The sequence below is a fragment of the Muntiacus reevesi genome, chromosome 2 (genome assembly GCF_963930625.1).
Source record: "Muntiacus reevesi chromosome 2, mMunRee1.1, whole genome shotgun sequence".
NCBI classification, from domain to species: domain Eukaryota; kingdom Metazoa; phylum Chordata; class Mammalia; order Artiodactyla; family Cervidae; genus Muntiacus; species Muntiacus reevesi.
The window spans coordinates 19,652,617-19,724,705 of NC_089250.1; the positions used below are offsets into that span (position 1 = coordinate 19,652,617).

Sequence of the window (72,089 nt, forward strand, 5' to 3'; positions counted from 1 at the left end):
TGGGATGATTTGTAGCTTACTAGACAGGGTAAGATTTGACAGGTTGTGTCCCCCAAGTGTTCAAACTACAAGAGAAAGACAGAAATCTATTCCTGAGGCAACACTGACTCACTCCCACTCCCAGTACTGTATTCCAAAATCACAAGATTAATTACAGCCTGCTAGATCTAAAGGTCAGTAATCAACTGATCCCATTGTCTGAAAAAGATAATCAGGTCTCTAGAGAGGCCTTTAGCCCCTTTTGTACTTGACTAAATATTAGTGATTCCTTTCATTTATGTAAGCCTATTCATTAATTATTAATAGAAATGGGGGTTAAACAGTGATTGAAATGAACAGTAAAGTCTTTGCTGGTGAGCAACTTTGAAAACTTCGGAAAACAGTAGTGAATAAAGACATATTTTGGAGAGCATGTAGTAGTAAGCTGCCAAAACTAAAGGAAAGGTCAGCTTTTAATTATTTGATAAAAATGACTTGTCAGGGGACATCCCTGGCAGTCCAGTGGTTAAGACTTTGCTCTCCAGTGCAGGGGGCGCAGGTTCAGTCCCTGGTCGGGGAGCTAAAAACCCACATGCCTGGCGGCCAAAAACCAAAACATGAAACGGAAACAGTATTGTAACAAATTCAATAAAGACTAAAAGTGGTTCACATCAAAAAAAAAAAAAAATCTTAAAAAAAAAAAAAATGACTTGTCAGATGGCATAAGACAATTTATAATAACTGGGAAAGAGTGTAGGTAAAATATGATTTGTCTTAAATTCAAGATACTAATAGATGTTGTATCATGACATGGTTTAGCAATGTGACTTACACTATTCCTACTTACTAGGAAGGATACTCTGTTTAGCACGGTAAAACTGATCAACCTTTGGAACGCTCATAAATTTTATAGTTAGCTGTCCTTCGATGAATATTTATCTGAAATCACAAATGGAGCCATACTCCTGACCAATCACTGCTTTTCTTAGAGAATATGGTTAATTTCTCATTTCCTCAAAGCTCATAACTTCTGCACATAAATTGCTACTCACACTTTAGTGTAGTCAGATGTTCTGGTGCGGTCCCAGGGGAGCAAAAGGACCCATTTATTTATTTATCCAGTATTAGCTGAGCCCCTATTGTGTGACCGGGAACAGTGTTTGACACTGAGATTAAAAAGATGATTATTACACTGCCTTTGACCTAATTTAGTTTAACGTTGTGCAAATGTGAATCTCATAATGTTCTTGTAGCAAATCACACAAGGAAAAAAGTTCTAGGGAATGTAGTACCAATCAAGCATGGATAAACTACACTTTACCTTTAGAATGGTAATCCATGTTGAGCCCAGACATAGATTTTGATCAGTTTTGAACAACGGTATAAATAGTATGTTTAAGTTCAAGAATGTTGAGGTCTGGTCGCAGCTGCACCATTGGGTTGTTAACATAGAAACATTACTTTTTTTAAAATTTAAGTACAGTTGATTTACAATGTTATGTTAGTGTCAAGTGTACAGAAAAGTTTGTTATATATATCACCGAAAAGAACCTGAAAAGAATATATATATGGAAAAGAATCTGAAAAAGAATGTATTTCAGATTATTTTCCATTATAGGTTATTACAAGTTACTGAATATAGCTCCCTGTGGTCTACAGTAGGTCCTTGCTGTTTGTGTTTTATATAGAGTAGTGTGTATGCTCATCCCAAATTCCTAATTTATCCTCCCTCCCCGTACCCTTCGGTAACCATGGGATTGTTTTCCTAGGTCCGTGAGACTATTTCTGTCTTGTAAATAAGTTCGTCTGTATCCCTTTTTAGATTCCACAAGTAAGGAAACATCATTTAGTCTCTTAAATTTGCTCATCCATTAAGTGGGAAAAATCATTCTTGTTTCTTTAGAGGTTTCCAGAGATTACCTAACCAGAGATTTAATTTTGCTGGCGAGCCATGGGCAACATTTCCATAGATGGGGTTGTCTTTTTTTCCCCTCAAGATTGGCGGTCAAATGAGCATCACAGCTTCTATTCTTCGCCAAATGAAACACTGCTTCTCAGTTTCACAAATCTCATCATTCGAGTTCTGCTCCCAACAGGGTGCTGCAGCTCACCACGTGGCAACGCACATTTCTGCTAACAGGACGGCAGCCTGCCAGCAGCGCGTTCTGAGTAACCGGGTTTCGGTATGATGCCGGCCGGCAGGGGTTTCCATCCTCTTATCAAAATGTGCCCACCATGCTTCTTTTAGCGGTCTCTTCTCCAGCCCCCCGTCCACCTACTAAAAAAGTGAGGATGAACAGAAACTGTATCAAGAGTGAACTCTTCCTTCTCCTCCCTGTTCCCCATAAATGCACCTCCAGATGAACCTCACGGAAGCTGCTCCTCAACTCACCAGTTTTTCTCTACAACTTTCTTCATCTTTCCTGGCACCCGTTTCCTCCTTAAGTCTTCCCCTCTCTCAAAGACGTAACTCAAGCAAATCCTCCCACCAGAAAAATATCGGCTTTAGCTACTTCCCTTCCAAAGGGAAACGTTTTTGGCCCCACGAAGGCTTAACAAGGTGAGTGCCTAAGTTCCGATCTGTCCGAGCCGGCTCCTGGGAGGCAGGGCTTCCAGGGTTCAAACCCGGGCAGTGCAGGGCCGGCCGGCCCTCCGGCCGGACAGACATTGGGCTTTGGAGAAGCAGCGCCTAAGGCAGGCCGAGAGCGATATTACGGTGAGCAGGGCCAGGCAAAATCCTCCCTCTCTCTCTCTCGGCTGCAGAGGAAGGAGGCGCCGCCGAGGTTACGCGGAGCCCGTGGCCCGGCCGGGCCGCTCCTTTGTCCCGGCGGCCCCCGCCCCTCGCGCGGCCCCCGCAGCCGCCCCCTTGCCCCTCCCCCCCTCAGCCCCCTCCCCCTCCCCCGGGCGCGGCTGACGCGGCCCGAGAGGAATGCGCTTCCGGAGGGCGAGAGGCGCGGCGGCTGCCTGAGGAGCGGGATCGCCGCGCCAGGGAGGCGGTGCCCCGGGGGTCGTTTCCTGCCGGGAGGCGGCCCCGCGCCGCCGAGTCTCCTCCTCCCGCCCGCGAGGAGGAGGAGCCGCCGCCGCCGCCGCCGTGCCGGAGCCCGGGAGGCCACGCCAGCTCCGGACAGGCCGAGCGGGAACCGCGGAGCACAGGCCGAGCCGATCGCGCGGGCCGGACGCCGCGGGAGAAGGTGGGCCCGGGAGGGCGGGCGGCGGGCTCGGGGCGCGCCCGGGCTCCCATGGAGGAGCAGGCGTGGGGGCCGCGGCCTCCGGGTGGATTCCAAGCCGTCGGGCGGGGGAGGAAGTCGGGCCGCGGCCGCTCCTGGACCTTCCCGGCAGGGGCGCTGTCCTCGCGGGGCCGCGGTCGCGGAGGCCGGGGAGTCGGACCCACCACTCGGACGCTGGGCTGGGCGCGGACGGGCCTCCGTGGACCTGCGTCCGGCAGCAGCCTCGGCTGCCGGGCCTCCCGGCCGGGACCACTCACCCCGGCTCCAGCCCCACGTCCCGGGCGTCGCCTTGCCGCTGGGCACCGGGGCGCCGGGTGGGCGCGTCCTGTGGGCCCTTCCTCTAATGCTGGGTGTGGGCGTCGCGGCCGTGTCTAGGGCTCCTGCCCGGCCTGTGCCTGATTCGTGCCGTTTCCTATGCTTCAGAACAAGTTGTATTTTTAAGAATGGTAGTATTTAACGCCTGAGCAATTTTTTTTCACCAGTTTCGTGCTTTTGCGTCAAAACCTAGCGCTAGTCTTTGTGATCATTACTAGTAAGTTACACTCGTTAAGGCTTCATTTCTTCCATCTGTAAAATGGGAGCAGTACCTACCTATACTAATAATAAAGCTAGTAATTATTATAATGAGGACAGTGAGGACCTCTATGCACTTTACCTTTATTTTGTCGTTTAATCCTGGAACCGATCCAAAGAGGTAGGTGTTGTATTTAATCCCTGTTTTACAAATGAAGAAACTGAGGCACAGGGCGCATAGGTGGTCATTCAGCTGTGATGAGGACAACCCATGTGGTCCAGCAACCCATGTTTGCAGGTAAACTTGCATAAGTACAGTGTAGTGAAGAGAAGATGTAAGATGGAAGACACTTAGCTCCATAAATATTGACTCCTTTTCTTTCCTTCCTGATGTAGTAGAATGATTTTTAAAAAATCTCGCTATGTAATTGATGATATTATCAGTAAGGTTTCTTTGGATCTGCGTTCTACATAAATATTAGTTGGGTAGAATTATTGTTATTTTTTATCGTTGTTTTGATGGTACAATAATAACAAATGCTGAGTGAATTTCGATTACGAATTTTTCTTAAACTGAATCCGGACTTTGCAATAGGTTGTGTATTAGACACTTTAGAAGTGGTGAGGGAACTTGACTTGCAAGTTACCTATTCTGGATTTGTGGCCATCAGGGCTCACAGGAGTCAGGGCTGGCTTAAGAGTCCTACCGAAATGTTCACATTTGAAAATAAAAATTTTAGTTCACTGATTAATAAATGAAGGACTGAAGGTGATTAGCTGATAAACAGAAAACACATGAAACAAATCAATGTTTTAGTTACAGGCATTTGAGGAGAAAGCCATTATAACCACCCTAGAATTTAGTATAAAATGGAAGATGTTATTAGAATGCTAGTTAAAAAGACGGGATGTGGTTAATACTTTGCTTTTGTAAGTAGCAGACTCCAAATTCAGTCATCAATGTTGATTTCACAGACTTAAAGTTTTTGTAATGTTGATTCTTTTTAAAGGAATGTTTTATTCTGTATTGTTTTCTAATCCCCTCGGTATTCTGTGTGTGGAAAGTATAGGATCATTAATATTGAATAAATCATTGGATTTAGGTGGCTTTCTCCTCAGCTTTCTGGTCAGGATATTTAAAAGCTGCCCCAAATTAGTGTCATTGAATGAACTTGTAGTCCTATATTGGGGTCGATAAATTCCTAATTACGTGGGCAACTAGGGCATCTGGTTACTTTATAAAATACTGAAAATTTAAGTTTCAAGTGGTGCTTGTTTTCATGGCATATGTGTGGGTGCATTAGTTGTTCATGACTACTCTGCTGGAGTGATGAGGTGAAACATGAGATAGTTAAAGTTTTAGAACTTTTGAGTTCTGCTAACTGATATTTTTGAACATGTAACAAATTCAATTAGTATCTGAGAGGGTTCATGTGGACTGATTACCCCACTCTGCCTGGAGGGTTAGGATCTGTCTGGTTGTCAGTGGAATCCTAGATTATATTGTGCAAATGTGTAAATATCTTTTTTTGCATGAGCAAGTCTATTCTGACTGGTCATATGTTGTGGGGTTTTGTCCTTGTATGTTGTTATAGCTGAGGTGGGAGTCTTGGGGTCCAGAGGGTGGGCTGATTGGGTAAGAGTCCAGAAGAGTACCTTATTCTTCAGAACCCTGAAATGATAGCAGTATCTATAGCTGTCGAAAACTGAGAAAATTATGTATCTAGGTTACAGGAGTTGCAGTGCAGAAAACCTTTAGAACCTTAGCAGTCTTAGAATTTTCAATACGTAAATGAAAAAGGTGGTATTTCTTGTTCTGGAGCTGTATGCAAAAGGAGCCAAGCTATACTTTGCAGGTTTCTTATCTTTTAAATGTGAGTAATTGTGAGACTTTTGCAGAGTTAAGTTTTATTTATAAAATAATACAGAAGCCAGGTACTTTTAAGCTTTAGTTTTGGTTTGTGGCTTTGCAAGATAAGGTTAACTATATTTAGCAATATGCTAAAGCATATGTATATCATCTGATCAAGAAATGTGTGTAAGTGATAAACTTTCAAATATACATAGTGCATGCATGTATAAACACAGAATTATTGAACTTGTCTCATACAGTCTCCAAAGTGCAGCTTCCTGGACCCCAGGGATGTATAAAATAATTCACTAGATGTAGGAAGAAAATATTAGACTGACTGTTTTTTTTAATAAAGCTTAAATTTATTATTATGATTTATAATATCTTACCACAGTGCTGTAGAAGTACATGTATTTTAATTTATAAATACATATTTTGGGGTACACGTATTCTCAAGTTTCTTTTTGTTTTTGTTGTTAGATAGTAAAAGGAGTATTAAAAAGCTTTGGAGATCCTTGACATGGGGGATGACCTGGGTGAGGCTACAAGAACTACTTATTTTGGAGGGTGGACAGGTCAGACTTGGTGTCTGAGGTAAGAGGAGAAAGGAACTGCAGTGGCCTCTGTGTCTGGTTAGGAGGTGGCTTGTCCGAGGTGGGAAGCGTGACCGCAAGGGGGTGCTGTGCGCCTGGCCGCCTGCATCAGGGGCCTGCTGAACTGCTGAGATGCCGGGAGGGTGGTTGGCTGTGCAGACTGCGAGCTCACACTGGCAGTCTGGTTGGGAGCCTGCGGTTTGGGGATTCTTAGTCTGTACAGGCTGACGCTCTGGCTGCACATGAAAATACTGCAGGGCACGTAGAGTGAAAAGGTGCCACCGAGGGGCCCTGGAAGCACTTTCCCAGTCAAAGGCTGGGTGGAGGAAAAGGAATCTAGAAAAAGCATTTCCCTTCCTCAGTTTGTTTGAATTACTGGTTCCTTCCTGTGACAGCTTAGTGGGGGACTTGAATATTTTCAGGTTATTCCTTTGATGAGCTTGTTTGAGGTGAAGAGAGCAGCATCTCGAGAAGCAGTTTGATGTAGCAGAGGCTTCTTGATTGGGAAACCTGGGTTTTGGGCAAACTCGGACTGAGCTTTTCTGGGACGTTTGTTGGAACACCTCACCTGGAAAGGGCTCTGGTTTCTGTATCTACATTGTAGAGTGGTCTCTTGGTTTCTCTCTTTCTATTGCCCTGTGAACTGAAGGCCAGCTGCTGTGTGACCTGACTCTACAGAGGACAGGTCTTCCCTCTCCCGTGAGCAGCCATTCTCTTGTGCCCTCGCCCCAGAGGGCATGTGGTGTGCCAAGTCACGGCTTTGAGAAAGCCTGCATGTGCTGGCCAGTCAAGTCTGTCACTCTTAGCTCTCTGTCAGGATGGAACTCTGTTGTCAGTAACATTTTAATCTGCTACTGCGGGAAGTGCCACTTCCCTGAGCAGTGTGGTGTTTACTGGGTGGAGGTCCAGAAGCTGACCTGCACCTTGCAGTTGAGGATACCATCTAGTTGGGATACATTGTTTTCAGTTTAGGGAAATGTAGCAAACACCACAGGATGTTTACACAGTGCATTGTACCAGGTAATTCTAATAGACTTTGAGAAAAAGATCAACTTTGGCTTAACTGGTTTTGGGGGGCTGTGAGGAGCTTGGAATGGTGTGACCAAAGAGACAAATATAGATGATGACATGGTCAAAGGACAGTATAGTTAGAAGGTAGAATACAGGCTAATTTAGTAAATAAATATTGTTTGATTACTTTGATATATGATCATACATATATAAATATATATGCCTTTATGTAATAAATAAATATAAATAAAATGAAGGATATTTAAAATGAAAGCCTGGATTCTTGCCCTCCAACTCTAGTCTGGTGTGGTTCACAGACGTAATTACAATTAGTTGTAATAGAAATTTGAATTAAACAGCACTGTGTTACTGAGCATACCAAAGGTTTGTCATTTTTGTGCCAAACTCTATCAAGACTATATTTTGGGACCAAAAAAAAAAATCTACTTATGGTGGTTGAAAAAATTGAAAAATTTTTTGAAATTTTGGTGAAAATTTTTTTCAAATATTTTGAAATAATTCTACTTATGGTGGTTGAAAAAATTAAGAATGATGAGAAAAAGTATTTAGATGTATGGAGGTCACATTTCCGTTTATAAATGTTATTGAATGAATACATAGGAGACTTAAGCTTTCATAGTCTTTGTAAAATTAAGTATAGTAATTTATTAGCTCTCCAGTATTTCACAGTTTATTATTTATTTCAGATTGTAATTTCTTTCCTTCCCCAGAGGTGTAGTGGTGGGTCATATTTGATTATTGGAGGTGGAGATTGTAGTTTTAAAAGTTGCATTTAGTATTATGTTATTTTAGGCAAACACAACAGGAACAGTAGGGAGTGGACTTGTGCTCACTAAAGCAGTATGGCTTAAAAAGATTGAGAACCTTTTATTAAGTCGTCACTCAGGTTCTAATGTTTAGAAGTCAGTGAATGAGTTGAAGAGCAAGAAGAAAATTCAGTAATTAAGTAAGCTGTAATTTATAGATCACTATAAAGATATTTGTTTTATATTCATGATCATATTTTATCCTTGTAACAGTTCTAAGGTGGATATTATTCCCAGCTTTGTGCTAAGTGAGAAATTTGAGTTTTACTTGTATTTAGTTAGGTGAAAATGTTTATCTATATTTACTGTATATATATTTAGAATATACTCAGCACTGTGTTTGCTTCAATCTAATACAGGGCAGAGACGAGATATGACAAAGCATATGGTCAAAGTTTTGACCAAGTAAGAATTTTGGAATGACTTATCTAAAAAGTAGATAAAATGACCCAAGGGAGCATAACTTACAGTTCTGCTTGACTGAAATTATGTGGAACATAATATTACTCTCAAGTGCTTGTCGATCCCATTAGTTAAGATGGTAAACTTGTTTTTGCTACTTCTTTGTAAACTTGCTCCAAAGTAAATTCTTCAACCAAAACAGCTGTTGACTTACTCTTTTCCCTTCACAGAGAAAAGCAAAATCTATAGACATAGCCAAGTGTAAAGAAGGAATAGCTCGCTAGGCTAGTTTGAAATATAGCAATTGCTGGGTAATGTCTTATCTTTTGAGTGGAAGGAGGACCTGGGAAGAATTAAGTTCAGGCAACTTTTCATGCTTATTTTGGGTCAGCCCTTAATATTATGTCTTAATAGATTTATTTAAAATGTTTAACTTTTCCTTGTTTATCTGTTTGACTGCACCAGGTCTTAGATGCAGTACGTGGAATCCTCAGTCTTAGTTTCTGCATGTGGGGTCTTCAGTTGCTGCCAGTAGGGTTTTAGTTCCCCCACCAGGGTTGGAACCCAGGCTCCCTGCATTGGAAGAGTGGAGTCTTAGCCACTGGACCACCAGGGAAATTCCTTGCTCATATTTTAAGTCTTATCTTTTTGCTTATTTTATGAACTTTGAACTTATTTTATGCCCCACTACTTTTTGGAATTTAATGCTTAATCGGTTTTTTTTTTTTTTTTTTTTTGGTCCTCATGTAAAGGCTGTAACCTTTTTGGTGGGGGAGTTGGTGGTGGTGGTATACCAGTTATCTATTTACTGGATCACTATTGGCTATAATGTCATGCTTCTTATTGCCTTGAATTATTTTGAATTCTGTGTGCTCAAGCCTCCTCTTCCTGTCATGTTGATTCTGTTCTTGTATGTTTAAGTTCTGCAGAGTAATTCAACTTTAATTTTCTCCTGTAGCTCTTTCCTCTAGTTTTGTGGTTTTACTGCATTTGATTGCTACAAAATCTATTTGAGAGTTTCTTAATTCCTTGAAGAGCATAATGAGTTCATTCTTTTTTTTCAGGGAAAATTCTTAATTTTCTCTTTTTGTGCTGTAGACATTTTTCGTAGTTCAGTTCCATGCCCTGACTTCCCCCCACTTCCATCTTTATCGTTGAAACTATTTCCCAAGACACAGTGTGTCCATTCTTTATCTTTCCCTTGCACCACAGGGGTGGGTGCTGATGATTAATCTCCCACTTTCTCATTTTCATGGGGTGACGGGTAGGCACAGTTGTTGGTTAGTTGCTCAGTCGTGTCTGGCTCTTGCAACCCCATGGACTATAGCCCACCAGGCTCCTCTGTCCATGTGATTTCCCAGGCAAGAATGCTGGAGTGGGCTGCCATTCCCTTCTTGGAGGGATCTTCACGACCCAGGGTTCGAACCTACCTCTCCCTCATTGCAAGCAGACTCTTTACTGCTGAGCCACTGGGGAAGCCCCAGACTAGACACATTTTGTTCTGTTATTCTGTAATTTTCTTTAAGTATTGGCCCTGTTCTCAGGTGTCAAATTGTTTTTGAAGCCTGTAGCTTTGGAGTAGTCAAACCTTTGTTGTTGGGACTCAACTCAGGCTGATACCTCCTTTGGGTAAGAAGAGGTCGGGTCTTATAAAAAGCCTTTTTTTCTTCTGGGTGGGAGTTGTGAATTTTAGAAAGTTTTCTACCTCAGACTTCTATTTATCCTCCACAGTGGGTGGACATGGACTTCAAAGGAAATGTTGCCTGTTTGCCTTGGAGTACTTAACCTCCTTTCTTTCCTGTTCCCTCTTTTTTTCCTTTTTTCATCCTTTCTGCTAAGTTTTGTTAATCATTCATTGTAGCTTATTATTTATTTGGGCCATAGACACCTCCAGGATCACCACCGTGCACCTCTTTCTGCCAGAGAGGGGGAAAATGTTGAGTTTTAATTGTTCTTCTCACAAAGGGAAAGGTGCTGTTGCTCTTGGTGAATTCATCCCCAGCTCTCATTCTCGAGTCTGATGGTGTGAAGCAGAGCAGGCTATTATATGCTCTCCTGTGTGCTTGCTCTGCGTGGGGAGAAGCAGGATGGACTGCATGGTAATTTCCTGAGGTGTTTCTCTTGGCTCTGTGTTCCTTTTCTGGACTGTGTTGATTTGTAAATATGAATGTGTTATTGGACTATTTTTTTTTTTTTTCTTTTAAACACAGATATAGAAAATAGTGGTGGTGGTACAGACTTGGGATGAATCTAACCTTCTTCTGTTTTCAGGAGAGACTTACAATATACCTCAATGGAAGTATCTGAATCTATTCCACCATTAAGGTGAAAGATTTAAAATGTTAGGATATAAAAAAAGGAACCTTTCTTATTGGAAACCTACTTCTGTTGAAAGCTTGGGCTTTCAGTTCATGCCTGGGTTCATGTCCCAGCATTGTCAGTTATTTGTCTTGTACATGGTAGATATACAATTGATATTTGACTTGGAAATCCAAGTTGTATTGAATAAAACTGTGCTCTTGTGCAAAGATTTTATAGGAAGAAATCTTTTTGGATGACTTCTTTTTGTACTGTGTCCTTTGGGGCATAGATGGCTTCTGAGCACCCAATTTTAAAACTTAAAGTAAGTGTATCTCGCCATTTTTTTAAAGTAATTTTTCTCTAAAGCATAATTGTTTAATTTCTATAAATAAAGTACATGTAAAATTTCTAAATATCTGTAAATGTAAAAGAGTATTTGTCATGTTGTTAAGAACATTAATAGATACTAAGTATGTAGCTCATAAAAGCCATATTTAACCTTGATAAATAAAGATGAGTTTACAGTGGAGATTAATTATGTACAGTTTTTGACAAAGGGAGCAATTGCATGTTTCTAACTACCAGTATGAGATGTTTTGGGAGAGCTGTTTGAGATTATTTATTGTTCAAAGGATGAATTATGACCCTTTGTGTGCGTGCTAAGTTGCTTCAGTCTTGTCCGACTCTGTGTGACCCTATGAGCTGTAGCCTGCCAGGTTCCTCTCTCCATGGGATTCTCCAGGCAAGAATACTGGAGTGGGTTGCTGTGCGCTCTTCCCAGGGGATCTTCCTGACCCAGGGATCGAACCTGCATCTCCTGCATTGCAGGTGAATTCTTTACCATTGAGCCATCAGGGAAGCCCTTATGACCCTTTAGTTAAAATTAAACATAGTAAGAAAAGATATAAAGATGAAATGCTTTCGTAGGAATGAGACCATAACCTGTTGGTATATTCATGAAATTTGACAATTAAAATAACTTCTGTTGGCCTCCATTTTGAAGGACCAAGAAATAAACTCAAAGAACATTTTAAGTCCTTTCCATTTTTGTTCTCTGAGTCAGTTCTAACAGTAGAAGAATGTTCTTTTATTTTTAAAATAGTGACTGGGTATGCCTTCAAAATATTGTAGTTTAATGGAGCACAGACTCAGGTCACAGCTTCAGAATTCAGATGGTCTGGTTTCAGTTCTACCTGTGTGACTTTGGAGAAGGTATTTGTGTTTTGGCTTCCTCATATATGAAACAAAGATAATGTTGTTCCCAACCTCATGGAGTTGCTTAGAAGAGATAGCTGTTATTATTTTTATTAATTATTGTCATTTTTATAGTCGTTTCTAGGTGTTAGAATAAAAGTAAAAATAAAATAAAACTTTTTGTTACAAATTACCATAAACCATCAAAACTCAATTACCGCATCACTCTTGGGTGTGCCTGGTGTGAGCCTTGCCCGCCTTCTAGGTGAGCAGATGGCCTCGTGCTTTATGGTCTCCGTGGGCAGCAGTCTGGGTGAACCAGACAGGTGCGCAGCCTCCCGGTCTGAGTTTCTGCTACAAGATGTCTTTTCAGGGCCGTTTCCTTCCTCCTCTTCGCCTCTCCTAGACTTGCTTCCCCATACAGAAGAAGAAACCTGAAGTCATTCTTCCTTATTTCTATTTTAATTAGGTATGTTACTCTCCACCCTGATCTTTTTTTAGGGTGATTCGTGATACTAACATTCAAAAATATCTGTGCTGTATTTAATGTGGTAGTATTAAGGTTTTGATGCTTTTATTATTTTACATGCAAATTGTTAGAAATATGATTGTTAGGAAGTAGAATGATCCTACTTAAATGTGGAACCTGAAATAATTATCTAATTATACTTAGCGTAATAATTAGTATCTAATTAATAGTTAGCACCTGGTTAAGCCTTTTTTTTTTTTTTTGACAGTATAGGACTTACTGGTAGCTCAGTTGGTAAAGAGTTCACCTGCAATGCAGGAAACCTGGGTTGGAAAGATCCCCTGGAGAAGGGAATGGCAACCCACTCCAGTATTCTCGGCTGGGAAGTCTCATGGACAGAGGAGCCTGGCAGGCTGCAGGCTGTGGGGTCACAAGACCTGGACATGACTTAGCGACTAAACCACCATCACCATACACAGTATCAGGTTTTGGTATCATAGCAAAGTAATGTATTAATTTCTATAAAAAGTCAACATTAATCTGTTGTTTGCAGTTGTGTTTTTTTCCAATCCTTATACTTTATTCTTTCTTCCATATCTTGTGTTTCACCTAACATGGGTCAATTCAGAGTTTTTGGTTAAAAATTATGATTGAAGAAAAACCTTAACATTCAAACTTAGTTACTTCTTTATTGAATCAAGTTGTTGCTGAGCTCCAGCTGTAATGTATAGTAATAATGATAACAAGTACCATCTAGGTATTGCTTATAATATGCCAGATGCTGTTTTCAATATTTTATATTTACAACTCATGTAAACTTCACATATCCCCCATAAGGTAGAAACTATAGTGTACATTTTAAAGACGAGGAAACTGAGGCACAGATTAAATAATTTGCCAGTATCACTTGCTTAGTTAGGGATTGATTAGAGGTTTGAGTCCAGGCATCTTACTCCACAGTCCACACTCTGAACTCTTGAGCTATGCCTTAGCAAGTGGTGGTGATCACTGCACTCTGCTTGCCTTTGTTTACTTTTCTGTGGATACCACAGAATATCTCCAGTTATCTTTAGACTCTTTGTATATTAAGTATTAAGATACTAGGCTAGTACAGAGGACACAGAACTGACTTCCAGAAGATGACAGTTCATAAGGCAGGTCAGTCATACACATCTGCAGTAGATGGCAAAGAGCTTCGTACGCTTAATTAGTAAATCTTTTAAACAGAAGTTGTTTGTGTTTGTTTTAATATATGTATGTGTGCCTATATGTCACTCACCTGGCCTAAATCCCCTCCACAGTTCTTGCCATCGTTGAGATCTTCAGAGTTAATGCAAGTGACACTTCTCACACTCTGTTCTAGCAGTTTTCTTGCTCTTCTAACGCCAGGGGCTTTGAGCGCTGAACTAGAAACCTCGCCTCCTCACTGCCTCGGGCCTCCTCTGGTTCCGGTCGCTGCCTCTCGGATCACTTCTCTGACTCACTCTGGCTGACTGCATCTTGCCTTACGTGCTTCTGTCTTTTCAACCCCGGGGCATCTCCAGCCAGCCCTCTTGTCTGTCCGTGGGGAGAGAAGCTGGCAGCAGCCTTCTGGTTGGATGCACTGTTGTTCTTGGAAGCCCCTTGGGGCAGACTTTTACCTGTGGGGACTAGAACTGAGGCACGTCTTCCTAGTGACCCTTCTCTGGACACACCTTCCACAGTTGTCCCTCAGTATCCGAGGGGGATTGGTTCCAGGACACTCCTCCTTCCCAAGCAGATCCACAGATGCTCCTGTCTCTTTGAGAGGGTGTAGTTCTTGCCTGTAACCTATGCACATCCTAAGGTACGCTTTGTCACCTCCAGATGATGCCTGATTCAATGTAAATACTATGCAGAGTTGCCTGTGCAGGGCACATTCAGGTTTTGCTTTGTGGAACTCTGCAATTAAAAAAATTTTATTTCCATTTGTTGTCAGCTGAATCTGCTGATGGAACCCATGGATTCAGAGGTGAACTGTATACACTTCTCAAGACTTCTCAGGAAGACCAAGCCCCTGGGCACCCCTGTGGTAGCTAAAGTGCCCTGGCCTTTTCTCTTCTTGGTTCGCCGTCTTCAGCACCTCTCATTCCCGGTCACCCTCTGAGTGAGCTGCCTGCACGCCTGCTCTTGTCTCAGACTCTGCTTTGGGAACGGACCCCAGCCAACCCAGTTCCCATAGCTGTCTCCTCACCTCGAGCTTTTACCCAAGACTGCCCACCCCTGAAATGTTGCACCTGGCTCTTTAGCCCTTTCTCTCACCTGCGCCCTGATATCTAGGCCCTTGACTGTGTCCTCCTCTACTGCCCCTTCTTCCTCCTGCACTCGCTCTGGAAACAGTAGCATTAATTTCGCAGTTTCAGGTTGGAGTCTGAGGACCCATGGAAGGTAGTCTCAGCAATTTGACTGTTTGTACAAGAATTTCTAAAAACTTTGGGGTTTTGTGCTAATAATTAGAATAATAACCATTAAGTGGATGATCTGGTTGGCCACCTTATAACTGAGTGTGTGTATGTAGTATTTCAGTGCCTATGTTTGTGTTGCTTGTATACGTAAATGGCTTTTGGTTCTTGATGTACAAGCGCCTAGAGTGTGAGGCATTTTATATCTAGCCGAAAGTTGGCTTGTGTGTGCTTAAGTGGATTGAAAATTGTTATCCCTAGGGTATCTATACTAACAGTTTGCTATTTAAAGAAGGTCTGTGTATTAACTAATTCCGAGAAACTCTTCTTTCCTGGGCTTCTAAATAATGTCCAAGAAAAATGACATATGGTTTAACATATTTCAGCATAAGTTTTGAGCACTGATTTTGTACCAAGCACTTACAGGTTCTGTCACTGAAGACACAGGAAAGATTGTGTTCTTGGCGCTTAGAATCCATCAGGGCAGATTATTACCAGGTAGTTTCAGGTGAGATGAGTGTTAGAAATGTGCCTTTATGGATCAAAGTGTCCAGGACCTGCTGGGTCTCAGCACCGCTCCATAATCCTGTTGCATCGTCTTGATTTTCTTCTGTCTGCCAGCTCCCCTCCCCTTTTCTCCCAGCACCTGTCCTTGCTTCCTATTTCAGGAAGAAACAAGCTGTCAGGCCTGGCCTCGCTCAGCTTCTCACCCCCACTGCCCTGACTTAGAGAAAGATGCTGCACCTCTCTTCAGGGAAGTGAGCCCTTGTGCTCCATCTCTCTTTACTCCAAGGAGCCTGGCTCTGGCACTCTTTCCTTTCTTCTTTTAGGTCTGCCTTCAGCTGTCCTCTCTGTCCAAGTATTCTTCAGTCTCATCCATCTTCAGAATTTCATTGCCACCCACAACTCCTGGGTTTGTGTCTCTAGCCCTGAAATCCTGAAAGCCACACCCGTAGGTCTTAACTTCCCACTTAATATCTTTCCTCGGTTTCACACCGGCATTTCACAGTCACATTTCTAAATCAAAGTCAGTATTTTCTCCCCTAACTCCATCTCTCTCTGTCTTCCATATTTGAAAGTGATGATCCTTTCTCTAGCCATTCCTTACCTAAGCAGCCGTCTTCCTTACCTAAGCAGCCTCAGATTCCCCCAAGCACCTCTGTCTGTCCGTTGTTACTCTGAAGCCTGGGCAGTAGCTCGTGTCTTGCCATTCATCCTCTGCCCACTGGTTTTCTGTCACATACATGTTGTCTTGGTACTACCCTGAGCCATTTTTTCCCAGCTTCCTTGGTACGTGTAGCATAGAATTTAAACTCTTAGCATGAATGGCATTTAAGACTCTGTAACGTTACTGTAACCACCTGCCTTGTTGGTCTCGGTCTCTATTATTTCTAGCTTATAATTTGTCAAAAATACTTAAGTACTTTAAGGTTTTTGTTTTTTTTTAGCTCTATGACATTTAAAAATTGTAACATAATATAATTTATTCTTATTGTAGAAAATTATGGGGATAAAATAATCACTCACCCCGCTGACCAGATTTAACTACAAGTAATGCTTAAGTACATTTTTTCTGTAAAGTTAGACCAAGTCAATTCCAGTTTGCGGAGAGAGAGAGGTCACCCAAACATGTCTGTTTAGTAATGAGATTGGAAAGAAGTTACTGCAGTTCTTGTCGTGACTCTGGCCTTGACGTGCGGACCTCTGTCCTGGGGTGTTTGTCTGCGGGCCGGCTGTGGTTCCAGCCTCCAGGAAGCCTCGGAGCTTGTCCTGGCAGGTTGTGACATCCTCAGTGCACTTTGCTTATCTTCCTTACAGAAACCATCGCGTCACATTATAGTTATTTGTAATTTTTGTCTTTGAACGGAAAATTCCTTGAGACAGAAATCTTTGTAACTCCACTAGGGCACAGAACCTGGCAGCATTTTCCAAGGAAGCTCTTCCAGGAGGAGGGGAGGGACTAGTAAAGTCGATGGGAATAGAGCATGTTATGGAAGAACGGTGAGGTGTAGTTAGTGATGCTGTGTGCATTCTGTCGGTGGTAACTGATGTGCCTCTAGGAGGCAGACACCCGTTACAAGGTGGAGGAGGAACTAGAGACCCGGGTTCACGGCTCTTTCTAGACCTTTGCTCACGAAGAGGAGGAGAGTCAGGGTTAGGACAGGACCTGAAGGCCTCTCTCACTGGGGGCCCCTTCTTGGGAGCTGTTCTTGTGGGGAGACTCCTCAGGGCGCCTTTCTCATCCTCAGAGTCAGTCGGAGACTGGTAGGTAGTCACCGGCCCTACCTCCAGAGATGGGGGTTTTCAGGCCTGGGGTGCTCCCCAGACCTCATGCTGACCGGTGTTGCCTCGGGGCATCTGGAAGTCTCGGGAGCTCTTGGGGCGTCCTGCCCCGCCTCCCCTCGCCCCGCTGCCTCTTCACCACCCCTCTTCTCAGGGCCACTCCTCACTGCTCTGTCTCAGGCGTGTGGCCCTTGTGACTTTCCTTACCCTGGCGGCTACCTCCCTCCGCCCCCGGTGGCTGCTCCCTTTCCTGGGGAGGAAGCCCGGCCTCTGCAGGCCTGGCGGCCGCCCTGGGAACAACACCGCTGGTCCCGAGCTGCCCTCCCCCTGCTGCTCGTGCCACCCTGCACCCTGCGCTGTCTGCGCTGGGGTCGGAGCTCTTCAGAGGCGAGAGGGCTTCAGAAGGCTGAGCTTCAGCGTGTCAAGGTTTATAGAGGAAAAGACAGCGGCGTTAAGTAGTCTTTTAAAGCCACGGGACCTAAGAATGTCAGGAAATATTTTCTGCTACCTAGTAACTTTATCTGAGTGGTCTTCTATGAGTTGTATGACATTTTAAAGGTTTTCCAAGGTAGTCTCCTGGTCCTAAAAGTGATCCAGGTTGTATTCTGAAGACCCATGGATCAGAGTCCATATATGGACCAGATATTTGTTCTGTTCCCTTTGTGTGGAAACTGCTCAGACGCTCCATTCATCACAGTCAGGCATTTCTTCGGGTGTCTTACTGTCCAGGGCCTTTTAGTCATAACTTTGGAATTGATAACAGTATTTGAACTGCTCAAAATCATAGTCCGCGTGGATTTATTACACATTGAACCTTTTATTCAGGCCTTAAAAGGTGAACCGTTGGTGGCCCTCAGCTTCATTTGGGCTTCTGGATGCGTAAGCAGAACTGGGACATAACAGAACTGGCTGTTCTGAGCTTGGTTGCAAAGTGGATAACTGTGCGAGTTATTCATGCTGCTTTTCTCTGGAAAACCAGAAAATGCAAGCAGCATTAGGCAGCAGAGGAAACCCAAGGATCCCAGAGTAGAACTTTTAAGTGTTTTTCTGGAGCTGTGGTATTATATCCTGGAACAAAAGCCCCTGAAAAATGAGGGTTTTTAAAGGAATTTTTTTTTCCTTATTAAAGGAAATTTACCAAGAAAGAAAAAAATTCCACACAGTTTCCTTACCATATTGTTTTTAGTAAGAAAGTGAAACGAAGAATATACTAGAATAATTTAAAAACAAATGAACCCGTTGTCTTCATATTATGCTTATAACACTGTCATCTCCAGGACGCTGGTTACTTTATATGTTTATATACTGTTATTTTTACATACCTGTCATCTTAAAATGTGTTCTTCGCATCCAGAAATTATTATGTAAACCTTGTGATGTTGCTGCATTTTGTTCTTTTGACTCCAGTAGTCCATGAAGTTGGTTCAGTTAGCCCTTTGCTCATTGTGCATCTTGGGTAGAGGACACTGGCATTTTTGACTGTTATCAACTTGCTAGAGTTCTATACTGAAAGTGTTGTGCGTATATATCACCTTTGATATTTTAAATTATTTCCTTTGGATGAGTTTCTAGTAGTTCGTTTACTGAGCCAGAGGGCAGAAACATTTTTAATGGTTTTTGATATAGATTGTTAAATTATTTCCCCCAAATTGTATCAACTTACAGAGCCATCTCAGGTTTCTCTTACTCACCTGCAATAAGTTTTTATTAAGTTTTGTTGGGTTATAAAAACCATTTTTTTACCTGCTAGGTTACTTTATATTGCTTTAATTTATATTTCTTTGATAAGTAGTAAAGCAGATCTTTGTTCAAGGGCATGTTATATTTGCTTTTGGGTTTTTTGCGTTCTTGTGGAAGGGGCAGATGTTACTAGAGTGCAGTCCCAGAGCAGTGACCAGTTAGTTAGTGACCTATGACTTTAGCTGTGTTTAACCAACTCTGGTAAGATGTAGATTAAGGTTGTGAAAAACTTTAATTCATATGTTTATAGATCTAGAAACTGTAGATAGTAGATCTATAAACTGTAGGCAACTGAATATTTTACAAATTTCATGCATTGAAGTTGATTTTCTTAAAAAGGAAATAGTTACAGGACATCAGACACAAAAACTGAATTGGGGGCTTGTGCAAGATGATGGTCTTACCCTTACAAGAAAAAGATTGAAACGTTGTAAGCAAGCTGGTGACATGATCAGGATTCTGACAGGCTCAGTCACACTCACAATTCAGTGTGGAGATAACTGAGGCATTGGGATATGTCCGATTGGCCACTTCGGAGTCACAGGAGGTAACAGATTCCATGGGACAGAGATTTAATACATAGTTTTTAGGTGTAAGGATGCTTGACATTTTTTTTCTGAGCACTGTTAATTAAATATTAAACTATATTTGATTTGGAGAAAAGCAAGAGTGGATTCTGGGAACCTGGGGGGAGAGGAGGAGGGTGAGTACAGAGAAGGGTTGGGGAAAAAGATGTATTATGTTTATAAAACAGAAAATCAGGTGAGTGGGAATGATTATGCTTAATATGTTAACCCTTTTTAAAAAAATGTAACATTGTACATCTTATATTTCAGATGAATTTACAACTGATTTTCTGGATCGGATTGATTAGTTCAGTTTGCTGTGTGTTTGGCCAAGCAGGTAAAAATAAAGTTGCCTACTTGTCTGTTCAGTATCTTGTATCACTTTTTGACCACTTAGATTCCTGGGAAAACCTGAATCAGGCGGTCCTGCTCCTTCAGAAGGCTTTGCAGCGGCCCCACCTCTCTCAGAGTTGCCGGCGGGGCTCCTTGCGGTGCCTGCAAGGCCCTATGTCAGGTTCCCCACCCACCACCCAGAGTGACGACAGGAATAGAATGTACTACAGAGAGATCTTTGGGGCGTATAATACAGTGTGTCAGTGAACGCAGAAAGCAAAGGCGCATTACATCTTTAGAAGGAAATAAAGTAAATGTGTAGCAGAATAGATTATGAACTATCCATTACTATCTGAAAAAATGAAAGGAGGAACAGTTGGTTTTCCAAAAGATGTTCTTGCTGTTTGATCAGAAGTCTTGCAAAAAGTTGGTGTTGTATAGAAGAGTGACAAAATAAAGCTGAAAATAATTTAATCCTCTTATAAACCATGGTGCACCCAAATCTAAAATGATGGATGTCCAATTTTTTGTTCTCCAAATCTTAGAAAATACATTGCAGAGAACAGCTGTTTGATACTAGAGATGAGGGAAATTATTAATAAATTTAAATTACATAAGACCAACAGTAACATAAAAAACATACATTATCTGTATGTCAAAACACCAAAAAATGAGAAGCTAAATAAGAGTTTAATTTCACTCACAAATGTAGAGATCTAGTAAAAACAATTAAAAACATGATGATAGAAAACTTTGCAAAAAAAAAAAATAGAAAATTTACAAAATAAATGGCCAGGAAAAATATGGAGAAAAAAAAAAAGGAAGCCTTAAATAACCGACAATTGATGTTCTTATTTATACATGTTAAATGAAAAGAAAATCTTTGCATTAAAAAAGGGAATATGGTGTGTGTACATTGCTTGTGAGGATGTGTGTTTGAATGTTATTGCTGGAGAGAGGTTAAAAGTTAAATCTTTTCACCTCAGTGTTTCTTTTTTTTAAAATTTGTGATAAGGAAATTGAGTTTTACATGATAAGAATGGTCATCTGAGTGGGTTCGTGCATGTGTTACGTATGTATATATGTGTCGGGTTTGTGGCCCACGTGAACCATGCAATTAAAAATAACAGAAATTTTCCCATTCTGTAGGCTACATTAATGCAGTGGCATATGTAATCTTTAAAGCCATGTTTTTGAAGAATTTGGAATGAAACAATTAAGTATAAAAAGTAGTATACAAAATGTATGTCCTCAATTTCATTTAAGTAATGTCTGCATGCTTCCTTGCTATTTTTTGATTTATCTGCATAAACAAAAGACTGGGAAAAATATACAAAAATGTATTTCCTAATGAGCAGGTTTTGGGTGACTTAGTTCTTTATGCTTTTACGTATTTTCCAAATTTTCTATAATGCGCGTGTGTTGGGTTTATAATCAGAAAACATACATTGGAGACAGTCCATGTTAGTGTGTACTACATGGCAGACATGCTGATTCTTACATGGATTTAAAGAAATACATGACATACTTTGAACACAGACCTGAAAAATCAAGTTGTTATGGATAGGATGAATATGGACTTTTCAAGTATTTACCAAACTAAAATGAAGCAGCCTGGTTGGAGGGGGAGTATGGGTATGGTGGTAGGAGTTAAATGGAAAGAAATAACACTTTACCCAGTGGTAAGAAAACTCTTGACAATTATGACCAACTTGTGATAGCCTGGAATTATACCTTTGGGGGAAAAAAAGGACAAATGTATAGATGAAGGGTACCTAGTCTTTGCTGTAGAAGATAGGAAAGATAACTGTCTTTTTATTGTTCTCTGCGCCAGGATGATCCAAAATCACCTGTCTCTAGTGGGTAGGTCTGAGTCAGTTTAGTAACTAACTTCATAGTATTTCTGTGTCATGTTCATGTATATTGTATTATCATTGTGATCCTGATCTTTCATTGTTTTCTCTCTCGAACTTAAGTAGCCTAATTTTTCTTTTTCCTGACAGATGAAAATAGATGTTTGAAAGCAAATGCCAAATCATGTGGGGAGTGTATACAAGCAGGGCCAAATTGTGGATGGTGCACAAATTCAGTAAGTCAGATTGATTGTTCAAGCCTTCCCATTCATTCCTCGTCACTTAGTGTTGCTCCAGACTGTACCCTTGAGAAGTGCTTGGTGTGACTTCTCACTCACTCAGTGTTGGTTGAACGAGAGTCGGCTCTGTGTGTGGCCCTGTATGGTGGGCTGGAGCTGTGCTGCCCCGCACCGGGCCCACTAGGCGTGTGCGGCGACGTTGAGCACCTGAGAACTGCTGTCAGCCTTCATACATGCCAGAGATCAAGGACTTGGTGGTTTAAAAAATCATTCAGGTTGAAATGTTCATGTTTTTCATATATTAATTTCCCTGTTTTTCCCCCTCAGTGTGGCTATTAGACAACTTAAAAATATATACGTAGCTCACTTTCGTAGCGTGCATTCTGTTTTGTAGCCATCTCACTGAACTATTTTAGATTTTCCCTTTTTTATGATGGGAAAGGTATAATTAATCTGCCTAATTGTGTGTTAATTAAACTAATATACACTTGATTTATATCCTAATAAAAGCCCATTGAAGTTAGGGTTTAAATTTTATTTTTTGTCATCTCTATATATTGCTTAACATGGCACCTTCCACAAGTTTAGTAAGTGTTGAATAAATGAATGGACAATGAACATTAAGTTGGAACTGGAGATAAAGGGGAGTCATTTTGAGGATATGTAATTTATTTACAGAGTGAATAATATCAGAAGGATGAAGGCTTATCTGAGTAAAAACCCCACATTCAAAATGCCTGCATTGTGGTTGTTACTGGTCATGTATCAGATGTTTCATATTGTTTGACCTGAAAGACAAAATGAGAAGTTTTTGTTTTGTTATTTCAAAATTTTTCTACTGGCAACTTTCTCTTCTTCAAAAAACAGTGTTCTGAAATTAAGTTGGAGACAGTGGAGGAGACAGGGAGTGCCTTGAGTTTGTCTCAGACAAGGCTTACTTAACTGAAACCTCAGGTTTTCTTACCTGGAAATTGAGCATGAGCTGCTTCCTTTGTGTTGGCACAAGAATTGGAGACACTTAGCAGTTTCACTTAGATGATCATAAATAAGTGGTGCTTGCTGTTCCCAACAGTAGCATTCATTTTGTGAAGGTTACAGTTTATCTGGGGTTTAGAGTTACCCTAGCCAAATTATTCTTTTAATAATTTAGCCTTTGATCTTTGTGGCACAGTTCTTAAATTATTAAAGGTATTTTGGGATATGTGTACTTGAGTTTTGTGATCTGAATTTCCTGGATTGGCTAATATTTGGAGATGGATGGTGCACTGGCTTGTCCTTTGGCAGCATTTTAGGTTTGATCATACATGAAGGGAGGGCAGCTTTGAACTTTGAACCATCAGACCTGTGGCATTCCCTTCCAGTTGTTTTTCCAGGTACAAAAAGGCTCTCATTTAGTGTTACATTTCCCTTAAAAAAAAAACTGATCAAAACTATTGTGTATTCTTTTTTATGAATATCCTCACTTTATGCAGCACCATGAAATCGATAGATAATAAATACCATATAAAACTGAATACAAAACGACCCTAAATGAAAGGCATTTCCTCGTTTTCCTAATGAAAAGATGTTTAAAAAAGACTTTTGGCTAACTAAACAATTTTTAGGGGTATATGTGAAATGATTAAATGGCTATTATAAATACACATTTAAAAATGATATGCACAGATATACATGTATACACTGTTGTTGTTCCCCTTTCTCATACTTAATGAAAAACTTATTTAGAATCCTTACATCTTAGGGCTTCCCAGGTGGCACAGTGGTAAAGAATCCACCTGCCAATGCAGGAGTTGAAAGAGATGTGGGTTCGATCTCTGGATCTGGAAGATCCCTTGGAGTAGGAAATGGTGACCCACTCCAGTATTCTTGCCTGGGAAATCCTATGGATAGAGGAGCCTGGTGGGCTACAGTCCATGGGGTTGCAAAGAGTTGGACATTAGTGAGTGCACACATGTGTGCGCACACACACACACATTTTTTTTTCCTTTATTTTTTTTATTAGTCGGAGGCTAATTACTTTACAGTATTGAGGTTTCTCCCATACATTGACATGAATCAGCCATGGATTTACATGTGTTCCCCATCCTGAACCCCCCTTCCAGCACACATACACACACATTTTAACAGCAGTTTTTTGCTTTCACTAAAAGTACTTCTGAGTTATCTGATAAAAATAACACATTTTTAAAAAAAAATGGTAGTAATGAATATTTATTAGCTGCTGTTTATTTTCCAAGTACAGAAAAGATCCTGGATGCATTATATTAATGCATTTCTAACACACCTTCCTATTATAAACAAGAATATATTTTGTAGCTATTTCTGTTACTTAAAAATTGTAACTCTTTTTTGTTCTCTGATTCTTTGGGCAAGCATTCTTTTTTTTTTAAATTGAGGTGTTGACGTATCATATATAAATTTCAGGCGTACAACATAGTCACAATTTTTAAAGGTTATATTCCATTTGTAGTTATTATAAAATATTGGAAAAAAAGTAGAAGTATTGGCTGTATTCCCTGTGCTGTACAGTATATCCTTCTTTTAATTGGAGGATAATTGCCTTGCAGTGTTGTCTTACTTTCCGCTATACCACAGCGTGAATCAGCTATATGTGCACACATGTCCCCTCCCTCTGAAACCTCTCTCCCACCCCCCTCCCACCCCACAGGTCCTCACAGAGCACCTCACTGAGTGCTCCCCTGTGTCCACATCTCCATTCTCCACGTCTGCATCTCTGTTCTTGTAAATAGGTTTCTATTTCCAAACCCTGGAAATAGGGTTATCTGTACCACTTTTCTAGATTCCACATAAAACCCATTTTAAAATCACGTCACTACTGGAAGTTTTACCCCATACCACAAGTACCATTTACATAGCATTACAACTTTTTGTTTTTAAAAAAATTCACCCAATGGAAATATATTCTGACCCTGTTATAAAATCATTTGCTCTTTTTTTTTTTTTTTTTTTTTTAGTAAATTCTAAAAGGCTTTTTTGTGATAATAGCCAATAGTTTTTTTTTTAAACTTCCAAGAATACTTACTAAATCTGTGGTAAATTTCTTGGTCTCCTTTTTTTAAAAAAAGTTTTGGGCTCATATGTTTTCCCTAGTATTGAGTTGTTCAAAATATCATGAAGGAAAATGCTATCTAATATGAAAGACTTCTAAGAATTTTTCTAAGGGAAATTTTGGGAAGAGTATTTGTCATTTGGGCATGTTCATTATTAATGATTCTTAACCCTGCTGAATAATTTCACAAAAGAAATTTTTTTGAGTAGATACTCTGAATTTGAACATGAAACAGTTAAAATATACACTTAAGTCCTACTAAATATTTCTAAAATAATATAATACTAGTTATATATTAGTAATAAACATACTACCTTCAAGGAGAAATGTTTTTGTTTTGTTTATTATGGTTTGGATGAAGGGAACAACATTTTGCTTAAAACCAGAGACATGTTACCTGATTTTTGCAATTTAATTGGTTATTTGCAATTATTTAAAAGGTTTGACCATTTTATACCATATTTATACCTATATTTTACATGTCATTTAGACATTTTTACAAGAAGGTATGCCTACATCTGCTCGATGTGATGATTTAGAAGCCTTAAAAAAGAAGGGCTGTCATCCAAATGACATTGAAAATCCCAGAGGCTCCAAAGATATAAAGAAAAATAAAAATGTAACGAACCGAAGCAAAGGAACAGCAGAGAAGCTGCAGCCAGAAGATATCACTCAAATCCAGCCACAGCAGTTGGTCCTGCAGTTACGATCAGGTGTGGAAATCTGACTCTAGAAGTGCCTTTGGGTTCACTTGAGCTTCCAGACAACGTTATATAAGTTTCTGTTGAGAAATGTTGAGTATGTTAACTTCTAGAAATGTTTTGAATTTTTGGCAGATATAATTTGTCAGACCATGTACCTGACATGTTGCCTAATGTCCACAGTAAATTCTGTTAAAGATTCAGAAAGTATTATTAATAGATTTAGTGGGTTTTTTAAAAATAAAAATAACCATCTTCTGGTGTAACTATATAACATAAAGATAACATTTTAATCTATTTTCTCCTTTGTTTTTGTACACTACTGTTAAAATATTAAGGTTTTCATAAGAATCTGTCGCAGTCCTGCATCTGGAAAAAAGAAAAAATATGCCCCGTTCTCGTCTAATCTCCAGCCCCTTCCACTCAGAGGCCTCACTTGTCCTCCCCGCCCCCCCCCTCCCCGGTGCCCTCTCTTCAGCCTGGTGCCTCTAGACCTGCTCTGGCAACCTCTGCTGGCACCTGAAACCCCAGGCCCGATGGACCCTCGGTCAGGCCTTTTTTATTCCTTTATTTATCCCTTCTGTACAAATGATGCCTTTGAGCTTCTCAAAATGTTCTCTCTTTGGCTTCTGCGATAGCACTCCTGCTTTCCTTCTTATCTCTTACCAGTACCTTCCAGTCTTCTTTCTGTGTCTTTTCTCTTCCTTCCTCTTTGTAGTCCGCCTAACTGTTGGCTTTCCTCTCATGGCTTTGAAGCCCTTTGTGTGCTGCAACACAGGCTGTTTTCCTCTCAAGCTCCGAACACAGTTGTCCAACGGCCTACTAGAAATCTATATAGAGAAAATCTGCAAGTTAAAAACTAAATGACCTTTTACCCAGACCTCTTCCTACTCGTGTATTTTCTGAGTCTTTATCATCTCTTCTGTGTCCTTATTGGTTTCATATCTTTATCCTCTTTTTTTTCCCCTATAATTTCTTAACAAGTTTGTCTCTTTAATCATCTTTAAAACTTTTCATCAGGTTTTCTTAAGTGAAAATCAGATAACTTTATTCACTGCACACAGTGCACCCCATAGACAGAGAAGAGTCTTCACTTGACAGCATCAGTCTCTAAAACATCTGGTGTACCCTCCCTCACCCACCCCGTCTAGTTTGTGTTATTCCCTATCTGTTTTCCTTTGTCGTAGTTAGCAACCCACTATTTGCCTGTCTTGCCCACTGTAGATTGGGAATGCTGTCTTTTTCATCATTCCTGGGGCCTGGCATTTTAAGTATTTGTGAATAAAAAGAGTACACAGCCATTGATTGAATTACCTATGGAATGCCCTGGTTTTTGTAAAAACTATGTGAATAATATGGTTTATTCTATAGTGTTGACCTTATCAATCTGATTTACTTGTCTTTTCCATTTGCTTTTGATTGCTGGCAAGCTAGTTTTCTAATCTCTCATTAATTAGGGGAGCCACAGACATTTACACTAAAATTCAAGCGGGCTGAAGACTATCCCATCGATCTCTACTACCTCATGGACCTCTCCTACTCCATGAAAGATGACTTGGAGAATGTGAAAAGTCTGGGAACAGATTTGATGAATGAAATGAGGAGGATCACTTCAGACTTCCGAATTGGTAGGAATTTTGAGAAAATTAATAATTTTCATTTGTGTAAATCTTGGCAGTTTTATTCTTCACTACATACATGTGAGATTAGGATGCTGGATTTTAGCTTTTTTTTCCTGAAAGGACTGATATTCCTGTCACATGGCTAATGATTTTTCTGCCTCTTTGTTCCTCTGTTACTATAAAAAAGAAAGAGTCACTCAGTCCTGTGTGACTCTTTGTGACCTGTGGACTGTAGCCTGCTGGGCTCCTCTGTCATGAAATTTCCCAGGCAAGAATACTGGAGTGAGTTCCCATTCCCTTCTCCAGGGGATCTTCCCGACCCAAGGGTGGAGCCTGGATCTCATGGATTGCAGGCAGATTCTTTGCCATCTGAGCCACCAGGGAAGCCCTTCTTACTACAGGCTGCCATATTACTTGACACACATCACACCACATAGATAATAAACTGCATGTTTGTTGTTACAGGAATTTATTCATTCGTTTGCTGATCTTATAAACATGTTGATTACTTAACTTGATTTTTTTTAATGCGGTTTAACCATCCACCCTCCATCATCACTGCATGTGTATTTCCCTCCACAGGGTTTGGCTCTTTTGTGGAGAAAACTGTGATGCCTTACATTAGCACAACACCAGCTAAACTCAGGAACCCTTGCACAAATGAACAGAACTGCACGAGCCCATTTAGCTACAAAAATGTGCTCAGCCTTACTGATAAAGGGGAAGTATTTAATGAACTTGTCGGCAAGCAGCGCATATCTGGAAATTTGGATTCACCAGAAGGTGGCTTTGATGCAATCATGCAAGTTGCAGTTTGTGGAGTGAGTGCATTCATTCTCTACAAGGGGATATTATTTGTGTGGATTTTAAGTGTGATTTTTCTGTCAGAAAATATTACCTTAATTTCTATATCATACTGATAAATCCCTTAAATTCCCTCCCAACTGCCAGTGGTTTAAAAAAAAGCATAGTTAATCTGGATTTTGAAAGCCAAAATGCTCACCATTTGAACCAGTGGGGCAGTGTAGCTTTAGCTGGTGTTCTGGGTTTTTTAAAGAGGCTCAGGGTACCCTGGCTTTCCAGCTTTGTGACAGAGATGGTATTGGGGTTATCTGAGACGTCACCAGGAACATTAAAAATGCTGAAATAGATTGTGTCTCAGACACCATTTTCCTTTGGTTAGTTTTCTTCTGCTTACCTTTGAGAGGCATCTTCCCCATGTCTTAGTAATTTAAAAAGAAAGTTTTAAGTCTTAATTTGAAAGCTATATGAGAATATTCTGAGAAGTCATATAATGTTTGTAATTTTAATTACAAGATTTTTAGTGACAGTAAGCTGACCCTCCATTGGACTGGTGGTTAGAATTTTTTGACCCAATTACCAGCTGAAAATTTTAGGTGACCTTTTAATGATGTAGCTGAGGACGGAAGTAGGAAACATTGTGAGCTAGATGAAGTTTTATCTGTCTCATTCCCCCCCTGCCCTTTTCCTTGTAGTACCCCTGTGCCCTAAAAGACCTTTCTCTTCCAGATGCTTCTTAATGGTTACTCAACCAAGTTTTAGTATGCTATTTGATACCCAAGATGATAATATAATATAGTGCTTGAGATTACAGTCTTTAGACTGTTAGGACAAAGCTTCAAATGTTCCCATCACTGTTCATCCACTAGGCAGTTTCCTTGCCATTTTAGAGGGCTGTTTCCTTCTCCTAAAGAGATAATAACAGATACACCTTAGGAAGTTTAAATACGGTAATCCATAGATAGTGCAAGTAGCCAGCAAACAGCTAACAACTATTGTGGTCACTCTTGACTTGCACCAGGGTAGATGCAGGTTAAGGACAGTCTCCACTTTTAAAGGGGAAGAGCAGTTTTCCAGGCGGTGCCTAGCTTGATGCCTGTTTCCTCTCCAGCCATTCATTTGTGATCCCACTAGAAGCTCGTATGGAGAAAGCATTCTCTGCTGTCTCTGCCTGAACCTCAGCCTTGAGATTAAAACAGGCCATGGTATCCTGGCCGCTGCTCTCTGCTCCCTGTGCTGACTGAGAGTAACTGTTCCACTTACTTCTCTAAATGCAGAAGAGACAGATATTCCAACTGGTCTGCCAGCATGAATAAACTTAATTCCTGCCTTCAAGGATTTTATAGTTTTAGGAGGATATATACAGATGTACGGAGTAAATAAAGACAGATAATTATGAAATTACCATTCAAGGGCATTTTACCACTACTTTAAATTTTTTGCTGAATAAGGTGGAGAATAAAATAAATGAACAAACAGTACTGATGGATTAAAAGGGGTGGAATTAAGCAGGGTCAAGTCTTTGAGGAAGATCCTTTTTTCTAGAATTAAAAAGGGGAGGCTTTTTTAATATGGTGACTGATAAAAGGGAGTACATGCTCCAGAAGGTGGAGTAGGTATGGGTGGGAAGGGGAGGTAACAGTGTTTAGATTCAAAGTTGGGTGTGGGCTGAGACATTGTTTATTCACTAAGCACCTATTAGTGCTACATGAACTATGGACAGAGGTTCGTGACACTGTGCAGGAGACAGGGATCAAGACCATCCCCATGGAAAAGAAATGCAAAAAGGCAAAATGGTTGTCTGAGGACACCTTACAAATAACTGTGAAAAGGAGCGAAGCGAAAAGCAAAGGAGAAAAGGAAAGATTCCCATTTGAATGCAGAGTTCCAAAGAATAGCAAGGAGAGATAAGAAAGCCTTCCTCAGCGATCAATGCAAAGAAATAGAAGAAAACAACAGAATGGAAAAGACTAGAGATCTCTTCACAAACATTAGAGATACCAAGGGAACATTTCATAGGCTTGATAAAGGACAGAAATAGTATGGACCTAACAGAAGCAGAAGATATTAAGAAGAGGTGGCAAGAATACACAGAAGAACTGTACAAAAAAGATCTTCATGACCCAGATAATCACAATGGTGTGATCACTCACCTCGAGCCAGACATCCTGGAATGTGAAGTCAAGAGGGCCTTAGGAAGCATCACTATGAACAAAGCTAGTGGAGGTGATGGAATTCCAGTTGAGCTAGTTCAAATCCTGAAAGATGATGCTGTGAAAGTGCTGCACTCAATATGCCAGCAAATTTGGAAAACTCAGCAGTGGCCACAAGACTGGAAAAGGTCAGTTTTCATTTCAATCCCAAAGAAAGGCAATGCCAAAGAAGGCTCAAACTACCGCACAATTGCACTCGTCTCACATGCTAGTAAAGTAATGTTCAAAATTCTCCAAGCCAGGCTTCAGCATTACGTGAACCGTGAACTTGCAGATGTTCAAGCTGGTTTTAGAAAAGGCAGAGGAACCAGAGATCAAATTGCCAACATCTGCTGGATCATCGAAAAAGCAAGAGAGTTCCAGAAAAACATCTATTTCTGCTTTATTGACTATGCCAAAGTCTTCAACTGTGTGGATCACAATAAACTGTGGAAAATTCTGAAAGAGATGGGAATGACAGACCACCTGACCTGCCTCTTGAGAAACCTGTATGCAGGTCAGGAAGCAATAGTTAGAACTGGACATGGAACAACCGGCTGGTTCCAAATAGGAAAAGGAGTACGTTAAGGCTGTATATAGTCACCGTGCTTATTTAACTTATATGCAGAGTACATCATGAGAAACGCTGGGGTGGATGAAGCACAAGCTGGAATCAAGATTGCTGGGAGAAACATCAATAACCTCAGATATGCAGATGACACCACCCTTATGGCAGAAAGTGAAGAGGAAGTAAGAAGCCTCTTGATGAAAGTGAAAGAGGAGAGTGAAAAAGCTGGTTTAAAGCTCAACATTCAGAAAACTAAGATCATGGCATCTGGTCCCATCACTTCATGGGAAATAGATGGGGAAACAGTGGAAACAGTGTCAGCCTTTATTTTGGGGGGCTCCAAAATAACTGCAGATGGTGATTGCAGCCATGAAATTGAAAGACGCTTACTCCTTGGAAGGAAAGTTATGACCAACCTAGATAGCATATTAAAAAGCAGAGTCATTACTTTGCCAACAAAGGTACGTCTAGTCAAGGCTCTGGTTTTTCTAGTGGTCATGTATGGATGTGAGAGTTGGACTGTGAAGAAAGCTGAGCGCAGAAGAATTGATGCTTTGAAGTGTGGTGTTGGAGAAGACTCTTGAGAGTCCCTTGGACTGCAAGGAGATCCAACCAGTCTATCTTAAAGGAGATCAGTCCTGGGTGTTCATTGGAAAGACTGATGCTGAAGCTGAAACTCCAATACTTTGGCCACCTCATGCGAAGAGTTGACTCATTGGAAAAGACCCTGATGTTGGGAGGGATTGGGGGCAGGAGGAGAAGGGGGCGACAGAGGATGAGATGGCTGGATGGCATCACTGACTCGATGGACATGAGTTTCAGTAAACTCTGGGAGTTGGTGATGGACAGGGAGGCCTGGCATGCTGTGATTCATGGGGTTGCAAAGAGTCGGACACGACTGAGCGTCTGAACTGAACTGAACAACGCTACTACTGGAGATAAGATGATGCACGAAACCAGATGTGGTCCCAGCCGTGTGGAGTGGAGCTACCTTGTAGTGGGGAGAGGGACATTGACTTTAAAAGGTAATTTTTAAAAATAGAGCTGAGACAGACACCTAGGCAAGGTGAGGTGTTACAGTGAGGTGGGGGAGTTTTATTCAGCGGGCTCTGTGCCTTTATCAGCAAGGATGTTATTAGCATTGTGAAAAGAGAAAATACAGAATTAAGTTGAAAGTATAGTGGTAGCCTGTATAAAGATTAAAGATTTGATCTTTGCTGGATTTCTGTAGGTAGTATTTTAATATTGAAATCCTTTTCTTTTCAAGTCACTGATTGGTTGGAGGAATGTGACACGGCTGCTGGTGTTTTCCACGGATGCTGGGTTTCACTTTGCTGGAGATGGGAAACTTGGTGGCATTGTTTTACCAAATGATGGACAGTGTCACCTGGAAAATGACGTGTACACAATGAGCCATTATTACGTGAGTGCTTAGCACCTTACATATTAAGTGGATTCGGGTTTTTAGAGTATTATGGGTAATGGGCTTGTGGGTTTTTGAGGGTTGGGGTTTTGTTATTTTGGTGAGTTGGGCCCTGACCTAATGTGCAGGAAAGCTTTGTTGCTGTTTTGAGGCTGTGACTTTGAGCCTTCTTCCTTCCGCGTAGCTGGGGGCCTGGCGGTGAAGGGAGCTGCTGACCCTGGCCCTGCACCCCAGCCCAAAGCTCTGTCTCCTTTCACTCCGCCCATCAAGGAGTAGCAAGTTGATACTGTGTCTAAACACATCATTTGTATAGTTTTAAATAAACTCCTTGTCTTATTTATATATGACCTAAGAAAGTAGGCCTCCTGCCTCTACAGAAGATAAACATTGACAGTTTATTCAAGGTCTGGAAGAAATCTAAACCTTGCCAAATCTTCGTCCTTTTCTTAGTGATAATATAACCTTTAATTATGGCAATTCTTCGATTTCATTGTTCTGACATTTAATATACATAGGTAATCTTTTAAAAATCTTTCTTATTGAAATTTTTATGCACACATAAAGATACAAAAGGATTAGAAACCCACTAGACAGCACCCAGTTCAGCAATAATTTTTGTTGTTTCAGGGAATCTTGCATAAGCCAGATATATCTGCAAATCATTATTTTCAGAAAGTGTTAAAAAACTGGAGTAGATTGAAAAAAAAACAAAACTGGAGTAGATTGGATATAATTACATACTAAATTTTATTACTTAATTTCTTAGGATTATCCTTCTATTGCTCACCTTGTCCAGAAACTAAGCGAAAATAACATCCAGACGATTTTTGCAGTTACTGAAGAATTTCAGCCTGTTTACAAGGTAAATATATACGTGTGAGATCAAAATAGGAACACATTTCTAGATCCTTAATGTTTAGTCATCAAAGGCACATTGATATGCCTGAATTGAAATGTGGGAAAATGTCATCAGATAGAAAGGCTAGATTTTACAAATGTGGTATTACATTGGAAAACTAGTTATTTTTAGGTCTGACTCCTTATTTAGGATATAGATCAAGAAATGGTTTTTAAAAATAAAGAGTAGGTACTTAGTAGATACTAATTAGTCAAATTTTACAGGTTTTATCTTTTAATTGCAGGAACTGAAAAATTTGATCCCTAAGTCAGCAGTGGGAACATTATCTGCAAATTCCAGCAATGTGATTCAGTTGATCATCGACGCGTACAATGTGAGTGCATCCTAAGTAAGATCTGTCTTGGGCAGTACCCTGTTGAGAATACTTGGCTCAAAAAAGTAAAACTCCTTTCATACACAATTTAGCAGGCCCCAGAAGACAATGTAAAACTTGTATGTAAAGTTCTATATGTGGAGGAAGAACTCATTCTCTTACAAAAATGTGTTTGCAAGGCAAAATAAAAGGCATAGCGGGGGACGGATTTCTAAATTCTGTTTGAATGTCACTAATAAGTCTCCTTTTTGAAAAACAAGTATGAAACAGCTTCCATTTAGATTATAGGATTACCTCAGTCTTCTTTATTTCCCTTCATTTTATAGACTCATTGATTTTGATGAATTGTGCCAGAAAAGCTTTTTTTTTTTTTTTTTTTGCTAATTCTTCTCTTGCCATATTTCTCTGTACATAGTACATATTTCTCTGTACATAGTTCTCTGTTCTCAAGTGGTGCATACACAGTCATATGTGTATGTACCATAAAATATATATGAATGCATACATGACTTATTAAAGTAAGATTTATAAGATCTTTACCCCATGTGGAAGGAAGTTGAAATTAAAGAGGAATTGTTCATCTCAAGTTTAGTTCCGAGTACTTTAGGGATATTCATTAAGCCTTGGTCAGTAACTGTTTTAAGTCATCGGAGGCCTTTGTAATACAACGGTAACCATCCTGTGCTGCATACACCAGCTCCAGCCCTTCGACGAGTTGAATTTTATTTTCTGCCTCATGCCAGGGGTTTCCAAAATGTTTTGGAAAGACCCTACTTAGATTTTTACAGACTTTCTAGATTCTGGTTTTCCCCTGTCACCCCCGTAGTCGTTAGCATATCTTAATGCTTTTCTAACTCCATCCTTGGAAAGGTAGGACCAGGACCGAACTTGCCGCTGCAGCTTTCTCCGTTTGTCCTGCGCCCTCTGCTGTTCTTCAAAAGCACTGGCTTGAATCCTCCACTCTGGGTTTTCTTTCTTGGAGGGAGTGGGGGCTGGCCTGCAGTGGCCCCTAAGCAGATTGGTCTCCAGCCTATGTAGTAGATTATTAACCTCTGTCCTTAGTGATGATGGCTCAGACGGTAAAGCATCCGCCTGCAATGCAGGAGACCGCAGTTTGATCCCTGAGTTGGAAAGATCCCCTAGAGAAGGGAATGGCAACCCACTCCAGTATTCTTGCCTGGAGAAATCCATGGACAGAGGAGCCTTGTGGGCTGTAGACCGTGGGGCTGCAAAGAGACATGACTGAGCGACTAACACTAGTGAGCTAGAAGCAGGGCAGAGGAGAGTGTGTTGCAAGTGGGGAAAGAAAGTGTTCTGAATTCTTAGAACTCTTCATAATTAGTATTAGGCCTCTGCTGTGTCATCATTAAAATTTTAACCAGAACACTCTTCAGTCATGTACATTATTTAGAATAATGGGTTGTTACTTATTTGAGCCTATTTTTCTGGGTTTTGGGTTTTCTAGTCACTCAAGATTAGGCTTCCAATATTTAAATAATACTGTTTCCTTAACAGCTCATTTTATCTATGGAATTTATGAATTCAGCTTATTTTATAGTATCATTTGTTTGCCTTTCCTCTTATTTCATTAGTCTTTCTTTTAGTCCCTTTCTTCAGAAGTCATTTTGGAAAACAGCAAATTACCGGAAGGAGTAACAATAAATTACAAGTCTTACTGCAAGAACGGGGTGAATGGAACAGGGGAAAATGGGAGAAAATGCTCTAATATTTCCATTGGGGATGAGGTATGTTCTGTAAACATTTTTCTGAAATAAAAGAAAAAGCTTACTTGTTTATGAGCAATCTAGCTTATAATTTGAGAAACAGTTAAATATAACTCGAGTAGCTTTTTGAAAAATTTTTAGTAGATTTAAATTGCTTAGTTTTTAACTTATCTTGTTTTCCTTTTAAGGTTCAATTTGAAATTAGCATAACTGCAAATAAATGTCCAAATAAGAACTCTGAAACCATTAAAATTAAGCCCCTGGGCTTCACTGAGGAAGTGGAGATTATCCTTCAGTTCATCTGTGAATGCGAGTGCCAGGGTGAAGGCATCCCAGGAAGCCCTAAGTGCCACGACGGCAACGGGACCTTCGAGTGTGGGGCCTGCAGGTGAGCTGGCGGCACGCACGGTGCGGGGCATGGCAGCCGGGACGGCTGGAGGCCGGCCTGTCTGAGCGTCCCAGAAAGTCTCTGTGGGGGCCGATAAATTATTCTTCCAGCTACTGTTGCTCACCACAAGATCAATTTGATCATCTTGTCTGTGTGTTCTTTATAGAAAGCTCTTCTCTGCCTTTTTTTCCTTAGGCAGACTACCTTTTATTCTAAAATAAAAACTTTTGTAGCCATCCAAGATGTTATTTAACAAATGTTTATGGTAGCATTTGGGTTTTTCTCGTGATAGCAATCTGAACTCTCTAGAGCTCAGTAAGCTTATAGAAAATAATAAGTGATTTTATATGGGAACTGGAATTAGGAATTAATAAAGGATGTTCAGCTTGTTATTACATGTACTTCTGCATTGTTAGGATAATTTTTTAAAAAATTCATAGATTTGTAAAATTAAGAAAGCACTATTTTCAGAACATAGAATCTACTACTAACAGAACTTAAGTCAAATTATTTTTAATTTTTATACTGTAAATCTTCCTGTTTCATCTTTCTCCTATTTTTTTTAGAACAGGAGAGAAGACTATTTTGATCCAACTGTCAGCTCCCAAATGATTTAGACTTTGAAGGGTTTTTAATCATGAGGAAAATTAATGACTTATTTTATTAGTATTTTGCCATCATTTACTAGTTTGTTCTAAATAACAAACTGTTACATTTTCTATTTTCCATGTCATATCCTGACTGAGTTGTGTAGATACATTTTTAGGAAAATATTATTTATCTGAAAGATCTTGAAAATGTTTTGCCTTCTTTTTGTGTATTTACCATATACAATGTGTATAAACACTAGGTGTTTTAAAAAGTGTCTGAAAAGTCTGAATCCTTAGGATAAATTTTTTTTTAAACATTATGGTAAATGATACGTTTAGTATGGTTTTCAAACTTCCATGTACATTTTGGGTTGTGTTTTTATCAGTTCAGTCCTTCGGTTGTGTGTTTTTATACTTTTTAGTTTAAAAATTGGGTATAAGCTTTTAGTATAAAAATTGGGCAAATAATAGCAAATGTAATATACAGCATATCCTTTGAAAACATACCACACTCTTTAAAAATAAGTTTATCCTTTGTTTCCAAATGTTGTGTTCACCTGTTCATTGCTAGATTGTATTTTCATCTTGATCAGAATGGTTACTTTCCTGAAGAGGAGTTTTTTCCTAGGCCCCTGTGTAGATTCTGTATGGACTTGAATGGCTGTGTGTGTGTGTACACATGCACATATGTACACTTCTGTGACACATGGCACAAACACTCTCATATAATTGTAGTCTGAAGATAATGTTTATTGTTTTATTTCCTCTCTTTATTAACACTTTGTTACTCTCAATTATTTTTATTTTATGTGACTGAAATTTTGGACTCTTTGTTTAGGTGCAACGAGGGACGTGTTGGGAGACACTGTGAATGTAGCACAGATGAGGTGAACAGTGAAGACATGGACGCTTACTGCAGGAAAGAAAACAGTTCAGAAATCTGTAGCAACAATGGAGAGTGTGTCTGTGGACAGTGTGTGTGTAGGAAGAGGGACAATACAAATGAAATTTATTCTGGCAAATTCTGCGAGTGTGACAATTTCAACTGTGATAGATCCAACGGCTTAATATGTGGAGGTGAGAATGGGTCTGAAAGTGGTTTTAAAATGTGGTCCTATCTAATAAAATAAAACATGTTGCGAGTTTGCTTAGTGAATAAATAGAAAAGGGGCAGCATTGAGGGTCACTCCATCCCGTGGATACTTCCTTAAATATTATTGTTTTCACTTTTCAGTGTTGTGATTTTATATTGTTACCACTGTTGTGAGATGTGAGATTTTTAATTGCAGGGAATGGTGTTTGCAAGTGTCGAGTGTGTGAGTGCAACCCAAACTACACCGGTAGTGCCTGTGACTGTTCTCTGGATACCACTTCCTGCCTGGCCGTAAACGGACAGATCTGCAATGGCCGCGGCGTCTGCGAGTGTGGAGCCTGTAAGTGTACAGACCCCAAGTTCCAAGGACCAACCTGTGAGATGTGTCAGACCTGCCTTGGAGTCTGTGCTGAGCATAAGTGAGTATTTCTGAGTTGGCTTGAGATAGGTGATTGCTCACTGTCTGTTCACCTGTGTATGATCATATGGTACATAGAACAGTGCTAATCCAGGCCACACTGTAAATAAAGTATCTGTCACATTGAAGCCCACTTTTTAAATCTAAAAATTCTCAATAGCTAGTGTTTGCCACATGATAGTGAATTGTATCCTATGAGTGTGGTGGTACCATTATTTCAGCCTGAATTTGGTATTTAATTGAATCCATGTAGTAACCTTTGTTAAATTAGTATTACCAATTGCTAATTAATTTATTTACTGCCTTTTGACTAAATAAAATGGAAGGTTTTGTCCCTTGTAGAAAGAACCATAATACCACCAACACATTTCAAAAGTTATTTTGGCTTTATATTGTATATTTCAGATCTGATGGGGCTAGTTTTATCTTACTACTCTTATTTCTTTTGGAGGATTTTAGTTTGAGCTGTAATAAATCTATAATTTTACTTAGAAAGCTAGCATCTTTATGTTTAGTTTTCCCACCAAGAAATGTCATATGTTTCTTCATTTATTTATATCTTCTTTCCTCTCTCTTGGCCTAATTTGGTCAAATTTTGAGTCTAGCCCACAAAATAATCTTTAAGCAAATATTATTATAAGTAATAAATATAATCATTTGCATTTTAACAGAGAATGTGTTCAATGCCGAGCCTTCAATAAAGGAGAAAAGAAAGACACATGTGCTCAGGAATGTTCACATTTCAACATTACCAAGGTTGAAAATCGGGACAAATTGCCCCAGCCAGGCCAGGTGGATCCCTTGTCCCACTGTAAGGAGAAGGACGTTGATGACTGCTGGTTCTACTTCACATATTCAGTGAATGGGAACAATGAGGCCACTGTTCATGTTGTAGAGACTCCAGGTAGAAATCTGATCATTTCAAAGTTTTTTGCATTTTCTTTTATGTCTTTCTGCTGCTTAGAGCTTTTGGCAGTTCCCCTCAATCCCAGGGTTGGGAGGATCCCCTGGAGAAGGGGAAGGCTACCCACTCCAGTATTCTGGCCTGGAGAGTTCCATGGACAGTCCATGGGGTCGTAAAGAGCCAGACACGAGTGAGCAACTTTCACTCACTCACATCTAGGAACAGCTTCCAGCTACTTTACATGACTACTTTACATTCAAGTTGGGACATTTTAAATCTCATCAAGCTTAAAACAGTATTTAATTAACTATAAGAAATAAGGGAAAGAGAAAGCAAATTTTATGTTATAAAGCGTTTGAAGAGTAAATGCAGTAACCCATATAAAGCCCTTAGCACAGTGCCTGAAAGCAGGTACTCAGTAACATCATTACTGATGATATTTTAAATAGCAGTTTGATTTAGGCTTGGACACTGGGAAAGATAATTTGTTATGGCATGAATTTGTTCTGCTTATCAAGGGATGAGTCATTTTTATCTTTTTTTTTCCTGGGAAATTTTAATACATTCTTTGGAATTTTCTATATTTGTGATTAAGTTATTATTGGAATGTAGTTTTCATTTCTCTAGGATAAATGTTAGGAATTGGGGAGAGGACATATATTAAACTTCAGAAGAAACAGCCAAACTTTTTTAAAGCCTTTGTCATTATTTTGCATTTTCAGGTGTGTGTATTTCAAATACTGTTTTTTGAAGACCAGAACATTAAATTTTACCAAGTTTTTCTTTTGTAGATCTTGCTTCTTACTACCTTAGAACTCTTTGCATAACTCAACTTCATAAGTATTTTTCTCCTGTGTTTTCTTCTGAAAGTTTTGGTTTCTGGCTTTGCACTTAGGTCCATAATGTATTTTGGGCTGCTGTCAGTATCTGGAGTGGAGGTCTAGTTTTTTGTAGGTAGATTTCCAGCAGTTCTTGTACCATTTCTTGAAAAGGCTGACCTTTGTCCACTTTGGGTGAAAATAAGATGACCTTAATATGTGTGGGCCTATTTCTGACTTTGATTCTGTTCCATTAATCTAGGCATCTGTCCCTTAACCAATATCACACTGTCTCAATTACTGTTGCTTCATGGCTAGTTGTGAAATCTGGTAATATAAGTTGTTCAACTTTGTTCTTTTCTGAAAGTGTTTTTGAAACACTTTCCTAGTTCTCCTACTTCTTTGTAAATTTTAGAATTCACTTGCTTGATATCCACATATGTCCTGCCAGGATTTTGATTGGGATAATATTGAGTTTATAGATCAAATTGGGAGAGGATTGACATCTAATCAATGAACATAGATAAAATCTCTCAATTTATTCAAGTCTTTGTTTTTTTTTAAATTCAGTGTTCAGTAATTTTTAGCATATAAATCTTATACATATTTTATTAGGTTTATACATAGGTATTTCATGATTTTGGTGCTATTGTAGATAATACTATTTTCTAAGGTTCAGTTTCTAATATATAGAAATCAGTTTTGGTATAATTCATAGAAATACATGATGTTTATTTATTGATCATGTACCTTATGACCTTGTAAACTTACCTGTTACTTCTAGTATCTTTTTTTGTAGGTTCTTTTGGATAGTGTGCCCCAAGGTACTTATCTTGGAGTTTCAATTCCTGTGTCTTTTGTGAGACTGCATAGCTCTCTGTAGTTTTGGCTGCACTTTCACAGGCTAACCCCCTTGTGTGCATATCCTTTGCTTTTTACTTTACAGAGTGCCCCACTGGTCCAGACATTATTCCAATTGTAGCAGGTGTGGTGGCTGGAATTGTTCTTATTGGCCTTGCATTGCTGCTGATTTGGAAGCTTTTAATGATCATTCATGACAGAAGGGAATTTGCCAAATTTGAAAAGGAAAAAATGAATGCCAAATGGGACACGGTAAGTTGGAAAACATCAAAAATGGAAGGTGTTTCATAAAGTAAATGTAACGCTTGTTTATCAGCTTTAAAGCTGATTACTAAAGTCCTTTGAATATTTCAGTTGCCCCCAGGATTTATTACTCAGGAAGCTTGCATTCAGTGAAAGACAGAAAACATCTTAAATATGTTCCATTAAAAGAAAACAATTGTAAGAATGTTTCTTCAGGTTACTGTGGTATTTTTATTTTCTTAATAATTTTAATCTGCTCTTTTGCCTTTTCTTCTTATATAAAATAGAATCCTGGGGACTTCCCTGGTGGTGCAGTGGTTAAGACTCATTTCTAATAGAAGGGGTGTGGGTTCAATCCCTGGTTGGGGAACTTAGATCCCACATACTTGGCATGACCAAAAAAATTAAAAACAAAACCCTAAATAACTGCAGACTATTCAGTGGAAAGCTGCTGCTGGTTTTTTTCTTTCTTTTTTTTTTTTTTTTTAATAATTCAACAAAGAAACCTAAGTAGAAATCAGCCACTCAAAAGACTACATGCTGTGTAATTCCATTTATGTAACAGTCTAGAAAAGGCAGACCTATGATAGGGACTAAGCCTATGGTCTCTAAATTGCCCAGATGGGTGTCTTTATACATTTGAGAATTCATGAAACTATGTATTTTAAAAGGGTATTTTTACTCTGCAAATTACAACTCAGTAACCTGGTTTTATACAAAACCTAAAAGCCGTGAGTGATGAAAATGTATGTCAGCATTGGTGCTTTGAGAGGTGGGGTTGGAGGCTAGAGTGGCCAAACGTTGGCCGTCTTGTATTCATCTTTTGATATAAGAAGGCAGTGACAATATTCAGTATTTTTCAGGTGTAAATCAACTTTAGTCATTTGCATTTTACAACAATTTGCTTGAATTTTTAAAAAATAATTTTGGAAGCGTAAAAATAGTAAAAATTCTCTTTTATAAAAATGTTTAAACACTCATTATACATGTCAGTTTTTTTCTGATGAAATCATTAGAAACTATTTCTTTTACTTTAGCAAGAAAATCCGATTTACAAGAGTCCTATTAATAATTTCAAGAATCCAAACTATGGACGTAAAGCTGGTCTCTAAATTGCCGTTCGTATTTTCTTTCATTTTCTGTCTTTGCATGTCTTTACTGCACTGCGTGTCTTTTATCACTACTGCTTTTTTTTTTTCTCTCCAAAGTCTGACTTTATTTATATGGCTATACTATGGCTTTTCTTTCTGTGTGTTAATAGTATTTAGAAGGGCTTTGGATTAAGCTTTATGGTATAGAAGCAGCAACTGTGTTGTAGTGAAAAGAACGTGTATTGTGATCAGACTGACCTGGGTCGAGTCCCAGCTCTTCTGCTTAGGTAGAATGGCACTGGGTCACTTCACTTCCCAGAGCTTTAAACAGGGAGTCAGTAACTATACTGTGTTGTTTTTGGCTAATGGCTACAGTATTTGATAGCAGCCTGTCAGTTATAATCCTCACTAGAGTCCCTTGCTTTCGGTGGTATTATCATCCTTGTATGGTAACATCCTTATATTATATGTAACATTCTTATATATAACATATTATTATTTGTAAGTTTTAGAGTGAAAAGTGAACATGAAATTTAAATTTCATGTAGAGAAAAACACTACTAGAGTTTTAAATAAAAACTTTGCTGAAAATTTCATAGTGGTAATAAAGCTTGGTTAACCTATTCTCTCAGCTAAGGGAAAGTTATTTTGGCCAGTGTATGCTCTACCTGGGTGACAAATGTATCATTTTCTCTTTTATCAATACTGGACAGGCTTTTCCCTTATAACTGAATTTTCATGAAGTGTTTCTAGCATGTTTTTAATATAATTATGTAAGCCCCTAATACTCTGATAAAAAGGTTGTGATTAGAACCAATTCTCCTGACTGGTAATCCTGAACTCCTTCCTTTCCTTTATTCTTATTTCACATATGAGAAGACCGAGGCACAGAAGAGTTCGGTAACTTGACCAAGTTCACAAGATTAGTTAGTGGAAAAGCTGAGATTCAAACCCAGGCCACTGGGCTCCATGGTCTAGGTTCTTAACCGCTGGATTGAACTGGTAGCAATCACATGTCTTCAGGAGACACTGTTACCTGGTTAGGTGGAGGGAGATCGCTATAGGAAATGACAGTCTTTGCTATTTTCTGGTAGCTTAGGAATGTTAGTGCTACTGTGACACTACTGAATGTGGCAGTCACTGTTACACCCAGAAACCCATTAATGCAGGTTTGTTTATTTACTCTGATGAATGAGAGTATACTTATAACAACATGGTAAGATTTTAAAATACAGGAATGTTTCATATTTTTAAGAGATACAGGGAGTACTGATAACATTAGAAACCATTATATGTCTGATTTTTTTTTTTTATTTCTAAGCAGGTCTTAAGACTTTTGAAATGGCAGAGTTAAATTTGATGGCAGAAAATTGTCAGATTCATTTTGCATAGTCTGGTACATTTCCTTAGTAGCATGAGACTTAATATTCTTTTCTTCCTTACTTAGAGCTTTACAGAAAGAATGTCATTTTTAGAAGGAAACTAATTTGCTGGGTTTTTTTGCTTTCCTCTTTCTGTCATAATCAGATATTGACATTTTATATGGATACTTTCATGAAAAAATTTCTACATCTCCTATTGAAAGGTGAAATTTTTACCTTGCCATAATTTAAATTGTGTTTTGAAGGAAATTATCAGTAACAGTGAAACTTACTGTTTTTATTGTTAAGTCAATTTTTGGTACACTATTACTTCAGCCAAAATAAGCATTTTGGATAATTCAAGATGTGAAAGTTTTGTGAAAAATTCTTATTCACTAGTGAAATTCAGGAAAATTAATGGGTACTGGTTATTCTGAGATGTTTTCTCAAGAAAAACTTAAGTAGAAATAAACAGATATTAATGAATGAGCATTAAGAAATTAAATCATGGCTTACAGCGCACTTTTCCAGTATGGGACCCAAGGTTGCTGGTCAGTTATGTCATTAACATATTTCAGATAAATAGGCAGGCAGTCTAATTACTTCAGCACATTAGACTATTCATGTAGGTACATTTAAAAAAAATCAAATCATCAACTTTGTTAAAGCTCTTCATATATAAACACATTAAATGTGGGCTGCTAATCTCCCATAGTTGTGCACTGCATTTCTAACATGCAACAGAAATGATGCTATAGCCACATCAGCCCTTCCAGAGTGAGCACAGATGACATTTACTGAGAACAGAGGACTTCCCTGCTGAATGTAACCCTGTTCCTCTTGATTTAAACAGGCTTTGCTTTTTGTTGGGGTGGGGAAGGGTTGCACTCTGAACGATGGGAACTAATATGCATTATTTTAGCTTACGTCCATTTAAGATGATGCCCAGTGCAGATGGTTTAATCTCTTACCTCTAACCTTGCATGTTAAAATTTTGTTTGGATGGACTTTGAAATAATAATATATATGAAATAATAAATATAAATGTGTACATAAAAAGGCAGTGTTTTCTCCAGAGGTAAGTTCTGCGATGTAAATTGTACTTCGGTTTCATCTATAACTTAGCCATTTTTTTTTCTTTTCCATATTTTATTACCTTACAGTTTTTAAGTATTAAGTATTAGATTTATCTAATGCATTAAAGAAACTTAATGGTAATTTATTTTCCTAGCATATTTGAAAAAAAACGGCAGTTCTAGCCTTGCATGATAGGAAGGTGGAAGTAGACTCACTCATTTGTACTGACTCTCATTAGGAATGTAGTTGCTAGGACCCAGACGCCAGTCTCCATTATGGAATGTCTGCCATAGTACCATCTGGGGTCCAGCTGGGACGAGAGCTCAAATTTCATGTCCGATGGATTTTTGTCATCCAGATTGTATAATGTTTATCTCTGAGGGATCCTAGGTTCTTCTGTGTTTCAGAAATGACTGGGCAGGTTGTGCTTTGTGGGGTGGAGTGAAGGCACAGTGTCAGGTTCCAGACTAACTGCTGGACAGAAGTCAGAGTGGTTTATTTGGTATTTGTCAAGTCCCAGCCTTTATATGTTTTACTTTCCCTCAGTGAATTCTTACTCTTTTTTAAAGATGGCATCATCTGCTTCCCCTTTCCCACTTAGAACATACATATGTACCCTCAAAAATTCAACCATATAGATTTCTAACTGTGCATGTGTATATGCTTCTATATAACTTTCAATGTTTTATCTATGGTCAATTTCATTTTGACAATATCCTTAATCTCAGTCAATCCCTGTTTTCTTATGCTGTTCCCATTTTATGTATGGAATTCCCTTGTGTACTGTTTGAGAGTTCTTTATCTTCATGTTTGTTATCCACCAAGCTATGCCCTTCTAGGAGGCAGAAATTGTGGCAATGAAAGCTATATCCAAATGTAACCTGAAGTGAAGTGTGGATAAAATTTAAAAGCAAAAATTACTCTTTAGGTGCTTTATATAAATATTTAAAAAATAACCTCAAATGGTTCTATAGTAAAATATGAAACTAAATAGCATTTAAAAATCTTAAAACATTTATTTGATTTGTACTCACGTATTTTCTCTGAGATAGGAATGTTTGCCCATATTTCTCATTTGATTTTCAAGCCTATCTTCAGTTTTAAAGAATAGAGAAAGAATGCTATAGAAGATATTAAAATGTATAATTTAGAATGAGAATTTTTAAAGAAAATGATACGTTTTAAAATATCACTGTCAGTGAAGTTATGACTCTGGAAAGATTTCTCATGTTGATGGCTTGGAATCATTTAACATTTCAGTAAAATATAGTATCAAAGATAAAATGTTCTATCAGCATATTGAAGAATAGCAGTTGTTTCATGAAGAATGGTAATTATTTTTGTCTAAGCACATTTGGCACTGTGCCCACTTGTGACAGTCTTACCTCAGAATCTCTACACCCTGAGTGGCGAAGCCTCAGAAGGGCACCTCCCCCACAGACAAGAAGGCCAAGCAGTCTCTTCATTATCAAGCACGTTTGTGCACAATAAGGATTAAGAATCAGGCAGTTGATGGCAGAAGAGTTTGTTAAAAACTAGTTTCAAGATAGTATTCAAAACTAGTTTAAAAAAGAGAAGCTGTTGACAGCACATCACCAGTGGAGGAAGGACTTTTCAGAAAGGAAAAGTGCCTTTTCAGAGGCACCTCTAGCCTTGTGGGGCAAAGCTTTCATTTTTCATTTTTTGTAAGCTTTTGATATCTGGACAGATCAAATGGAAATGACTTATGAAAATGGTCTTTAACTTTATAAAATGATATTAAAATTAGATGACTTTAGTAGAGTGATAATTTTTTTCTTTTTTCTTTTTTAGGGTGAAAATCCTATTTACAAGAGTGCTGTGACAACTGTTGTTAATCCGAAGTACGAGGGGAAATGAGCACTGCCTGTGTGTACCCACAGTGCTGAATGCAAAGTAATTCCACAGTCACAGTAAGGTAGCTTCAGGGCAGTGTCACCATGGTCCTCTCATGGGCAGGTTCTGAAAATGTACAATATGTATAATTTGAAAATTTTTTTATTATTTTGAAAATAATGTTATAACCAATGCCAGGGACTGACAAAAGACTTGCGACAGGATGGTTATCCTTGTCATCTAAGGTCACAATGTGCCTTTTTGACCTTTTCTCCTGGACTAGTGAATCCAGGTCTTACTGGATTAAGCAGTATTTCTAGAGTGATTGAAAGGCAGTAGTTAATGAGGATGATATGAGACTTTCTGTTAATCAAGTGTTAAAACTGATTTCTAGCTTTGCAGACATGTCATTTTTCAGTTATACAGAATCCAAAGTAAATGTCCTCCTAGCTAGTTTAGAGTCGTTTTAAATGTATTATTTTGCTATTTGCCTGTTAGACACGACTGATGACATACCTGAAAGATGAGTATGTTAGGAGTTACAGGTGTAAAATAATGAAATATTTGATCTGCAGAGGCCATGGGGAAAGTCAGAGCTAGGAAGGGAAAACATAGCTTTAAAACCTATGTGCCATTTTAAGAGTTACTTAATCTTGGTAACTTTTATGCCTTCTCTTTGTAAATTCAAGTCTTGGATAAAAGAATTGGGAAATTTTCTGCAAAAAAAAAAAAAAAAGTCCTTGATTTAGCATTATCTACATAAAGCCTTAATTTACATAGTATTTGCTGAATTGGGGACCTCCGGGTGAATTTTATTTTATTCATTTTCTTTTTAAAGCCTGGTGCTTTTTATCACCTCTTCTAATCATTTAATGTATTTGTTTGCAGTTTGGGGTAAGACTTTTTTAAAATCAGTACTTTTTCATTGATGTTTTAGTTGTACATTTGCCTTTTTATTGAACATGTGAAGTTGTACTGTGGCTCATGCAATAGCTATCACCTAAGCATTTCTTACTTTAAATTAGTGCTATAACAGACCACTGTATATTTACCTCTCACTGTTTGAGTTTCCTGTTTTGTTTCATACTATTCACATTCTTATTTTAAGTGCCTTTTAATTTTAACAGTTCACTTTTTACAATGCTGTTTAGTGAAGTTATTTATTAAATAAAGATGCTTAAAATATTTAAATCAGATGTTTGGGCTCTGTATATTTTGTTAGTTTGTATACATGAAGTTTTTATAGCTTAAAGAGGCTGACAAAAAAATTTCTGGTATTTTACTTAAGCCAAAAGACAGAAGGAAGGAAGGTAGGTAGAATAAAGTAAGATTTCAGTCTATTTTTTGGCTCTCCAAATACTGGACAAATCTGCTTCTGTTTCATTCCTACATTAAGCAGAGTTAACTCTTGAAGAACATAATCTTAGAGCTGTTGACTTAAAGCTGGACACTATCATTTTACTTAAGATTGAGACAGGAAATTGTTACTGTTCTGTTAAGGAGTTTTTTAAATTTTCATTTGTCCTTGATTTATTTATGTTATAAAGTATGTGTATCCATAAAAATACTTGTGTGAAGCTTTTGAAAGAAATAGATCCCTTGCTGGATCATTGCGAGGGTCAGATGTGGGGGAAAGCACTGTGGTAGAAGTCCCAGCACATTTGCAGTGCCCCTCCTGGTTTTAAAAATGGGCATCTTTTTTACATCTCCCATTTAAATGTATTTCCTAGCTTAGAGTAAACCATCTTTCAGTTGAGGATTATACCTCTTTATGAGAAAAAGGACCATCCATTTCACCTTCATTTTCCATTCCTACCACCTACACTGCTGTGTGGTTCAACTCATTTCCTTACACCCACAGTATAACTGAATTTGTATTTTTTGCTCCACAAGTTTGCTTTTTTAAATGAGATTTTTAAAAATAATATAGGAACATAGTCTACTTTCTATAATACATTATTTTTCTCCTGACACATGTTTTTATATACATATTTAGATTATAAGCCAGTCATCCCAACCCTGTGCATATATTAAGGAGAAAAATCTTAATTTGAAAAGATACTTAGACATACATGTACACAGTGGAATACCACTCAATCATAAAAGAATGAAATAATGCCATTTGCAGCAATATGGATGGACCTAGACATTATCATACTAAGTAAGTCAGAGACAAATATCCTATGATATCATTTATATGTGCATTGTAAAAATAGTGATACAAATAACCTTATTTACAAAAGAGAAATAGACATAGGAAACAAACTTATGGTTACCAAAAGGGATTGGGGCAGGGAGATAAATTAGGAGTTTGGGATGAACCTATACACAGTATTATATAGTAAACTATAGTAAAATAGGTAAACATCAAGGACTTCTGTATAGCACAGGGAACTAGACTCAATATCTTATACTAACCTAAAATGGAAAAGAATATATATGTAAAACAATCACTCGGCTATGTAACTGAAACTAAGACACTGTACATTAACATCAATTTAAAGATACCTAGAAAGGAAACAGGAAAATAAGGGAATCAAAGTATATATATATTAAAAAAAAAAACAAGACAGGAAAGAGGAACAAAAATGATGTAAGTCATATAAAAAACAGTTAACAAAATGGAAATAGTAAGTGCTTCTCTATCAGTAATTACTTTAAATATAAACAGTTTAAATGTACCAATCAAAAGCTATAGATTAGCTGAATGGCGAGAAAAAAAATTCAACTGTATGTTGTGTACGAGACTTGCTTTTGATTTCAGGACACATGCTTCAAGTAAAAGAATGGAAAAAAAATGGCAACCAAAAAAGAACAAGAGTGGCCCTACTCATGTCAGACAGACTAGACTCGAAACATTATGTAAAGATAAGATCCAAACGATACAGCAGTTGTAAGTATGTGCTTAGTTGTTTAGTCGTGTCCTACTCTTTGTGACCCCATGGGCTGTAGCCTGCAGGCTCCTATGTCCACGGGGATCCTCCAGGCAAGAATCCTGGATCTTCCCAACCCAGGGATCGAACCCAGGTCTCCGGTATTGCAGATGGATTGTTTACTGCCTAAGCCACCAGAGAAGCCCAAGAATGCTGGAGTGGGTAGCCTGTCCTTTTCTCTAGGGGATCTTCCGGACCCAGGAATCGAACCATAGTCTCCTGCATTGCAGGCGGCTTTTTCATCAGCTGAGCTACCAGGGAAGCTCAGTTAAAAGTATACAGTTACCTAACACAGTGTATACATATATTTCACAGTATATACATAAAACATTACATTGTATACCTTAAATGTATTGAAGTTTTACCAACTATACTTTGGTATGATAGAGAATATAGAAAACCAATAGAAAAAAGTGAAACTAAAAGTTGGTTTTCTGTCAACAAAGTTGACAAACTAAGGAAAAAAATGAATGACTCAAAAGTAGACATTTCAACATAAAACACATTAGTATAGAATTAAATGACTCAATTATCAGAGGGCATTTATTGGGTGTGGGCTCTGTATTGGTTACTTTGTATTGGAACAGTGCTCTCAGGTGAGTGAGTTATCACCTTCAGGAACTGTTTAGCCCTGGGAAGGTCCCAGACATCAATGCATCAAAAATACAGAAAATAAAAAGGCATGATAAATATACTTCTGTAATACCTTCATCTTGTAAGGTACATTTGTGCTAACTAATAAGCCAATATTGACACATTTTTATTAACCAAATTCATCCTATATGGTCTGAATGAGTCTTCCAAACTCATTGTGACTATATTTGGAAATTGTGCATTTATGGAAATAACTAAGGTTAAATGATGTCATACAGATAGGGCCCTGATAAGATTAGTGTCCGCATTACAAAAGGAGGAGAGACCAGAGCTCTCTTGCACTTTGTGCACATATGCTAAGGAAAGGCCATGTGAGAAGACTGTAAGCAAGAGAGCTCTCAATAGGAGAAGAGAGCCAGGGGGGAATGTGTCTACAGATAAAATAGAAAGATCCTTTTTTTGAAGATGAAGGAAAGGGCCACAAGTGGAGGGAATGTGACCAGCACATGGAAGCCCCAAAAGGCAAAGGAATGGATTCTCTGGTAGAGACTGCAGAAGGGAACACAGAACCACTGATGGCTGATTTTTAGTCTAGTGCAACCTGTGTTGTGCTTTTAGTCTGCCACACTGTAGGATAATAAATTTGTGTTAAGCTGATAACTTTGTGATAATTTGTTACAGCAACTGCTGTTCAGTCGTGTCAGACTCTGCAACCCCATGGACTGCCCCATGCCAGGCCTCTCTGTCCCTCATTATCCCCAGAGTTTGTTAAAGTTCATGTTCATACTGGTGATGCCATCCAACCCATCTCATTCTCTGTCACTTGCTTCTCTTGCCCTCAGTCTTTCCCAGCATCAGGGTCTTTTCCAGTGTGTCAGCTGTTCACATGAGGTGGCCAAATTATTGGAGCTTCAGCATCAGTCCTTCCAGTGAGTATTCAGAGTTGATTTCTTTTAGGATGGACTGTTTGATCTCCCTGATGTCCAAGGGACTCTCAAGAGTCTTCTCCAGTCTCAAAAACATCAGTTCTTTAGCACTCTGCCTTCTTTATGGTCCAACTCTCATATCTGTACACGACTACTGGAAAGACCACAGCTTTGACTATACATCCCTTTGTCAGCAAAGTAATGTCTTTGCTTTTTAATACACTGTCTAGGTTTGTCACAAACACAACACAAATATAGTGGGGAAGGCCAAATAGAGGCCCCTGAACCTACTTCAGACCCATCTAAGCCAGTAAATTTGAAAAACATCAATGAGAACAGCAGAAATAAATGCAGACTAATGACTCAAAGGACGCAGGCATGGTGGACTCCATCATATGTTTAATTTGCTAATCTGCCCCCTCTGGGCTCAACTAGTAGGCACATAGACAGATGCCAGTAGAGACGTGGTATAAGTGCTGGAGCAGATTTTCATGGCCTCTGGTATATGGCATGTGTCCACTGAGCCACTATATGTGTTCTTTTTCATTTTTACCAGAAAAGATCATGAATTTGCATCCACTTGGGATGGACAACAGTATATATGTCTATCTGGCAGTGTTTATCTCTGCCATATCTCTCATATGTCTGAAGAGATGTGACCCAGTCAGACATCTGATAAACAGCACATCAGCTATGTCTTCAGAACTAGGTTCATTATTACAGATGGCTAAGAGGTCACAGTATTTTGACTGCCTTTATAGCTATATGTATTCCAAGGGGTAGGAGACAAACTATAAATATTCAATGGCATACCATATCAGTAAACTTCTTAGGAGCATGCTAAGATATCCCTTCAAAAATGAAAGATAATTACATGTCACAGATCTTAGTGATCAGAATTTTTAAAAGTGCTTGGTAATCCTATTTGGGTTCTGGAGGATGTGTATTTGAAACTTGAAAGTACTTCAGTTCAGTTCAGTCGCTCAGTTGTGTCCGACTCTTTGCGACCCCATGAATTGCAGCACGCCAGGCCTCCCTGTCCATCACAAACTTCCGGAGTTTGCTCAAACTCATGCCCATCGAGTCGGTGATGCCATCCAGCCATCTCATCCTCTGTCGTCCCTTTCTCCTGCCCCCAATCCCTCCCAGCATCACGGTCTTTTCCAATGAGTCAACTCTTCGCATGAGGTGGCCAAAGTATTGGAGTTTCAGCTTCAACATCAGTCTTTCCAATGAACACCCAGGACTGATCTCCTTTAAGATAGACTGGTTGGATCTCCTTGCAGTCCAAGGGACTCTCAAGAGTCTTCACCAACACCACACTTCAAAAGCATCAATTCTTCGGTGCTCATTTTTCTTTATAGTCCAACTCTCACATCCATACATGACCACTGGAAAAACCATAGCCTTGACAAGATGGACCTTTGTTGGCAAAAATGTCTCTGCTTTTTAATATACTATCTAGGTTGGTGGTAACTTTCCCTCCACGGAGTAAGTGTCTTTTAATTTCATGGCTGCAGTCACCATCTATAGTTATTTTGGAGCCCCCAAAAATAAAGGCTTGACACTGTTTCCACTGTCTCCCCATCCATTTCCCATGAGGTGATGGGACCAGATGCTATGATCTTAGTTTTCTGAATGTTGAGCTTTAAGCCAGCTTTTTCACTCTCCTCTTTCACTTTCATCAAGAGGCTCCTTAGTTCCTCTTCACTTTCTGCCATAAGGGTGGTGTCATCTACATACCTGAGGTTATTGATACTTCTCCCGGCAATCTTGATTCCAGCTTGTGCTTCATCCACCCCAGCGTTTCTCATGATGTACTCTGCATATAAGTTAAATAAGCAGGGTGACTATATACAGCCTTGACGTACTCCTTTTCCTATTTGGAACCAGCCGGTTGTTCCATGTCCAGTTCTAACTGTTGCTTCCTGACCTGCATACAGGTTTCTCAAGAGGCAGGTTAGGTGGTCTGGTATTCCCATCTCTTTCAGAATTTTCCACAGTTTATTGTGATCCACACAGTTGAAGACTTTGGCGTAGTCATAAGGCAGAAATAGATGTTTTTCTGGAACTCTCTAGCTTTTTCGGTGATCCAGCAGATGTTGGCAATTTGACCTCTGGTTCCTCTGCCTTTTCTAAAACCAGCTTGAACATCTGGAAGTTCTCGGTTCATGTACTGCTGAAGCATGAATTGGAGAATTTTGAACATTACCTTACTAGCCCGTGAGATGAGTGCAATTGTGCTGGAGTTTGAGCATTCTTTGAGATTGCCTTTCTTAGGGATTGGAATGAAGACTGACCTTTTCCAGTCCTGTGGCCACTGCTGAGTTTTCCAAATTTGCTGGCGTATTGAGTGCGGCACTTTCACAGCATCATGTTTCAGGATTTGAACTAGCTCAACTGGAATTCCATCACCTCCACTAGCTTTGTTCGTAGTGATGCTTTCTAAGGCCCACTTGACTTCCCATTCCAGGATGTCTGGCTCGAGGTGAGTGATCACACCATTGTGATTATCTGGGTCATGAAGATCTTTTTTGTACAGTTCTTCTGTGTATTCTTGCCATCTCTTAATATCTTCTGCTTCTGTTAGGTCCATACCATTTCTGTCCTTTATTGAGCCCATTTTTGCATGAAATGTCCCCTTGGTATCTCTAATGTTCGTGAAGAGATCTCTAGTCTTTCCCATTCTCTTGTTTTCCTCTATTTCTTTGCACTGATCACTGAGGAAGGCTTTCTTATCTCTCCTTGCTTTTCTTTGGAACTCTGCATTCAAATGGGAATATCTTTCCTTTTCTCGTTTGCTTTTCGCTTCTCTTCGTTTCACAGCTATTTGTAAGGCCTCCTCAGACAGCTATTTTACCTTTTTGCATTTCTTTTCCATGGGGATGGTCTTGATCCCTGTCTCTTGTACAACGTCATGAATCTCTGTCCACAGTTCATCAGGTTCTCTGTCTATCAGATCTAGTCCCTTACATCTATTTCTCACTTCCACTGTATAGTCATAAGGGATTTGATTTAGGTCATACCTGAATGATATGGTATGAAAGTACTTTCCTGACCTTATATATCAGGTGGTACTGCCAGGTTTGAATGGAACTCGGGAAAGAGCTCTGCAGCAAATGCAGTCTAGGGGTAAACAGACAAGATGCTTGAATCCTATGAACTGATAGGCTCTAACCTACGAAGTGACTGGAAGATGAATGTGGAGTTTATGGCAAGCTCAAGTAGGAAAATAAAAATCTATACCCTGGGGGCCAGATTGACATGGAAAAAAAAAAAAAAAAGGAACCTGATAGAGAACTACTGACTGTGGGACATCACATTTCTATGAAACTTAGCTGCCCATCACCTGAAGTTTTGTCAGATGATTCACATTAAAATGACAGTGGGTCCAATAGCAGTCTGTTCTGGGGTTAGATGCTGTATCCAAGATGGGGCACAAGTAAGGCCAGAGGGCTCAAGTTAAGCCAGATGAGTGGGTGACTCAGACCTCCATGTCATCCACCATCAGCATGTCCTCAGATCACACCCAGAATCAGTTAGGAGGTGGGGGAGTTCCTGTGTCTACCAGATGGAAGAGTTTAAAAAACCAAATAGCATTCATGGAGGGGTCACCCTGTACCAATAATATGGACACAAGTTAAAAATGGGTTGTTGTATTCTAAGTTCATACTCGGGTGATGCTGAAAGACGAGTAATCCTCCAGAGAGAAATCCCAGAATGGTCAGAGCTTACCCACTCTGTGTCAAGAGAAGGATCCTGAGGTGAGAGTATACCCTTGCTCACTGGTAATGGTGAATGACTTGGTTGGTTGGTGAGAAGCCTGTGAAGAGGTAAAAGTAGAGTGGGGAAAAAGAAATTTAGAAGAAATCAGATGCATAAACTCACGGGCCCCACAGTATATACATTACATTTAATGCTCAAAGAACATTCACTATGAAAGAGGCTCTTTTAAAAATATAGACTAACTGTGAAGCTGGAGAATCGAAAATCAAAATGTGAAATAACACTACTACTAGAGAAGTATCTCTTTAGGTAGGCAGAAATTTCTAATACTGGAAACAAAGCTAAATAAATTATAGATTGCTCTTCACTAAAATTACGAACTTCTGGTTATTGAATTATTAAGAGAGTGAGAAGTTAAGCAAGATACTGGAAAATCAAAATTGGATATACATACATGTAATAAAGAATATTCAGAATATGTTAATAATTCCTATAATCATTAAGTAAAAGAATAACCCACTTTGAGAAAGTGGCAAAAGACTTGAACAGACACGTCGCTAAAGAGATCTGTATGACCAGTAAACAGAGGAAAAGATGCTCACTGTAACTGTGCAACAGGGATAGGCATATTAACACCATGACTGCAATTCTGTGCTACTTCAAACACACTAGAATGGCTGAAATGGAAAAATACGGTAATATCAAGTATTCGCAAGAATGTCCAGCAAGCGCAATTTTTCATTTGTGGCTTGTGGAAATGTTAAAAAAAATGTTTGGTATTATCTAATAAATTTAATCATATGTATAACTTACGGTCCTTCAGTTTTACTTCTAGGCGTTTACCCTAGATAAACAAGTACATAAACCTACTAGAAGTCATGAACAAACCATTTCATAGCACCTCTATTCCTAACTGTCAACAGTTTGGAACAAACCAAATGTTCATTATCAGTTTATACAATGCAGCAAAATTGATTAAAGAAAAAAAAGAATGAGTAATGATACATGCAACAACTTGGATAAATCTCACAAATATGTGTTGATAAGAGAATATATACACAAGAGTACATATTTTATGATTCTATTTATTTGAAGTTCGATAGGCAAAATAATCAAAAGTGATAGAAATGAGAATGGTGTTTAGTTCTGGGTGAGAGTGGGTCATGATTGGGAAGAGTAAAAGGAAAATTTTTGTGGTGATGGAAATGTTCTATATTTTGACTTTGGTTTTGATGGTAGATACATGATTATATACAAATGTGAAAATTTACTGAACTGTACACTTTGTATATGTAATTTACCTCCTTTACTATTTTATACCTCCAATGAAAACAATTAAATTATTTTAATACAATCTGCCATTTTATACAATTGAGCAGTATCATTTGATAACCTTAATAGATGCAAATAAGTATTAGATAAAATTCAGAACAGTCATGTTAAAAAAAAAACCTCAAACTAATACTAGAAGGTGAGGAGGTCTTTAAAGAGAATTTACAAAAATGAGTAACTCAGGAGGTAGTCCCAAGATGGCAGAGGAGTAGGACGGGGAGACCACTTTCTCCCCCACAAATTCATCAAAAGATCATGTGAATGCTGCGCAACTTCCACAAAACAACTTCTGAACACTGGCGGAGGACACCAGGCACCCAGAAAGGCAGCCCGTTCTCTTCGACAGGAGGTAGGACAAAATATAAAAGACAAAAGGAGAGACAAAAGAGTTAGGGATGGAGACCCGTCTTGGAGAGGGAGTCATGAAGGAGGAGAAGTTTCCAAACAGTAGGAAACCCTCTCACAGGAGGGTCTTTGGGGAGTTTTGGAATCTCAGAGGGCAATATAACTGGGAGAAAAAAAAAACAAACCCACAGAAAACATGCGTAAACTGCAACTGCCAACAGAAGTAGCCCAGACACTCCCATCTACCACCAGTGAGCAGGGGCTGAACAGGGAGGCGTGGGCTGCATAATCGGCCTGAATTCCCCGAGGACAATCTGAGGGAGCTAACGTGAGATAGCAACCCAAACTGGGATCACCAGAGAGGAAAAAAAAGAACTTTCCCATGAAAGGCTCTAATGCATAGCCTGGCCTGTTCACAGAACAAAGGCTTGAGTGAGTACCCAAAGGAGAGCTAGCCGGCTGTGTACAGGCCGCGCCGCCTGCCAGAGGCTGAGAGGCAAGCATGCAACAGTCAGAGCCCGAAGGCGAGGGGCTGCTCCAATCTCAGCCCCAGAGACTGGCATCCCCCACCAAACTGTGAGCAGGCTCCCAGTTGCTAAACCCGTCTTCCTCGGATCCTGCATGGTTGACATCTGCCAGGAGGGCCGCAGACTGAGATCAGCTCCCCAGGAGACACACGGCACACCTGAGACAGGGCACTGGTGGCGACAGGGGCGGTGACTAAGATGCGCGGCCCACGGAGGGCAGTGCGCTTGGCAGACGCCTGGTCTCCGGAGCTGCTCGGACATGGGAATGGCAAACAACGCACACCGTTGCAGAGTACCCAAGAACCTGAGCGGCTTAGACCTGGGAACTGCATGAAATGCAGGGCCTGAATTGGACAGTGCCCCTGCAGAGCACCCTGGAGCCTGAGCAGTGTAGACCCGGAAAGTACACACCACTGTGAGCTGGGACAAACACAGTGTGGTCCATACACTGCAAGCAATCCCCACACATGCCACTTTTTTTTTTTTTTTGGCAGTGTCCTCTCCCTACAACACAAGTGAGCCTAAATAAGTGACCACCTTCGCCCCCTTGTGTCAGGGGTGTAAATAAGACACTGAAGAGACCTGCGAACAGAGCAAGCCAAAATAAACCAAGAAGACGGAACTGCTCTGCAAGTGACAGGTGCAGCAGATTAAAGCCCTGCAGTGGCCTCAGGCAGCATCACTATGAGCAAAGCTAGTGGAGGTGCTGGAATTCCAGTTGAGCTATTTCAAATCCTGAAAGATGCTGAATTCCATAGGGCAGCAAATTTGGAAAACTCAGTAGTGGCCACAGGCTGGAAAAGGTCAGTCTTCATTCCAATCCCAAAGAAAGGCAATGCCAAAGAATGCTCAAACTGCAGCACAATTGCACTCATCTCACATGCTAGTAAAGTAATGCTCAAAATTCTTCAAGCCAGGCTTCAGCAATATGTGAACCATGTACTTCCAGATGTATCAAGCTGGTTTTAGAAAAGGCAGAGGAATTGCCAACATCCACTGGATCATCGAAAAAGCAAGCGAGTTCCAGAAAAAACATCTATTTCTGCTTTATTGACTATGCCAAAGCCTTTGACTGTGTGGATCACAATAAACTGTGGAAAATTCTGAAGGAGATGGGAATACCAGACCACCTAACCTGCCTCTTGAGAAACCTGTATGCAGATCAGGAAGCAACAGTTAGAACTGGGCATGGAACAACCGGCTGGTTCCAAATAGGAAAAGGAGTACTTCAAGGCTGTATATAGTCACTCTGCTTATTTAACTTATATGCATCATGAGAAACACTGGGCTGGATGAAGCACAAGCTGGAATCAAGATTGCTGGGAGAAATATCAATAAACTCAGATATGCAGATGACATCATCCTCATGGCAGAAAGTGAAAGAGAACCAAAGGGCCTCTTGATGAAAGTGAAAAGGAGAGTGAAAACGTTGGCTTAAACTCAACATTCAGAAAACTAAGATCATGGCATCCAGTCCCGTCACTTTATGGCAAATAGATGGGGAGACAGTGGAAACAGTGGCTGAGTTTATTTTGGGGGGCTCCAAAATCACTGCAGATGGTGATTGCAGCCATGAAATTAGAAGACGCTTACTCCTTGTAAGAAAAGTTATGAGCAACCTAGACAGCATATTAAAAATCAGAGACATCACTTTACCTACAAAGGTTCGTCTAGTCAAGGCTATGATTTTTCCAGTGGTCATGTATGGATGTGAGAGTTGGACTATAAAGAGAGCTGAGTGCTAAAGAATTGATGTTTTTGAACTGTGGTGTTGGAGAAGTCTCTTGAGAGTCCCTTGGACTGCAAGGAGATCCAACCAGTCCATCCTAAAGGAGATCAGTCCTGGATGTTCATTGGAAGGACTGATGCTGTAGCTGAAACTCCAGTACTTTGGCCACCAGATGCAAAGAGCTGACTCATTTGAAAAGACCCTGATGCTGGGAAAGATTGAGGGCAGGAGGAAAAGGGGACGACAGAAGATGAGATGGTTGGATGGCATCCACGACTCAATGGACATGAGTTTGGGTAAAGTCCGGGAGTTGGTGATGGACAGGGAGGCCTTGGCATGCTGCAGTTCATGGGGTCACGAAGAGTTGGACACAAATGAGTGAATGAACTGAACTGAACTAGATTGGTCATAACTTTTCTTCCAAGGAGTAAGTGTCTTTTTTATTTCATACTGCAGTCACCATGTGCAGTGATTTTGGAGCCTAAAAATAAAGTCTGCCACTGTTTCCACTTTTTCTCCATCTATTTCTCATGAAGTGACGGGACTGGATGCCATGATCTTTGTTTTCTGAATATTGAGCTTTAAGACAACTTTTTCACTCTCCTCTTTCACTTTCATCAAGAGGCTCTTTAGTTCTTCACTTTCTGTCATAAGGTTAGTGTCATCTGCATACCTGAGGTTATTGATATTTCTCCTGGCAATCTTGATTCCAGCTTGTGCTTCCTCCAGCCCAGTGTTTCTCACGATGTACTCTGCATATAAGTTAAATAAGCAGGGTGACAAAATACAGCCTTGATGTACTCCTTTTTCTATTTGGAACCAGCTGGTTGTTCCATGTCCAACATTCCTGGCCTGCATACAGGTTTCTCAAGAGGTAGGTCAGGTGGTCTGGTATTCCCATGTCCTTCAGAATTTTCCACAGTTTATTATGAACCACACAGTCAAAGGCTTTGGCATGGTCAATGAGGCAAAAGTAGATGTTTTTCTGGAACTCTCTTACTTTTTCAATGATCCAGTGGATGTTGCCAGTTTGATCTCTGGTCCCTCTGCCTTTTCTAAAGCCAGCTTGAACATCTGGAAGTTCACGGTTCATGTGTTGCTGAAGCCTGGCTTGGAGAATTTTGAGCATTACTTTACTAGTGTGTGAGATGAGTACAATTGTGTGGTAGTTTGAGCATTCTTTGGGATTGCCTTTCTTAGGGATTGGAATGAAAACTGAACTTTTCCAGTCCTGTGGCCACTGCTGAGTTTTCCAAATTTGCTGGCATATTGAGTGCAGCACTTTCACAGCATCATCTTTTAGGATTTGAAATAGCTCAACTGGAATTCCATCACCTCCACTAGCTTTGTTCGTAGTGATGCTTTCTAAGGCCCACTTGACTTCACATTCCAGGATGTCTCGCTCTAGGTTAGTGATCATACCATTGAGATTATCTGGGTCATGAAGATTTTTTTGTACAGTTCTTCAGTGTATTCTTGCCACCTCTTCTTAATATCTTCTGCTTCTGTTAGGTCCCTACCATTTTTGTCCTTTATTGAGCCCATCTTTGCATGAAATGTTCCGTTGGTATCTCTAATTTTGTTGGAGAGATCTCTAGTCTTTCCCATTCTGTTGTTTTCCTCTGTTTCTCTGCATTGATCGCTAAGGAAGGCTTTCTTATCTCTCCTTGCTTTTCTTTGGAACTCTGCATTTAAATGGAAATATCTTTCCTTTTCTCCTTTGCTTTTGGCTTCTCTTCTTTTCACAGCTATTTGTAAGGCCTCCTCAGACAGCCATTTTGCTTTTTTGCCTTTCCTTTCCTTGGGGATGGTCTCGATCCCTGTCTCCTGTACCTTGTCACAAACCTCTGTCCATAGTTCATCAGGCACTCTGTCTATCAGATCTAGTCCCTTAAATCTATTTCTCACTTCCACTGTATAATGATAAGGAGTGGCATCTACACTTTGCTGGAGCAGTCATGAAGAGCTACCCCATGTCCAAGGTAAGAGAAACCCAAGTAAGATGGTAAGTTCTAAGAGAGGGCATCAGAGGGCAGACAGACTGAAACCTCAGTCACAGAAAACTAGCCAATCTGATCACATGGATGACAGTCTTGTCTAACTCAATGAAACTAAGCCATGCCATGTGGGGCCACCCAAGGTGGACGGGTCATGGTGGAGAGGTCTGACAGAATGACCAACCTAGACAGCATGTTAAAAAGCAGAAATGGTACTTTGCCAACAAAGGTCTGTCTTGTCAAGGCTATGGTTTTTCCAGTAGTCATGTATGGATGTGAATGTGGGACTATAAAGAAAGCTGAGCACTGAAGAATTGATGCTTTTGAACTGTGGTGTTGGAGAAGACTCTTGAGAGTCCCTTGGACTGCAAGGAGATCCAACCAGTCCATCTTAAAGGAGATCAGTCCTGGGTGTTCAAGGAAGGACTGATGTTGAATCTGAAACTCCAATACTTTGGCCACCTGATGAGAAAGCTGATTCATTTAAAGGGACCCTGATGCTGGGAAAGATCAAGGGCAGGAGGAGAAGGGGACAACAGAGGATGAGATGGTTGGATGGCATCACCAACTCAATGGACGAGTTTGAGTAAACTCTGGGAGTTGGTGATGGACAGTGAGACCTGGCGTGTTGCAGTCCATGGGGTCACCAAGAGTTGGACATGACTGAGCAAATGAACTGAACATTGACTAAACATTGGAGGGGGCTTATACACCTTGAGAACAAGTACAAGCTGGAACAAGGAACTATCTAAAACTGAACTGACCCCATACTGCCCACAACAGCGCCAGACAAATTCCTAGATATATTTTTACTATTATCATTTTTTAATTTTTTAAAGTTCTTTACTACTTCTTTAATTTTTGTTTTCATAACCTACTATTACCTTGCAAAAAGAGCCTATTTTTTAAAGCAAATTTCATATATATTATATTTATAATTTTTGAGATTGATTTTGTCTTTTTAATATTGTTTTTTTTTTTTTGAGAGTCTAACCTCTAGATGTTTAATCTTTGCTTTTTGGTATTTGTTATCAATTTTGTACCTTTAAGAATCTAATCTTCAGTATCCATTTTCACTTAGGGGTGTGATTACAGCTTGATTGCTCTCACCCCTTTTGACTCTCCCTTTCCTCCCCCAGGTCACCTCTATCTTCTCCCTCCCCCTTGTCTTCTCTTCTTAACTCTGTGAATCTCTGTGGGTGTTCCGGGCTGTGGAGAACACTTGGGAAGTGATTACTGGCTAGATTGCTCTCTCCCCTTCTGGCTCCCCCTCTTCTCCTGCTGGTCACCTCTATCTCCCTCCTCCCTCTTCTCTTCTGTATGTAATTCTGTGAATCTCTGTGGGTGTTTCAGACTGTGGAGAGCACTTAGGCAACTGATTACTGGTTAGATTGCTCTCTTGCCTTTTGACTCCCCCTCTTCTCTTCCTGGTCACCTCTATCTCCCTCCTCCCTCTTCTCTTCTCCATGTAACTCTGTGGACCTCTCTGTGTCCCTTGCTGTGGAGAATTGTTTCACCATTAACCTAGATGTTTTATCATCTATGCTGTATGGATGGAGAAGTCTTGAGGATACTGTAAGAATAAGACTGAAAGCCAGAGGCAGGAGGCTTAACTCTAAAACTTGAAAACATTAGAGAACTCCTGATTCTAGGGGACATTAACAAACAAGAGCTCACCCAAAAGCCTCCACACCTACACTGAACCTCCACCCAAGAGCCAACAAGTTCCAAAGCAAGACATACCATCCTAATTCTCCAGTAAAGCAGGAACACAGCCCTGAGCACAAAAGACAGGCTACCCAAAACCATACCAAACCCACAGACACCTCAAACTCACTACTGGACACTTCTTTGCACTCCAGAGAGAAGAGATCCAGCTCCACCCCCAGAACACGGATGCAAGCTCCCCTAACTAGGAAACCTTGACAAGCCAAGGGGCTTGTTGATTAGTCTAACCCCATCCACAGGGAGCAGGTGCCACAATAAAGAGAAACCATGAACTTCCAGCCTACAGAAAGGGCACCTCAAACTCAGCAATAAAAACAAAATGAAAAGGCAGAGAAATATTCAGCAGGTAAAGGAACATGATAAATGCTCACCAAGCCAAACAAAAGAGGAGGAGATAGGGAGTCTACCTGAAAAAGAATTCAGAATAATGATAACAGAGATGATTCAAAATCTTGAAAACAAAATGGAATTACAGATAAATAGACTAGAGACAAGGATTGATAAGATGCAAGAAATGTTTAACAAGGACCTAGAAGAAACAAAGAAGAGTCAGTCCATAATGAATAATGCCATAAATGAGATCAAAAGCATTCTGAAGGAGCAAACAGTAGAATAACTGAGGCAGAAGATAGGATAAGTGAGGTATAAGATAGAATGATCGAAATAAATGAAGCAGAGAGGAAAAAAGAATTAATGAGGACAACCTCAGAGACCTCTGGTACAATGTTAAACACCCCAACATTAGAATCATAGGAGTCCCAGAAGAACAAAAAGGGCATGAGAAAATACTTGAGGAGATAACAGTGGAAAGCTATCGGGGAAGGAAATAGCCACCCAAGTCCAAGAAACCCAGAGTCCCAAACAGGATAAACCCAAGGTGAAACACCCCAAGACACATATTAATCAAACTAATGAAAATCAAACACAAAGAGCAAATATTAAAAGCAGCAATGGAAAAGCAACAATACACAAGGGGATCCCCATAAAGATAACAGCTGATCGTTCAATAGAAACTCTTCAGGCCAGAAGGGAATGGCAGGACATACTTAAAGTGATGAAAGAGGAAAACCTACAACCCAGATTACTATACTCAGCAAAAATCTCATTCAAATATGAAGGAGAAAACAAAAGCTTTACAGACAAGCAAAAGCTGAGGGAATTCAGCAGCACCAAACCAGTTCGTCAACAAATGCTAGAGGATCTTCTCTAGACAGGAAACACAGAAAAGGTTTATAAACTCGAACATAAAACAACAAAGTAAAGAGCAGTGGGATCATACTTATCAATAATTACCTTAAATGTAAATGGGTTGAATGCCCCAACCAAAAGACAAAGACTGGCTGAATGGCTACAAAAACAAGACCACTATATATGCTGTCTTTGAGACCCACCTCAAACCAAGGGACACATATAGACTGAAAGTGAAGGGCTGGAAAAAGGTATTTCATGCAGATGGAGACCAAATGAAATCAGGAGTAGCAATACTCATATCAGATAAAATAGACTTTGAAATAGAAATTGTAAAAAGAGACAAAGAAGGACACTACATAATGATCAAAGGATTAATCCAAGAAGTGAGTGAAAGTCACTCAGTCATGTCTGACTCTTTGTGACCCCATGAACTGTATAGTCCATGGAATTTTCCAGGCCAGAACACTGGAGTGGGTAGCCTTTCCCTTCTCCAGGGGATCTTCCAAACACAGGGATCAAACCCAGGTCTCCCGCATTGCAGGTGGATGCTTTACCAGCTGAGCCACAAGGGAAGCCCAAGAATACTGGAGTGGGTGGCCTATCCCTTCTTAAGCGGATCTTTCCGATCCAGGAATCAAACTAGGGTCTCCTGCGTTGCAGGCAGATTCTGAAGAAGATGTAACAATTATAAACATATATGCACCCAACATAGGGAGCACCTCAGTACATAAGGCTAAGGATAACAAGCATGAAAGGGGAAATTAACAGTAACACAAGAATAGTGGGAGATTTTAATACCCTGCTCACAACTGTGAATAGATCAACCAAACAGAAAATTAGCAAGGAAACATAAACTTTAAATGAGACAATAGACCAGTTAAACCTAACTGATGTCTATAGGACATTTCACCCCAAAACAATGAATTTCACCTTTTTCTCAAGTGCACATGGAACATTCCCCAGGATAGATCACATTCTGGGCCATAAATCTAGCCTTGGTAAATTAAAAAAAATTGAAATCATTTCAAGCATCTTTTCTGATCACAATGCAGTAAGATTAGATGTCAACTACAGGAAAAAAGACTATTAAAAATACAAACATATGGAGGCTAAATAACACACTTCTGAATCATCAACAAAGCATGGAAGAAATAAAAAAGGAAATAAAAATATGTATAGAAACAAATGAAAATGAAAACAACAACCCAAAACCTATGGGATTCAGTAAGAACAGTGCTAAGGAGAAGGTTCATAGCAATACAAGCTTATGTCAAGAAACAAGAGAAAACCCAAATAACCTAACTTTACCCCTAAAGCAACTAGAAAAAAGAAGAAATGAAGAATCTCAGAGCTAGTAGAAGGAAAGAAATCATAAATTTTAGAGCAAAAAAAAAAAAAAAAAAGAAAAGAAAAGAAACCAGAAATAAATGAAAAGAAACAAAGGAGACTATAGTAAAAACCAACAAAACTAAATGCTGATTTTTTGAGAAGATAAATAAAATAGACAAACCATTAGCCATACTCATCAAGAAAAAAAGGGAGAAAAATCAAATCAACAAAATCAGAAATGAAAATGGAGAAGTCACAACAGACAACACAGAAATACAAAGGATCATAAGAGACTACTATCAGCAACTATATGTCAAAAAAATGGACAACTTGGAAGAAATGGGCAAATTCTTAGAAAAGTATAACCTTCCAAAACTGAACCAGGAAGAAATAGAAAATCTTAACAGACCCATCACAAGCACAGAAATCGAAACTATAATCAAAAATCTTCCAACAAACAAAAGCCCAGGACCAGACGGCTTCACAGGTAAATTCTACCAAAAATTCAGAGAAGAGCTTACACCTATCCTACTCAAACTCTTCCAGAAAATTTCAGAGGAAGGTAAACTCCCAAACTCATTCGATGAGGCCACCATCACCCTAACACCAAAACCAGACAAAGATGCCACAAAAAAAGAAAACTGCAGGCCGATATCACTGATGAACATAGATGCAAAAATCCTCAACAAAAGTTTAGCAAACAGAATCCAACAAGATATTAAGAAGATCATACATCATGACCAAGTGGACTTTATCCCAGGGATTCAAGGATTCTTCAATATTTGCAAATCAATCAATGTGATACACCACACTAACAAACTGAAAGATTAAAAACCATATGATCATCTCAATAGATGCAGAGAAAGCCTGTGACAAAATTCAACACCGATTTATGATTAAAAAAAACTCTCCAGAAAGCAGGCATAGAAGGAACATACCTTAACACAATAAAAAACATACATGATAAACTCACAGCAAACATTATTCTCAGTGGTGAAAAACTGAAACATTTCTCCTAAAGTCAGGAACAAGACAAGGGTGCCCACTCTCACCACTACTGTTTAACATGGTTTGGAATTTTTAGCCACAGCAATCAGAGAAGAAAAAGAAAATGAATCCAGATTGGAAAAGAAGAAGTAAAACTCTCACCCTTTGCAGATGACACGGTCCTCTACATAAAAAACGCTGAAGACACCACCAGAAAATTACTAGAGCTAATCAATGAATATCGTAAAGTTGCAGGATATAAAATTAATATACAGAAATCCCTTGCATTTGTATACACTAACAATGAGATAACAGAAAGAGAAATTAAGGAAACAATCCCATTCACCATTGCAGTGAAAAGAATAAAATACTTAGGAATACATATATCTAAGAAACAAAAGATCCATATATAGAAAACTATAAAACATTGATGAAAGAAATCAAAGTGGACACAAATAGATGGAGAATTATACTATGTTCATGGATTGGAAGAATCAGTATAGTGAAAATGAATATACTACCCAAAGCAATCTACAGATTCAGGGCAATCCCTATCAAGCTACCAATGGTATTTTTCACAGAACTAGAACAAATAATTTCATAATTTGTATGGAAACACAAAAAACCTCGAATAGCCAAAGCAATCTTGAGAAAGAGGAATGGAACTGGAGGAATCAACCTGCCTGACTTCAGACCATACTACAAAGCTACAGTCATCAAGACAGTGTGGTACAGGCACAAAGAGAGAAATATAGATCAATGAAACAAAATAGAAAGCTCAGAGATAAATCCACACACCTATGGACACCCTATCTTTGACAAAGGAGGCAAAAATATACAATGGAGAAAAGACAATCTCTTTAACACGTGGTACTGGGAAAACTGGTCAACCACTGTAGAAGAATAAAACTAGAACACTTTCTAACAACATACACAAAAATAAACTCAACTCAAAATAGATTAAAGATCTAAATGCAAGACCAGAAACTATAAACTCCTAGAAGAAAACATAGGCAAAACACTCTCCGACATAAATCACAGCAGGATCCTCTATGACCCACCTCCCAGAGTATTGGAAATAAAAGCAAAAATAAACAAATGGGATCTAATTAAACCTAGAAACTTTTGCACAATGAAGGAAACTATAAGCAAGGTGAAAAAGGAGCCTTCAGAATGGGAGAAAATAATAGCAAAGGAAGAAACAGACAAAGGATTAATCTCAAAAATATACAAGCAGCTCATGCAGCTCAATACCAGAAAAATAAATGACCCAATCAAAAAATGAGCCAAAGAACTAAACAGACATTTCTCCAAAGACATACAGATGGCTAACAAACACATGAAAAGATGCTCAGCATCACTCATTACCAGAGAAATGCAAATCAAAACCACAATGAGGTACCATCTCACGCCAGTCAGAATGGCTGCTGTCAAAAAGTCTACAAACAATAAATACTTGAGAGGGTGTAAGAAATGGGAACCCTCTTATGCTGTGGTGGGAATGCAAACTATTACAGCCACTATGGAGAACAGTGTGGAGATTGCTTAAAAAACTGGAAATAGGACTGCCATGTGACCCAGCAACCCCACTGCCTTGCATATACACCGAGGAAACCAGAATTGAAAGAGACACATGTACCCCAATGTTCATCAAAGCACTGTTTACAATAACGAGGACAAGGAAGCAACTTAGAATGTCCATCAGCAGATGAAGGGATAAGAAAGTTGTGGGATGGAATATTACTCAGCTATTTAAAAGAACACATTTGAATCAGTTCTAATGAGGTGGATGAAACTGGAGCCTATTATACAGAGTGAAGTAAGTCAGAAAGAAAAATACCAATACAGTATATTAATGCATACATATGCAATTTAGAAAGATTGTAACAATGACCTTATATCCAAGACAGCAAGAGACACACATGTAAAGAATAGACTTTTGGACTCTGAGGGTGAAGGCGAGGGTGGGATGATTTGAGAGAATAGCATTGAAACATTTATATTACCATATGTGAAGTAAATGACCAGTCCAAGTTTGAAGCATGAAACAGGGCACTCAAAGCTGGTGCACTGGGACAACCCAGAGGGATGGGATGGGGAGGGAGGTGGGACGGTGTTTCAGGGTAGGGACACATGTACACCCGTGGCTTATTCATGTCAATGTATGGCAAAAACCACAATATTGTAAAGCAATTAGCCTCCAATTAAATAAATTTAAACAGATCAGTAACTCAGAAAACATACTTGCTAACAAAATGTTGAAAGCATTTCCTCTGAGAGAAACAACAAAAAATGTCTGCTGTGAAACAGATCTCAAGACAGATTTAGAACTGTACTGGATTTGACAGACTTTGAACTGTACTAGAGATGGAGCAGATGTTGATCAGGAGAGCCTTGAAATTGTGATGGAGGTTTAACACACAAGAAAACAAAGAAGGAAGATTACTTAGGAGAGAAACAGACTACAGTGCATCTCAGAGTTATTCAGGCCAATCAGGAAACCAGATTAAAAACTGTTCATTAAGAGAGTCATGGGTAAGGCAGAAATGGATTGACTCTGAAAGTGAAAGTTGCTAAGTCGTGTCCGACTCTTTGCAATCCCATGGAATTCTCCAGGTCAGAATACTGGAGTGGGTAGCCTTTCCCTTCTCCAGGGGATCTTCCCAACCCAGGGATCAAACCCAGGTCTCCCACATGGCAGGTGGATTCTTCACCAGCTGAGCCACCAGGGAAACCCATGGAACTATAAATAGAATTGTAATAAATAGAAACTACAGTATAATATATAAGAACTAATAGAGAAATAAGCCATAATGACTCACTTGAAAAGACCCTGATGCTGGGAAAGACTGAAGGCAGGAGGAGAAGGGGACGACAGAGGAAGAGATGGTTGGATGGCATCACCAACTCAATGGACATGAATTTGAGTAAACTCTGGGAGTTGGTGATGGATAGGGAGCCCTGGTATGCTGCAGTCCATGGGATCACAAAGAGTAGGACAGGACTGACAGGCTGAACTGAACTGAAGCCATAATGTAACAGCTGTTACAAAAATGATAACTGGAAGGAAAAAAAGTGGCATCAAAACAGGTCATTAAAAAGACACACATTTGAATGGATAGGCAAAAGTTGACACTCACAGAAGAAAAGATGGAATGGAAGAATACTGAGATGGTCTAGTAATTTAATATAATGCTTTAATCAGTTACTGGAGAAAACTCTAAAGAAAATGAGCACCTTACAGACTAGGACAAAATATTTGCAAACAATGTGACCAACAAAGGCTTAATTTCCAAAATATACAAACAGCTCATACATCTCAGTTAAAAAAAAAAAAAAACCCAAGGAACACAATCAGAAAATGGGCAGAAGATCTAATAGACATTTCTCCAAAGAAGACATACAGATGGCCAATAGGCACATGAAAAGATGTTCAACATCACTAATTAATATAGATATGCAGATCAAAACTACAATGAGGTATCACACATTATGCCAGTGAGAATGGCCATTATCAAAAAACCCACAAACAATAAATACTGGAGAGGATGTGGAGAAAAGGGATCCCTCCTATACTGTTGGGAATGTAAATTAGTGCAGCCACTCTTGAAAACAGTATGGAGGTTCCTTTAAAAACTAAATATAGAACTACCATATGACCCAGCAATCCCACTTCTAGGCATATATCCAGAAAGGAGGAAAACTAATTCTAAAAGGGTTGTGTGTGTGTGTGACTGAATCACTTTGATGTTTACCTGAAACTAATACTATATTGTAAATCAACCATACTTCAATAAAAATTAATCTCAGTAGCTGGATTTTTTTTTTAAGTACATGATTTTAAAAAGCATTTTGCGAGTGACATTAGCCAGATGACTGACTAGGAGAACACCCACTTTTAACAGCACGTAGCAACAGTAATTTTGCAGCTACCCATGGACAATAGTGCCATTGTGGGATCCAGGAAGGAACTTGTGAACCTTAGTGGAACTCAAGACCAAGAAAGGCCCTTTTGTTGTGTGTACTCAGGTGGCAAGCCTGCCAACTGTGGTCCTTGCTACAGACCTGGACTTTTTCTGCAAACAGTACATCCACCAAGGGCCTGAGAGGAGTCACACCTATCTTCTGTGGGTAGCAGGCCCTCCAAACTTGGTATGGCTATTGACACTGTTATTTGGCCTGTTATTTGGCTCCAGTCCCTTTCACCTGAAGAGCAAGTCTGATCCTGCCAGCCCAGGAATCAGCTGGGAGTCATGCCTGCCTATATCTGCAGCAGCAGTCATATGATCTGGCTCCTGTCACATGCAACTACAGTACCAGAGCAATCCCATCATCTCAATACCCAACCAGAGAAGGTCTTCACTAGCCAAACCACACCCACTTCTGTAAGAACTTAGCACACCACAGATGTGGCTTCATAAATCAGTCAGGAAAAGGATGGTTCTTTTAGTAGATGGAACTGGAAAAAATAAGACTCATAATAAGGAGAAAAACAATATGGGATCCCTATAACATGTCACATACCAAAATGACTTCTCATGGAGTAAAGTTCAAAACATGAAAAACAAAGGTATAAAATTAATAGAAATCAATATAAAAGATACTTTCATACTTTTTCTAAGGCCCCTAAACCTAAATCATAATAGAATAATTAAAGTATTTCACTGTATCAAAAACAAAGATTTCTGATCAACTGAACGATACAGATGTAGTTAATGGCATAGGTGGCTGAAAATATTGGCAGTACTTAAAATTAGTAAGATAAATATCTAGACTATGTAAGGAACCTCTGGCACATCAACACAAATAGATAATATATCAAATCCCTCCTTAGAATGGAATGTCTATATTACAAAAAAGGTACATGGATAAAAATATATATGAAAGGAAATTGTTTAAAGATGATGACAATTAGAAAAATACAGTTTGGAATGAAGAAATGCCACTTTATGCTCAACTGATTCAGACAGATTAGGAAGCCTGGTAACATCAAGCGTTAGTGAGTGGTTGACTGATGGGCAACTTCATGTACTGCCACTGAAAGTGCAAACTAGTACCGTTGCTTTGGGACAGTTGAGTAGAACGTCAGGAAAATAAATTATACCCTAGCCCAGCAATCTCACTCTTATGGGTATTCACCCTGCAGACATGGAAAAGGCATGTAGTTACAAATAATTGGATACTATTGTGCAAGGGAACTGGATGATTAGAGCAGTAGAATGAGACGTATCGGTGAGAAACAATGGCTCAGACATACTTCCAACTACAGAATAGTGCTTGAAAAACTATGACTGTTGAAAAGAAAAAAGCAAGAGATCTACAGTAGCACATTTTGCAAACTTAAACTACTTCCATAAAAAAAGACATGACTTTTTTTCAAACTTCAAATTTATCTAAAGACACATTAAATCCATTAGAGTGAATGCCTATAGCTGAGTAGCAAAGAAGTGGGAAAAGGATAGGGACAAATGTAATAATGTAGAAATAAGAGAGGGAACTTGAATAAACTAGTGATGATAACACACCACAGTGGTAGTAGAATGATTAGTTCAACTCTATCTCCCTTCGTTTTACCCACAAAAAAGAAAAAACAAGGTCAGAAGTATACACATTCACCTCATTCAAGGAAAAGTCACTCAGTATTGAATTTTTATCTTTCTATTTGAGTACAGAACAACACCATTTAAGGTTACTGTTTTATGTAAAATTTTAATATTAAAATTAACAAAATCTAGTGATAGGTAGAAAATTTAGTGATATCTCTGAATTCACATCAGTTTATTATGCTGCTATTTAAACTTTTTTAAATTAAATTTAAGAAAATAAATTGCTAAAATTGTGAGCCAGAAATGAAATTTTGTAATACTCTTACCTGAATGTGACTCTGCTCTATATTTCCTTTGGAAAACAAATTTATAAATTCTTCTACAAGTTTAGAGTCTTTGTTCCTCTAGAATATTTTAACGCTTGTTAGATTTTCATTTGTTTCTAAACAAATTATCAAATTACCTTGAAAAACTATAATTAGAAAACAACGTAAATCTTTTTCATGGGTAAAATATTCACAACATAAAAGTCAATAATTTTAACTATTTTTAAGTGTACAGTCTATTTTCTATGAGTCTGTTTTGTAAATAATTTAATTTGTATCATTTTTTATTTTATTTATTTATTTTAAATTGTATCATTTTTTAATATTCCAAATATATCTGATATCATGTGGTATTTATCTTTATCTGCTTGACTTACTTCACTCCATATAGATAATCTCTCACTTTAGAGAAATCAGTTGATAGACTTGTGGGGGTTCTTTTGTAACTAACTCTTTGTTTTTCTCATGCTGTCTTTAGTATCCTCTCCTTAACTTTTGCCATTATAATTATAATGTCTTAGTGTGGACCCGTTTGGGTTCATCTTGTTTGAGACCCTCTGTGCTTCCTATACATGGATATCTGATCTGTTTCCTTCTTTATGTTTGGGAAGTTTTTAGGCAGAGTTTCTTCAAACACATTTTTAATCCCCTTTTCCCTTTCTTCTGGGGTTCTATTGGTCTGAACAAGCTTATAGTTATCAAAGGGGAAAGTTTGGGATGGGCTTGTGGGGAGTGATAAATTAAGAGTTTGGGATTAGATACAAACTACTATATATAAAATAGATAAATAACAATGCTCTACTGTATAGCACAGGGAACTATATTCAGTATCTTAAACTAAAATGGAAAAGAGTATGGACAAGCATATATACACACACACCTACATATAACTGAATCACTTTGCTATACACCAGAAACTAACCATTGTAAATCAACAATGATTAAATATTTTAAATCAAATTTTAAAGTGTTATACATAGATATGTATACTATACAAACTTATGTATTCATAAATTCTATATGTAATTTACCTTTCTATA

General features: G+C 39.2%; 1 protein-coding gene across 3 annotated transcripts; it reads left to right on the forward strand.

Moving 5' to 3' along the window:
* Window positions 1-3,015: 3,015 nt before the first annotated feature.
* ITGB1 (integrin subunit beta 1) lies at window positions 3,016-47,024 on the forward strand. Of its 3 annotated transcripts, none has more exons than XM_065921066.1 (16): window positions 3,016-3,170; window positions 19,648-19,714; window positions 21,714-21,799; window positions 25,363-25,585; window positions 27,031-27,201; window positions 27,778-28,016; window positions 32,024-32,179; window positions 32,946-33,041; window positions 33,322-33,411; window positions 35,016-35,156; window positions 35,324-35,523; window positions 36,952-37,190; window positions 37,403-37,625; window positions 38,296-38,528; window positions 40,293-40,459; window positions 45,792-47,024. In XM_065921066.1, exons 2-16 carry the CDS (start codon window positions 19,648-19,650, stop codon window positions 45,855-45,857), a joined length of 2,397 nt encoding a protein of 798 aa, XP_065777138.1. In that variant the 5' UTR covers window positions 3,016-3,170; the 3' UTR covers window positions 45,858-47,024. The 3 variants fall into 3 exon arrangements, with proteins under 3 accessions (XP_065777138.1, XP_065777139.1, XP_065777140.1); XM_065921067.1 differs by lacking the exon at window positions 3,016-3,170 and adding an exon at window positions 3,714-3,738; XM_065921068.1 differs by lacking the exons at window positions 3,016-3,170; window positions 40,293-40,459.
* Window positions 47,025-72,089: the final 25,065 nt, after the last annotated feature.

Excerpts from the sequence above, each read along its gene's own strand:
- ITGB1 (XM_065921066.1), top strand. The coding sequence starts at position 19,648 with ATGAATTTACAACTGATTTTCTGGATCGGATTGATTAGTTCAGTTTGC. Across the intron at positions 19,715-21,713 it reads CTGTGTGTTTGGCCAAGCAG|ATGAAAATAGATGTTTGAAA; the intron begins GTAAAAATAAAG and ends TTTTCCTGACAG. Across the intron at positions 33,412-35,015 it reads TGATCATCGACGCGTACAAT|TCCCTTTCTTCAGAAGTCAT; the intron begins GTGAGTGCATCC and ends TCTTTCTTTTAG.